This window comes from Vicugna pacos, chromosome 26 (genome assembly GCF_048564905.1).
Source record: "Vicugna pacos chromosome 26, VicPac4, whole genome shotgun sequence".
NCBI lineage: Eukaryota > Metazoa > Chordata > Mammalia > Artiodactyla > Camelidae > Vicugna > Vicugna pacos.
This window is the reverse complement of record NC_133012.1, coordinates 3,356,598-3,427,547: the sequence shown is the minus strand read 5'-3', so window position 1 is coordinate 3,427,547 and position 70,950 is coordinate 3,356,598. Positions and strand designations below refer to the sequence as shown.

At 45.6% G+C, this 70,950-nt stretch overlaps 2 protein-coding genes across 8 annotated transcripts; one reads left to right on the top strand and one right to left on the bottom strand.

The window, feature by feature from the left end:
• Positions 1-17,739: 17,739 nt before the first annotated feature.
• Positions 17,740-37,118, top strand: AP3M2 (adaptor related protein complex 3 subunit mu 2). 7 transcript variants are annotated; one of them, XM_072950197.1, is made up of 10 exons: positions 17,779-17,796; positions 18,158-18,525; positions 19,278-19,622; positions 24,094-24,265; positions 27,459-27,596; positions 31,254-31,339; positions 31,572-31,705; positions 33,143-33,350; positions 33,576-33,720; positions 34,979-37,118. In XM_072950197.1, the coding sequence occupies exons 3-10, from the start codon at positions 19,350-19,352 to the stop codon at positions 35,077-35,079; spliced, it is 1,257 nt and encodes a 418-aa protein (XP_072806298.1). In that variant the 5' UTR covers positions 17,779-17,796; positions 18,158-18,525; positions 19,278-19,349; the 3' UTR covers positions 35,080-37,118. The 7 variants fall into 7 exon arrangements, 6 of the variants coding, with proteins under 6 accessions (XP_031547420.1, XP_072806299.1, XP_072806298.1 ...); XM_072950196.1 differs by lacking the exon at positions 17,779-17,796 and adding an exon at positions 17,816-17,923; XR_012064359.1 differs by lacking the exon at positions 17,779-17,796 and having other exon boundaries at positions 17,932-18,525; positions 34,979-35,547; positions 35,971-37,118.
• Positions 37,119-39,658: 2,540 nt separating this feature from the next.
• On the bottom strand, positions 39,659-63,976 carry PLAT (plasminogen activator, tissue type). Its single transcript, XM_006215151.4, has 14 exons — positions 63,787-63,976; positions 53,167-53,264; positions 52,396-52,435; positions 50,880-51,017; positions 49,714-49,824; positions 49,176-49,350; positions 48,442-48,533; positions 47,070-47,244; positions 45,695-45,780; positions 44,209-44,404; positions 43,978-44,114; positions 43,509-43,649; positions 42,380-42,546; positions 39,659-40,506 (listed from the first exon to the last, which is right to left on the bottom strand). The coding sequence occupies exons 2-14, from the start codon at positions 53,239-53,241 to the stop codon at positions 40,348-40,350; spliced, it is 1,692 nt and encodes a 563-aa protein (XP_006215213.3). The 5' UTR covers positions 53,242-53,264; positions 63,787-63,976; the 3' UTR covers positions 39,659-40,347.
• Between the last annotated feature and the right edge of the window lie 6,974 nt (positions 63,977-70,950).

Here is a 70,950-nt window from a genome sequence, read left to right as displayed (position 1 = left end):
AACTGACCTTCTGCTGTTTCACCCCAAACCTGCTCCTCTAGGCCCCTTCTTCATCTGAGTAAAGAGTTACAATCTCATTCTTCCCAGGGTACTCAGGCCACTAACTTCAAAGTCATTCTTGACTCCTCTTTCTCTCACACATCACAAACAATTTGTTGGCAAATCCTTTGGGCTCCACCTTCAATTGTGTGGAGAATCCAACTACTTCCACTCTCTCCCAAGGCTACCCTGGTCATTTCTCACCTTAATTATAGCACTAGGTTTTTACCTGGTAATCCCTGCTTCAGCCCTGCCTCTTTGCTGCCTCCCTGACCTCCTGCCACTCCCAGGTAATAAAAGAGAGGAGGAAACACCACGCAACCTGTTCTCACACATGAAGGTAGGAAGGATAGATAGAAAGACACTCCCTCCATATTGGAGAAAACAGAATGTGTTCATAAAGCATCTTAAGAGTACAGAAGACAAAAAGAAATGCAAATAGCATTATGATGATGAAAAGATGGAGGAGTGGTGGAGAGACAATGGTTCCCCCCACTCTTGGCATTCTTTTTTTTTTTTATAGCTTTATTGAGATATAATTCACCTATCATAAAATTCACTCGTTTAAAATATACAGTCCAGTGGTTTTCAGGATATTCACAAAGTTGTGCAAGCATCACCATCGTCTAATATTAGATCTTTTCCACCCCCCCAAAACAAACTCAATATGCATTAGCTGTCACTCTTTATTTCTACTCTCCCTTACCCCAATTCCAGGCTAATCTACTTTGTGTCTCTGTGATTTACCTATTCTGGTGTTTCACATACATGGAACCATATAATACAGAATCTTTGGTCACTGGCTTCTCTCAATTAGCATAATGCTTTCAAGGTTGGTCCTCTTGTACATGTACTTGTCATTGGGTGGGTATACAAATTTTGTTTATCTCTTCATCAGTTGACAGATATTTAGGTTGTTCCCAGTTTTGGCTTTTATGAATTTTGCTACTATGAATATTTGTTTACAAGTTGTCATGGGAACATGTGTTTTCAGTTCTCTTGGGTATACACCTAGGAGTGGAATTGCTGGATTGTTTGTTAATTCCATGTTTGAGGAACCACCAAACTGTTTTCCAACAGCAGACGTACCATTTCATGGTCCCACCATCAACATACGAAGATTCTCATTTTTCCACATCCTCACCAACACTTGTTATTTTTTGTCTTTTTGATTATAGTCTCCCTAGTGGGTATGAAGTTGTATCTCATTGTGGTTTTGATTGGCATTTTCCTGTTGACTAAGGATCTTAAGAATCTTCTTGTGTATGTTTTCTTTGGAGAACTGTCTGTACAAATCCTTTGCACATTTTAAAATTGGTTGTTTGTATTTTTCCTGTTGAATTGTAAGTGTTCTTTATATTCTAGACACTAGACTCTTATCTGATATATTATTTGCAAATATTTTCTCCCCTTTGTCAGTTGTCTTTTTACTTTCCTGATAATATCTTTTTAATTTGGATAAAGTCCAATATATCTGTTTTTGCTTCCGTTGTTTATATTTTTGGTGTCATATTAAGAAACTATTGATAATTCCAGCTGATGCAGATTCACCCCTATGTTTCCTTCTAAGAGCGACAGTTTTAGCTCTTACATTAAGATCTTTGACCTATTTTGAAATAATTTAAATATTTTAATTGTAGTAAAACACATATAAAATTTACCCTCAACCATTTTTAAGTGTATAGCTCAGCAGTGTCACGTATATTCACATTGTTGGGCAATCAATTTCCAGAACTTTTTCCTTTTGTAAAACTGAAATTTTATGCCCATTAAGCAACTACTCCTCATATCCCCCTTCCCCAAGCCTCTGGCAACCGCCATTCTATTTTCTTTCTCTATGAACTTAACTCCCCTAGATATAACCTGTTATAGGTGGAATCATATAGTAATTTGTCTTTTCATGCCTGACTTATTTCATTTAGCATAATGTCCTGCAGCTTCACCTGTGTTGTTGCATGTGTCAGAATTTCCTTCCTTTTTAAGGCTGAATAATAGTCCATGTTATGCAGAGGCCATATTTGGTCATCCATTCATCTGTTCATAGACACTTAGGTTGCTTCTACCTTTGACTATTGTGTAATAATGGGTGTGAACATGGGTGTGCAGATACCTCTCCAAGTCCTTGATTTCAATTCTTTCAAATATATATCAAGAAGTGAAATTGCTGAATCATAAGGTATTTCTATAGTTAATTTTTTAAGAAACTGCCATACTGTTTTCCATAGTGGCCACACCATTTTATAGTCCCACCAGTTGTGCAAAAAAGGGTTCCAATTTCTCCACACCCTTACCAACACTCATCATTTTATTTTATTTTATTTATTTAATGGGTGTGAGATGATACCTCATTGTGGTTTTGATGTGCATTTACCTGATGAGTAGTGATGCTGAGCCTCTTTCATATGCTTGTTGGCCATTTGTATGTCATCTTCAGAGAACTGTCAAGTCTTTTGCTCATTTTTAAATCAGGTTGTGTTGTTGTTGTTGCTGTTGAGTTGTAGAAGTTCTTTATATGTTACGGATATTAACTCGTCACTGATAAGCTGAGTATGATGCTGTGATGGATGACCTTTTCTTTCTTGTATGACTTTGTTTTTCCTGGAGTTAACATGTGCTTTGTGTTTGTGTCTTGCTCAGGTTTCTGTGTACCTAGATGATGCTTCTTTCACTCTCCAACAGAACTATACAGCCCCTCTCCATTATTTCCCACCTGGTCAAATGCACCAGGTGACCTAGCAATCCTCCCTCATTTCTTCTTCCTCCTCCACCTTCCTCTTTTTCTCCTTCCCTTTTTTAAAAAGTCCATTACATTTTAGACATTTCTTTTTCTCATTGTGGGTTGGTTTTCATTCTTCGACCTGGCTACTCAGTGAGTCCTTTCTATTTATTTGTTTGTTTGTTTATAATTGAAGTACAGTCAGTTACAGTATGTCAGTTTCTGGTGTACAGCATAATGTCCCAGTCATGCACATACATACATATATTCGTTTTTGTATCCTTTCAATTTAGACCCTCAGGCCCCTCCATACTGGGAAATTAACTAGACTAAAAAGTTTCCTCCACTGTAGACTGACTATACTTCAATTAAAATATATATATATATACACACACATACCGAAAAAGCTTCCTCCTCTCCATTTTCTCTATTCTCTATAGCATTCCTGTTAGAAAGATATTAGACTTCCCACATGGGTCTACTATTTTTCTTATATTTTCTCTATACTTTTTTCTCCCTATACTTTCTAGGAAATTTCTACTCTTCCTCTCTGAGATGTTGTGTTGAACTTTTAAGTTAAGATGACCATATTGTAAATTTCTGAGCTCTTTCTTAGTCTTTGTTCTCTGTTGCTCCTTTTTCATATTGTTCTGTTCTCATTCCATGCATCCCTTTATCTCTCTGAAGGTACTAATAACAGTTTTTGTTTTCCTCTTCTTCTAATGGAAGATGCTTAATTATCTTCCCAATTTCTTCTATGATAAAGGGCCATTCGGATTTTCCACCTTTTCTTGGGTCATTTTTTGTCATTCCACCTGGAAATTTTACACTTCATCTAGACCTTCCAGTTTGCTGCCACATGATTCATAATTCCATGAAGAAATTCTTTTTAAATCTCTTTTATATCTGTGGTTATATATTTCTTATTTTTTTCTATTTTCACTTTTTTTTTTAACTGATCAGCTTTCAACCTCACTTATGTCAATTCTTACTGTATTTTCATTTTCTTCTCATAGTTTTTTCCTTTTTTAAAAATTTAGAATACTTAACTCCTTATATACTTAATCAAGAAACTTCTTATAAGTGGGGGATTGGAGATAGGGTCCTATATGAGTAAATTCACATGAAAAAATATTAGATAATGAGCTGAGAACATTCATTGTCTAACTGACTAAACACAGATGTTCATTAGTTACTTCATATTCTGTCTGATGTAACTGTGTGTATGCTGAAAGGGCTAAGAAATGGACTGAGTAGAAGTTAGTGGGTAGTTTGGCAGCTGTGGGGAGAAATGCCCATGGCTACTTAACCAAGAGAAGAGAGAAAAGGAAAGAGATGCCTTTGACATTGACATTGGGTTGAGGCCCTTTCAGAACTTCCAGTAGTTGAAAACCAACAAAGAGGGCAATCTGAAAGTCACAAACAAGTAATGGCAATTTAAAATTGAATATGGAGGGAAAAAAGAACTTTCCACTCACACACACAACCAGTGTTACTACCATTCTCTGATCATCTAAGTATACTGGGCATTATTTTATTAGAAAAGGTCCAAATATTTTCCCCAAAGTGTTTTCAAGCTTAGGAAAATATCCTTGCAGTTATTTTAGCCTCTTGACCCCATCCTGTGTTTTTATCATTCAAAATATCCTTATTATCTTAACCGAGGTGTTTTGTTTTCTTTTGTTTTTACAGAGGTGGGGATATATTTTTTAAATGAAAAGTTCTAACATTTTATCAAATATCAGTCTTGTTTCGGTCCTCAGAAACTTGGAGAAGAGGGAACTTTCAAATCAGAATCTAATTTTTCCTCAATGTCTGATCATGAAAAAATTCAAACATACAGAAAATTTGAAAGAATTGTTCGGTGAACATCCATATACCCACAATGTAGGTTCTACAGTCAGAATTTAATTTTTCTTGGCTTGAGTTCATATTTGCCTAAGCCTCTGAGTGCTGTTAAATAGAGTGATGGCTCTACCATAATTACACAGGAAGTAATCTGTTCCTACTGGTAAGTCCAGTGCTTCATAAGAGTTCTGTCCTGTGGCCAAGTTCATGAATGCTTTCAACAAGCCAACACAGGTCAGCTGTCAGCTGGGTGGAGGAGCTTCTGGAGAGTTCTTGCCAGCTTAAAGAAACAAAATTTCAAACTCAAAAAGTCATCTGGCTTGCCGCCTGAAGACACCTACAGATTTTGGCTGTTGAAGCAGGTGTAGTCTGTGAGCATCACCTAGGACTCGCTGGTTGTGCAACGAGGGAGCAACTGCCACCGCCCTGGGCAAGAAGGTGACAGGAAGAGTGATGGGGAGGAGGGGTAATGGGGTAATGATCCCCAACACTGATTTTCCTAAAAGTTTTCCTCTACGATTAGTGGCAGGTGTCCCTGTGGATGGAGCAGTGCTCTTCCCCCCACGTGCCCTTTTCTACAAATTCATACCATCTTCTCCAGGTCTCCCAGCGCCACTAAAGCTTTTAAAGAGAAAAGGGAACACAGTTCTTTGAAATCTAAAGAACACAGTGCCAAGTTGGTTCCAGTCTCTCTAAGCTGGTTCCAGCTACCGCATGCAGTATCACAAGCTATTTATTTCAACTCAATAATTTGCTTCATTTTGGCAAAGCATCACGTATTCTTGGCTTCTACCTTTTCCTGGAGGCTCTTCAGATACAAAGGGCCTCCCAAGCAAAAAGATAGTGAGCTGCTTCTTGAAGGAAAAAAAAATTAGCCTAGAAAAATCAGCCTTGTGGCTGAGGGGAACCTATGTCAGGGCATGTACCATCCTGATCCCATAAGAACTGAAATCTGTGTCTCAAGGCTAAAGGCTTTGGGGACAGCCCTGAATGCATAGTTTTGAACAGGAGTGGAATACTTGGATGAACACTGAAAGAAGACTTTGAGAGTGGGGCTAGACTCTGATAAAAATCCTTCCCTTTTTTTGCCTTTCTGAGTGCATGACCTTAACTCTAGATCGAGAATCAGCAAACATTTTCTGTCGGGGCTAAACAGCAAATATTTTAGTCTTTGGGGGCCATACTGTCTACCTTACCAGTATACAACTCCTCCACGGTACTGCAAAAGTAGCTGGACAATACATAAAGGAATAACTGTGTTTCCATTCCATTAAACTTTATTAGGGAGGAGAGTATAGGTCAGTGGTAGTGTGTGCTTAGCACGCACAAGGTCCTGGCTTCAATCCCCAGTACCTCCATTAAAAATAAATAAATAAACCAAATTACCTCCCCCCAAAATATACATAATTAAAAAAATTTTTAACTTTATTGATGGACACCGAAATAAAGGCTACACTGGTCATTCATAAAACAAAGACCTCATATTTACTCCGTACAAGCAGACTACGGCAACAGTTAAAATTTTACAGTCCACTACACTGTTTATAACTGATGTTTCCTCAAAGATAGTCTAATTCTTAATTTTTAGAAAACTTTTGGTGGGGAGGGTATAGCTCAGTGGTAGAGTGTGTGCTTAAACTTGCACGAGGCCCTGGGTTCAATCCCTAGTACTTCCATTAAAAAAAAGCTGACAATAAATAAATAAACCTAATTACTCCCCCCCCAAATATTTAGAAACCTTTTATTCAGTTTGAGAAACTACAGGATTAGAGTCATATTGAGCCTGTATTTTCACCATAATTTCAAAAGTGACATTCACAGTAGAACATAGGTTTTAGAGGCAGATATGAATTCAAATCCAGACTGCAGCTTTCTCAGCTGTGTGATATATGGTAAATTGAAGAATGTTTCTACATGTTACTTCATTAGTAAAATATGCAAATGGTTTGTTTGGAAAATTAAAAGAAAGAATGCATATCAAACTCTTGTGCTCAGTATGCCACACAGTAGGTGCTCAATAGATGTTAACTCATCATTATTCCTTAAATCGTTGCTAAGCAACCATTTTTATCTGCGTGGAAAGATGATCCACGTCATTGGGGTTCAATAGTCCATTTCAGTGATTACACACTATATTGTAATTAGGAAATTGCCCTAATGTAATATCATATTTGTTTAATTTGGAAGCCCTGTGGTTCATTTGATGTAACAGATGGATTATACAGTGGTCTCCTGGAGGTGTGTATTTTCATGTTTTGCCACGGCGACTACCTTCCCTATCTGTGAGTTAATGGTATTTATTTGTACATTACACTTAAAAAACTAGTATTTATTAAAACATTTTTTAAAAAGTCCTGACGCCCGATGGAGAGTTTCAAATCTCCAAAGTGTTCAAATGCAATTTTAAAGTTCTTTTTAATGGTTATTTATTTTTTCTAGATAATACATGGTACATAGAACAAAATCCAAAAGGCACAAAAGACTATGCAGTGAAAAGGAAGTTTTCTTCAGCTCCCCAATACCTCTAGAGCTACGTTGCTTCTCCTTCCAGAGATGCGCGCGCGTGTGCACACACGCACACACTCACAGTGGTGTATGTGTACAGACACGCACACATGCTACTCACGCTGTTCTGCATCTTGTTTATTACATAGAACATATGGGACATTTCCATAGTTCTGCATAGAGAGCTGCCTTGTGTGTGTGTGTGTGTGTGTTTTAACAGTAGCTCAATATTTCATCAGAGGGATGTACCCCACATTATCTAGCCCCCAGGGACGGACCTCTCAGTTGTTTGCAATTGTTTGGTGTTACAAGGAAACTTGCGATGCTGCCTTGTAATTTTTAATCTTCTTTCCATTGTGATTTTGTTTTCCTTTTTCTTCCAGCACAGCTGCTTAGTAATCTGTTGTGGGATGGGGGGAGGGCGGTGGCTTTCCTGAGGCTCCTGGCCCCAGACCTCAGCAAGCACAGGTGAAGTTCCCGGTCCTTCCCGCAGGATGGTGGTTACGAGTCTCGCCTTCACCTGCCGGCCCAGGCCCGGGTAGGAGCCGGCTGTGTTACTACCCCGTATCTGTGTCAGCCCGGTGTGTATGTGTGTGCGCGCGCGCGCGCGCGCCCCTCGCTGATCTCCAGCCCGGGTGGGAGCGGGCTGTTACTACCCGTGTGTGTGTGTGTTTATGTGTGTGTTTGTGTGTGTACGCGCCCGCGCGCGTACACGTGTCCCGGGCTCATCTCCGCCGCACGCCTGCGTGGGAGAGGGCGGTGCAGGCGCCGAGTGGCCGCTGGTTCCCCGCGCAGGGCGAGCCGGGCCCAGGCGGCGTCGCCATCTGCGGACGCGGGGTCCCGGCGTGAGACTCCGGAGGAAGCCCCGAGCCACCATCCGCAGTCCTCCTGAACCCGGGGAGGTGTTTAAAGGTGTCCCTCAGAAGCAGGCACAGCCCGGGCAGCCCGTCTCCGGAACAATGGGTCCTTTCAGCCACCCCCGTAGATGGATGGCCCGTCACCATGACAACCACCATTGTGGGAAGTCAGAGCCGGTCCCGGCCCCCGACGCTCCCCGGCGCCCCTCCCCCCGGCTCCGCCGTATGGTGTGTGTAGCACTGGCAGCTGTTGTCAAAAGAAGGCACCTCTTTGTCTCCAGGGGATGAAAGACATTTGGTTTTCATCGCCCCCCTTTCTCTCCACCCGACCCCTCGCCCCGCGCCCCGCGCCCTGTCCCCGCCTTTAGCTTTGGTGTAAATTTCCTCCCGGATTCGCTCTTCCCAGAGCTTTCATGCCTTTACCTCGAACTCTTTGAGGCCCTAGAAGTCCCACTCCCGAGGGGAGTGTCCCAGCTGGGGGAACTCACTTTACAGACATCCCGGTTTCTTTTTTCAACTCTGCTCCCGGAGTTCCGGCGCGAGCCCGTCTGCGCTCAGACCCGACAGCACCACCTTCCGTAGCCGAGAGCTCATTACCGGGGCGGCCCCGCTGCGCGAAAGCCCTCGGCCGCCCCTCGTTGAAGTTGGTTAACTGTCTTAGGGATCTGACCCCAAGCAGCTAGAAGCCTTCTGGTCAAAGAAAAGGCCACCCCTTAACGATATGACCTGCATTTTGATCAGACTTCCAACTTAAATGGATTCTTAAAAGATTTTTAAAAGTTTGTATTACTTTTCATAAATGTCTAAATATGATTTCCTTTAAATTGTCTGTGGAGGACCTTTTATCAAAATTAAATGTAAAAATGAGAGGAAAAAGAAGAAGAAAAGAATCTTTGGCTGCCCGTGTTGTCCGGGATTTGAAGTTGTAGGAGTATGGCCCCTGAACCTCTCCTCTGCACCAGATCAACACTGGAACAGATGGTGTTTTCCAGACCTATCTGCAAATAAAAAAGGTTACGGTGGTGAGAGAAAAAGCAGGCTGAAGGAGGCGGGATGTTGCCAAGAGGAAAATGCAGAAGCTGGCTGGTGATTATCAGCGTGGAGAGGAAGAGAGAGCAAAACGGGGTCTCTTGAGCTATTTATGGAGATAAAGACATGATTTAGGATTCCGTGAAGGTAGAAAAAAAATCAGTCTTCATAAAATTTTATCTAATACTCAAAGGGTAGACGCCAGAGAGGGAGAGACGTGGTTACTGTTTCAGATGTCATTGAGTCTACTGTTTTTTAAAATAAAGTTTTGAAAGAACATTTAAAGAAAAACTTTGGGAATGTTGAAAGTATGACAAGTGTAAGGGAATGGAAATTCAGCAGGTAACTGACAAGAGGTACGTTTTTCTGGTCTTGGCTTCCAATGACCAATAATTGCTTTTGGTAAACAGGAAGCAGCCAAGTCTGGCACACAGGGAACAAGTATCTGCAAAGCAAGGGTTTAGTTTTTATCTCGGAGAATAGTTTTTATCTAAATAACTACCTAGAAAATAAATGTTACTCTGAAAACTTTCCTTAACAATTCAAATTCCTCCCCCCCCCCCATATTACTGAATAAATTTGGGGGAAATTCTTGTCAATTTTTCTATGAGATTTGATGAACAATTTCCCCAAGGATTTCAAATGAGGGTCACAAGAGTGTGTCACAATTTGAAATTCTAGTTATTTAATTTAATGGGTTTTAGAAAGTGTTTAAGATTGTCATTAACAAGTAAAAGCAATTTTCCCCTTCTGGCAGGAATTCTGTCCTCTGATTTCTACCAATAAATACATCATTTTATTTTGTTCAAGTTACAGGTGGAACTTTGTAGAAATGTGCTCTGTGGTGCTCAGGGGCCGTCATGGAGATTAAAACTGAGGCCATCTAGAAAGAACTCCGGGTTCTGACCCCAGTGTCAGTCAGAGCAGCTCTGCTTTATCTATTTTCTGTGTAAGCTGTTGTTTGTCTAAAAGATTTTACTGCTAAAAATAATTTTTTATAGACCATTATTATAAAAGAAATGTAGAGTTGAAAAAAATTGGAGATTAAATGATCTCCAATAATTATTGGACTAAATAAATTATTGGACCAATTATTGGACCAATAAATTATTGGACTAAACTGTCCAGTCCTCTCATTGAGCTCCAAGGAGTTTATCTAGATAACCTGCCCGAGATCATGCCGTCAGTTTGTGGCTACTTCTGACACCATGACCACTCGCCATTTCCACAGCCCTTTCAGACCAGCTTTTTAGCTTAATTCTGAGCAACAGAGCACAAGTGGGACTTCAGGAAAAGCTCATTAACGGGAACTGACTCCAGGAGCTCATGGCCATTTGCTCTTTCTCTTTCCTCTGTCTTTCTGCCTGGAACATAGCTTGATGGCTAGAGCCACAGCAGCAATATTGTAAGCATGAGGGTAAAAGCTCCACCCTAGAAATGGTGGGATGACAAGCTAAGAGAAGCCTGAGTCCTTGATGTGAAGCTACCATCCCAGCCCTGGATTTCCTACCTCTTGACTTCTCATGATGTGAGAGAAAAATAAACCCCTATCTTGTTTAAGTTAGTGTTATTAGGTTTCTGTTACATGGAGCTGAACATTCTGTCCACTGGCTCCCATTAAGGATAAGAACAAAGTAGGAATTCAGTTTTGTTGAATGATCCTTTTTTTTTTCAATTGAAGTACAGTTGATTTACGATGTTTCAGGTGGACCGCAAAATGATTCAGGTATACGTGTATATATATATATATATATTCTTTTTCAGATTCTTTTCCATATAGGTTATTACAAGACATTGAATATCCTTAAGTGCTATACAGTTGGTGCTTGTTGTTTATCTGTTTTGTATATAATAGTGCACGTCTATGAATCCCAAACTTTTAATTTACCCTTCCCCCCTTTTCCCCTATGGTAACCATTAGTTTGTTTTCTACGTCTGTGAGTGTATTTCTGGTTTTTTTTTTAAATTGAAGTGTAGTTGATTTACAGTGTTGTGTTAGCGTCTGGTGTACAGCATAGTGATTCAGTTATACATATTTCTGTTTTGTAAATAAATTCATTTGTAGCATTTTTTTTAGATTCCATATATAAGTGATATCATATGATATTTGTCCTTCTCTGTCTGGTTTATGTCGCTTAGGCTAGGCTGTCTGGCCAGGTCCTTCCATGTTGCTGCAAATGGCATTTCATCCCTCTTTTGGGCTGAGTAATATTCCAACACACACACACACACACACACACACACACACACACACACACCATGTCTTCTTTATCCAGTCGTATGTTGATGGACATTCAGGTTGTTTCCATGTCTTGGTTATTGTAAATAGTGCTGCTGTGAACATTGGGGTGCAGGTGTCTTTTTGAATGAGTTGAATGATCCTTTTTTTTTTAAACATTTACTAGTTGCTCATGTAGTACTTACGGACAGCTTCACAGGGCTTACAGCATAACAATAAATCATTCACTTACTCATGTAAGTGGCCCTGCGTGGTGTGCTGTGTCCCCCTTCCCCAGACTGTGAGCCTTTGTAACTCGTAAACTGCTGTCAGAGTCACCTCTCTGTGTTGTGGGTCAGGTGTTTATCCATCTCATGCTGTTTCAGGGCAGGAATCCTTCTTTGTCCCACAGGGTGGATAGGAGGTGATCAGAGCAGTCCATTAATTCAACAGACATTTCTTGAGGCCTCTTGGGTCCCAGACGCTGTGTTAGAGCAGGGCTCCAAGGGCAAGGAGGGCAGATACAGATCCTGCCCTCAAGATACACATCCTCTAGTGAGGAAGCCTGACAATGAAAAAGGCAACGGAGGAATAAATGCAGTAATTACAGACTGGGGTGCGTGTTATAAAGAAGAGAGAGGGAGCAGTCTGGGTGGCAGAGGAGGGAGGTGGGGGGACCTTTGGATAAGGCAGTGATGGGGTGCTCTCTAAGAAAGTGACCTATGTCCCATGTTTGTATGTTTGTATGTAAAGGAAGAAGAAGAGGAGCCAGCAACATGAAGACCATGGGAAGAGCCTTTTCAGCAGAAGAAACCACACGTTCTAGGGCCTAGAAGCAGGGTGTGCAGGTGGGGGATGGGGGCTGGGAAGAGGTTCAGCTGGAGAGATGGGAGGGGATAACGTACCAGAGGTGTGCCTCTGTCTGCTTGGGCTGTTATCACAAAAACACCACAATCTGAGTGGCTTAAACCACCCTGAAGCTTATTTCTCACATTTCTGGAGGCCGGGAAGTCTCCAAGTCCAAGTCCAAGTCTGGGTCTAGAGTCCAAGATCCAGATCAGCTGGCAGCTGATTTGGTGTCTGGTGAGGGGCTGCTTCCTGGTTCAGAAGACGGCTGTCTCTCCTGTGTGTCCTCACCTGGTGAAATGGGCAGGGTGGCTATCTGGGGTCTCTTAGACCCATTCACGAAGGCTGCACACTCCTGACCTAATCACCCCAAGGGCCCCACCTCCGAATACCATCCCATCGGGCATTAGGGTTTAACACATGGGTCTGGAGGGACACAAACATTTAGCCTATAGCAAGGTGGAAAGGGCGTTTGGATTTGATGCCGGGGGAGGGCACTGAAGAGTTCTGAACTGCAGGTAACTGTCCACAGTTTTAAGAGCTCACCTTTGCTGCCATATAGAACAGGGATTGGAGGGGTGTGAGTGGAACTGGGAGACCGGGCTGGAGGTGGCTGATAGTCATTCAGGCCGTGATGGCCCGGCCGTGGGTGGGGCCAGTGGAGTTGAGAAAAGGCAGACCTCCTGATGTACTTCACAGAGACAATCAGCAGGGTTTGCTTCTGGATCCAGTGAGGGGATGAGGGTAACAGAGGATTTAAGGACAATTTGTGGGTATTTCTGAGTAGTTGAATGGCTAGTGAGGTCGTTAACTAAGGTGGGGAAAGCTGGGGGTAGAAAAGGGCTGGAGGAAGGAACAGATCTGGGAGGGAGAATCAGGAGCTCCTTTGTGTCCTATTCAGCGGTCTATGAGCTGTCAAGTGGGCAGTTGGATATGTGGGTCTGGAGGTCTGTGAAGAGGCTGAAGTTGGATGTATCAAATCAATCATTTCAACCATTCAAAGCTTACACTCCTGAGGTCATCTGGACACAATAGGCAGAGAATGGAGGAGTGTCATAAGAAGTCCGTAATTCGTGCCACAGAATGTCACGGTCGGATATTTCTGGGGTTAATTGTTCAAGGCAGGAGCCATTTGGTGGAATGATGACTTCCCCCAGGAGCTGGGAATCCGTAGGCCTGCTCGAGGCTGCCGGGAGACGGAGGCGGCTGTCTTCTTGTCTGGCAGGGTTTGGATTTCAGAAACTTGAGATGGCTTTGCGGGTGTGCATCCCGAGAGTCCCTGATGTCATAGCTTATTATTGGCTGCATGTAACACTTTCTGCTCATTTCCCTTTAACATCCCTAAGGCTTTAGACAAGCGTCGTATGTGTCCACCTGGCCTTGGCTCTGCTGTGGGAAATTAAAAACTAGTGTGTCTCCACCGGTGCTGAAGAGTTAGGGACACAGAATGTCCCAAGCCCAGCATGGTGGGGACAGCAGCCAGGAGTGGGAGGTCCCTAAGGGGGAGGTGGGTCTCATGTCCCAGGACAGGGGTGTCAAGTTCAAGCTCTTCTCTCCTCAGGGACAGGCGCCTTCCACAGCCAGGCTTAAATAAGCTTGTTTTGATTTTTTTAAACGGAGCTGGTCTTTTCTTTAGTTTTTTTCACACTTGATTGTAAGCTCCTGGAAGTCCTGCTTTAATTCTCTTTGTCCCCTCAGTGTCCAAGCAGTAGTAGGCTTCCTGTAAGTGTTACATTAATAGGTGAATGAATGTATATAAGGTGTTGAGATATATACCCTGTGGTTCTCAAAGCGTTTACAGTTCAGTCATGGGGATCAGATTCATACATGATGCATAGCAGAGTATCAAAAGCATTATAGGTGACATGAAAAAGCTGTGGGAAAAAAAGCTATTTGATCCCAGAAGAGGGAGAAATTACTTCCCATGTCGGGGCATCAAAAGCTTAGGGCAGACTTGCTGGAGGAGGAAACATATGGCTGGGCTTTAAGGGCTCGAGAGAATTTCTACAGAAAGGATTTGTAAGAGACAAAATTGGTGCCAAGTAAAGGGATCAGGGAGAACAAAGACACGGAGCGGAGGCATCTCATTTCTTAAGTGCATGACGGGTCGTGAGGTTTGGTGCAAGGGTGGTACGTGTGGACAGGAGGAGGAAGTGTCAAGCCAGAGAGGCGTGTTGGGGCTCCATTGCAGCCTCTTACAGATGTCTTTCTCAAGGAGCAAGGCCTCAAACCCCCAGATTAATCAATTTTATTTTTATTATTTATTTTATTTATTTATTTTGTTGAAGTAAAGTCAGTTTCCAATGTGTCAGTTTCTGGTGTACAGCGTAATGTTTCAGTCATACATATACATATATTCCTTTTCATATTCTTTTTCATTAGAGATTACTATAAAATATTGAATACAGTTCCCTGTGCTAGACAGTAGAAACTTTTTTATTTTATATATAGTAGTTAGTATTTGCAAATCTCTAATTCCCAATTTATCCCTTCCCACTCCTTTTCCCCGCTGGTAACCACAAGTTTGCTTAGTATGTCTGTGAGTTTGTTTCTGTTTTGTAGATAAGTTTATTTGTGTCTTCTTTTTTTTTTTTTTAAGATTCCACATATGAGCGATGTCATATGATATTTGTCTTTTTCTTTCTGGCTTACTTCACTTAGAATGATGATCTCCATCCATGATGCTGCAAATGGTATTACAAAATTAATTAATTAATCATTCTCAGGGAGCCCTGAGAGCTGGGATTGGTTTTTCACGGTAGAAAAAGTCTCAAGGGTGAAAGCGGTCCAACACTAGGATAGTTTATCAGTGGAGGCTTTAAAGAGTCCCTTCCTGGAGATTTTTATACCTGAAATAGACCTACCATTTGTTGATTTCCTGTGGTCTCTCCTAAAACCATGGGAGTGAACTAGACGAGCTCCCAGGCCCTGTGTTGCTTGATGTAACTCAACAAATATTTGAGTAGTGACTTGTCCGTGACCCCAGGCATGACTGTGACCGAGTTCATGCCATCCCTCCCTGCCTTCCAAGTGCCTCTCTTCCAGGACTCCTTTCTCAACAACTGAACTTCCGTCCACACAGTGGCCCAAATCTATAAATCATCTTGGATTCCTCTTCTCCCTCAGCACTCCCTTGCAAGTCACTGATCCTCGCCCTACTTCTCATTGGAATTTGTCCAGTTCTCTCCTGTCCCCCATCCCGACTGCAGTCACGAGGATCTTATGTGAATGACCACGGCAGTGTAAAGGATCTCCCTGCTTCCAAGCTCCGCCTTCCCTAAACCATCGCACACAAATGGTCTTTCTGAAATGTACATCTGAAGACGTTTCTCAGCGACCCCATCATCCTCACGGTTCCTGGGACTCCCAGCATGATCTGCTCTTAGGGTCTTTGCACTGCCTGTTCCCGGTTCTGGAATGCCCTTCCCCAGATATCCCGGCGAACTCCCTCTCCTCCTTCCAGTCTTTGTTTGAAGGTCTTTTCTCAATGACACTTTCTCTCACTACCCTCTTAAAAACTGTAACTTGCCCTCCTGAGCACCCTTCTGTTTTTTCCCCCATTGCACTTACCACCTTCTGACTTACTATAGACCTTACTTATTACGTTGATTGATTTTTATGTCTCCCCCCTCTAGAATGTAAGCTCCACTAGGGCAGGGATTTGTGTCTTAGGTCCACCGGTGTTGTGTACTCAAGAACGGGAACAGTGCCTTATTCATAGCAGGGCTCACTAAGTATTTATGGAATGAATGGACAGTGGTCAGTGGACAGTGGAGTATTTTATACCTATTAACAATGAGGTATAAAAGCTCACAAACACCTGGCTCCTACTTACCTCCCTAGTCTCATTTTAGGGGGAAAAAAGTCTGTATGCTTTCTCCCATTCTGTCTCAGCTGTAGTTAACCCTCTCGTCTCTAGAGCTTTCTACTCACACTCTTCGGTGTCTTTCCATCCCAGTGGAATCCGTGTTCATCTTTCAGGTTTTAGTTTAGAGGGACTTCCCTGAATCTCGCCCCCCTCCCCCATGTGCTCCTTGCTGATCATACTGTTTTGAGTTGCTTCTCATTTGTGTCCGCGGCTCTCGGACAGGAGACTCTGCCTGTGATGTTAGTCTTTGCAGCACCTGGCACAAGGTTTGATGCATGGGAGGCTCTCAGTAAACAATTCAGTGATGAAAGAAATGCCCTCAGCTGTGATAACATTTCTGCACCCTTGACACACACTGCTTAGTAACTCCGCGGGAGTTTCTGGTGCTGCTTCTTAGGTAGTAACAATTGCTAGTAAGAAAAGTTTCTTACTCAATACTCACAACAGCTTTCTGAAGTAGGTACTTCCTTATTTGAGAAATGAAGGAACTTGAAGTTTAGAGACACTAAGGGTACTTTCCTCAAAGACACATCTGTAATTGTTGGATCAAGATACAAACCTAGGCAGTCCGGCAGCAAAGCCTCTAACCTTACAGGATATCACCTCACTCAGCCATTTTTTTAGGCGGGTGGGGTAGGTAATCAGGTTTATTTAAATGGCGGTTCTAGGGGATTGAACCCGGGACCTCGTGCATGGTAGGCATGCACGCTACCTCTGAGCTATACCCTCCCCCTCATTCAGCCATTCTGATTTGGGGTTTTCTCTTTTACTGAGTTCGAAATTAGCGAACTACTTGCCCTTAGCGAGTATGGCAAAGAACAACCCAGCCACCTTCAGTAAACATTTATCATGGTCCTGTGTCAAAAGAGCTGTCACTCAGGCTCCGTTTCACCAAAGCAAAAACCGAAGCACAGGCCGGGTGACGCCCCCGATGTCTAGCTCATCGTTATCATCACCACAGTTTACCCTTTTCTTCAACATATCCGATGTCCAGGCACCGTGGCAAACCCTTTCCACACCTCATCTCACTGAAGAACTCAGTTTTCGTTTAATTGAAGTTGAACCTTGTCTTTTGACTTCTACTGCATGCTTTTCTGGGTCACAAGGGCTTAACTCACTTAAAATAGTCATCAGAGATCCAGTGCAGTCTGGAGGGAGACCTGTCCAATCCCCCTCATTTTCTGGGAACTGAGCCTCTGAAAGGTTAAGTGCCTTGCGCAAGGTCAAGCAGGTGGTGGGCCAGCTGGGGCTGGAAGAGGCCTCGTGAATCCAGGTCCAGAGCTCTTGATAGGACGCTCTACAGCCAATCGCCCTTACCTTACTCAATGTACATAAATGAAAAAGCATCACGTCTTTTTTAAAATGCACTTAGCTAATGGAGAGTAGGTATCACTGCTCATGACTTATCATCTATGACATACTATTCGATAAATCGTGCCCTGGAAATCACACTTTTTCGCATCCTCTTCGAGGCGCATTTCGCGGTACGCAGGTGGCAGCGCAGCTGCACGGGCCCTTTGTGACTGGGTGATTAGAAGCCAGGCGTCCGCTCGCTGTTCACGACAGCCAATCAGGGCTCAGAACCCCAGAGCTGCACCAATCGGAGATTATCGAAGCCTGAACAAGGGCCAATTGGAGGCTCGAGGCCGAGAGCAGGGTGAGCCGCGAACAGCGATCAATCAGAGGGGAGGAGCGGTTCACCGACGTCCAATCAGCGGCCTCCAGACCTCCCGTCGCGGGGGACGCTGGCGCGAGTCCCGCGGGCCGGCCAATCAGCGGGCGAGCGGCAGCTGGTGCTCCCGGGGAGGGGCGACCGGGGGCGGGGCCTGTCCTCGCGGCCGAACGGTGGGCGATGCGAAGAGCGAGCCGGGTGAGGAGAGCCGGGGCCGGGGTGGGCCTGGGCGCGCGGGGCCGGGGCTGGGGGCGCACGGGGCCGGGACAAGGTCACGGGATGCCGCCGGAGGGACCCTCTGAGCTGCAGGATGCTGCGGGGAGAGGTGAGGGGCTCAGTCCCGGGCTGGGGAGGTGGCCCGCTCCGGCCCGAGGGCTGGGGGAGGAGAGGACACTGTTGCCATGGCGACGCAGGTGCGCAGGCTGGTGACCCTTTTCCGCCCTGGATTGTGCGCACACCTCAGTCCGCCCCCGGCCACCTCCGCCCCGAGCGGCCTCCATCCTCACTGGCTTGCAGGCGGTTGGGCTGCGACCTGCACAAAAATAACCCTCTTTGGCAGCCGCCTCTGCGCCGGGACAGCGTGGCTTCTCGCCGCCCCCTCCCTCCCTCGCGGGCAGAGGGATTAAGCTCGTCCTGCGCCACCTGGTACAGCAGGCCTCTGCGGTGTGACCACCTGGGCCAGTTCACGGGACGGCCACAGCTGGGTTTCAGCGCAGCCGCCTGATTCTGAGGACTGAGAACTAGGGGCACCGTAGGATCCCCCCGATGGATTTATTAAAAAAAGGCATCCAGCCTTGTGCATAACAAGTACGTAGAGAACAGGATCTGAATGAATAAAGACCACGACATCTCCGTTCCATGAAGGACTGCGGGTCTCGAGAAGAAGGAAAGAATGAGGACCCAGCTATGCAGTGACCCACCTACTATGTAATTTTACATCTTCTAGTAACCGTATTAAAAAAAAAAAGGTTAAATTAATTTTCGTATATGTTATTTACCTGATATAAAAATATCAATATGAAATATAATCCTTATTAAGTTAATATTATTGATTAATTAAATTAATACTAAGTTATTGGTAAGCTATCTTAAATTCTTTTTTTCATACAAAGTCCTCAAAATCTGATGTATGTCATATTCACAGGGCATCTCAGTTTGGATCAGCCACATGTTAAGTGCTCAGTGGCCCCATTTGGCTGATGGCTACCCTATGACACTGCACAGTTTTAAACATTTCTTCGTGTGTGTGTGTGTGTGTGTGTGTGTGTGTGTGTGAGAGTTAGTGCCAGATACATGAAACTCATCAGTGTTCTCTGAAGTCCTCTTGTATACAAGGTGGCACTGTGCCCTGAGGCAACAAAAAACAGAAGGCATGGTCTTTTTTTTTTTCTCAAGGAGCTTCCAGTCCAGTTTAAGAAATAGGCACTCAAAAATTAAGCTGAATTTAAACTGGATATGATTCAGGCAGTGATAAGGATAACGGGGCAGTCTCTGACTGATTGACAAAGGAGATGGCTGGTAAGAGTCCTTATGAATTCTAGAGCGGGGTATTTCAGGCTCCTGTAGGAGCGGAAGACTTGAGTCTATCCTTGAAAGGTGGGTAAGAAGACTGGGCTGCTGGACATGTGGGGAGGGTGTTTGGGGTGAGTGGAACTGACCACAGCATCTCTTGTTTCTAGAGTTGAAAATTTGCAGAGTCCTGAGGCTTTCGGACCGAAAAAGACTCTCCTCTCTCACTAACGGTCTCCATCATGATTCATAGCCTGTTCTTGATCAACTCCTCCGGAGATATTTTCCTAGAGAAACACTGGAAAAGTGTGGTCAGCCGTTCTGTTTGTGATTACTTTTTCGAGGCACAGGAGCGAGCGACGGAGGCTGAAAACGTCCCACCTGTCATCCCCACCCCTCACCACTATCTCTTAAGTGTGTACCGGCACAAGATCTTCTTTGTGGCTGTGGTCCAGACAGAGGTCCCGCCCCTCTTCGTGATTGAGTTTCTCCACCGAGTGGTGGACACCTTTCAGGTGCGTGGATGTGAGGGGGCGCATGCCTGTAGGTGACAGAGTGGCTTTATGGTTCTGTTTCCCTTGTATTCAGCCTCAATTAAGGAACTTTGCCAAAAATCAAAACTCTGACATGACTTACTTCCTCTCCCATCTGATAAGAGTCTTGTTTCTGTTTATTCAATAAACAGAATTGGCTGCATTTCTAAAATGACAAATTGTAGACTTTTGAACCTGTTGCCCGAGAAGCCACCCTACTTGGTATGATTGTATACAGTCATTTCAGTTCTAGATATTGGAATTGTCTTTTTATTCACAAGTCTGAGGAGTTTAGATTTATTTATGGTGGACTTGATGTTAACCGTTGTTAACATTGTTTTGAGTCGCATCAAAAAGTGGTGAGTGTGTAAAGACATGTATTTTTAGGTAGAAAAAGCTAAATAATGCTTGTTTCACTCCTCCTGGCAGGGGTCATTGGTGAATCTATACTTCATCCTGGATTTGGGGTGCCTATCCACAGCATTTGAATACCTGTGATGGGCTCTTGTTGCAAATTTAAGATTAGAAAATCTGCTCCCGTGAGAATTTAAGTGACACATTTTACAAGATACAGTTTTCAAGTTCTTTCAGGAATAGACTGGAAGCTCTTGGGGAGGGGGGAGTCTGTTGTAATAGGATGTCAGCACCCTTTATAACACAGGATTCTAGGCTTGCCCAGACCCTGGATCCAGACAGTGAATCCTCTCCCTGAAAGAGTCGCTCAACTTCTAACTTTTGTGGTTATTTGCATAAGTCGGTAATAAAGTAGAATCAGGGGCCCTTTGGTTTAACTTCTGCATCATGTGAGGTAGGGAATCAGTCACATGAATATAGAAATTGTGGGACTGGAGAAGGAGAGAATGAGGACTCAGACATTACGGTAAATTAAAAAGCAAGTCAAAGAGTCCCTTCATTTGCCCTCGTGTGTAGATCACATGTTTAGAACAGCTTTCATCCCCAAAGAATTTAAATATATTTTTAAAAATTTTCCCCCCCAGTTCTTTCTGGTAGTATTGTTCTGGGATTCCAGTGGCATGCTGGTTCCTCCACACGGTGAAAACCTGAGAACTCTAAACCCCAGTCCGTGGAGGAACTGGAAGGAGAAAGACCCAGCAGTTTAGATCTTTGACGGCTCTTCTTCTGAGTCCCACATACGATGCTCAACCCGGCTCTGACTTAACGGTCTCCTTGGCGAAACTCCACTTCTGCTTGAGAACTCCATAGTGATATTATGTAACTTCTTACAAGAAGGAAGTGAGAAAAGGTGTTTCATTTAGTTGAAACCACAGAGGAACTGGGGAAAACAGTGAAGCAGCTAGTTTGGAAGTCTAGGACTTTAGAGCTTGATGTTTTTAAAAATATATTTTTATTGAAGTCTAGTCAGTTTACAATGTTGTGTCAGTTTCTGGTGTACAGCACAATACTTCAGTCATATAGGAACACACATATATTCGTTTTCATATTCTTCTTCACTATAAGTTACAAGATATTGAATATAGTTCCCTGTGCTATACAGTATAAACTTATTGTTTATGTAGTTTATATGTTAGTATCTTCAAATCTCAAACTCCCAATTTATCTCTTTCCACCCGCTTCCTGCCCTGTTAACTGTAAGTTTGTTTTCTATGTCTATGAATCTGTTTCTGTTTTGTAAATAAATTCATTTGTCTTTTTTTTCTATTCCACTTATGAGTGATATCATACGGTATTTGTCTTTCTCTTTCTGGCTTACTTCACTTAGAATGACGATCTCCAGGTCCATCCACGTTGCTGCAAATGGCATTATTTTATTCTTTTTTATGACTGAGTAGTATTCCATTGTATAAATATACCACAGCTTCTTCATCCAGTCATCTGCTGATGGATATTTAGGTTGTTTCCATGTCTCGGCTATTGTAAATAGTGCTGCTCTGAACATTGGGGTGCATGTGTCTTTTTGAATTAAGGTTCCCTCTGGATATATGCCCAGGAGTGGGATTGCTAGATTATATAGAGCTTGACATTTTTGAAGCCCTTGTTAGAAGTAAACGGTCGCATCCTGATGGTAATGTGTTATCTGTTGGGTGTCCTCGGCCTGCATTAGTCCTCCAGTGCTGGACTGTGACAGAAGGGTTCCAGACGTAGAATGAATTGCACACACTTTGCCGTCAACCTTTGCCATACTCACGAGTCTCCTTTCAACCACTGATTTATAAAATCGGGTGAAGTGTTTTATTTTTCAAAATAAAATCACTCTTGAGAAGGAAATGTGTAACTTTTCCCCCCTTCAATCCTCTTTTTTTTTTTTTTTTGAGAGGGGGTAACTAGGTTTTTTTTTAATTTAATTATTATTTTTTTTTAATGGAACTACTGGGGATTGAACCCAGGACCTCATGCATGCTAAGCATGTGCTCTACCACTGAGCTACACCCTCCCCCCTCCTCCTTTTTTTTAAGAAGAAATTTTTTTGTTTGTTTTAGAAACACAGTCCTGGTTCCTAAGTGCTCCTAGATATTGGAATGTCTCTGATCATTGACATCATCTGATGTAATTTGATCATATCCGGAATCTGTGTTCAGTTTTGGGTATCATAATTTGAGGAGACTCTTGCAAAATTAGAGCATATTCAAAGAAATGGCAAGACAAGGAAACAGTCTAGAACCCTACCAAAACATGAGCAGTAGGAGGAACAAACAGGGAGTTCGGGCCCTGAGAAGGAAAATTGAAGTCAAAGCTTGTCCTTGTCTTCAGAGAACTGAGAGGCTGTTACATAAACTTGTTCTGTAAGGCAGATCTAGGATGCCAATGTCAGTTTAGCAAGAGAAAGAACTTTCTAATAAGTGGCGCTGTCCATGAATAGAATGAGCTTTCTCAAAAGGGGGCAAATTTCCTTCAGTGGATGAGTCATCTGAGAGGCCCAGCAGAAGGCGTGCTGACGTTGCTGGGAAGGGCGCACGAAGCGGCAACAAGCATTTCCCCACATCATTTCATCATCATGCATCTTGGTTTATGTTGTGCTATATAGTTGACAAAGCACTTGCACACATACTCTTTTTTTAATTTTAATTTAAAAAAATATTTTGATAGACGTATGCACTAATGAAACCACCGTCACAACCCACAAACATGATAGCTAACATTTCCATCACTCCCCAAGAGGTGAACAATTTCAAATTCTCAATTCATCCCTTCCCACCCACTTTACCCCCCCACCCCCGGTAACTGTAAGTTTGTTCTCTACACATTATTCTCATTTAACCCATCATGTTTAGTTTTTACAACCCCCTGCACCCAGTGGTATTATCCTGATTCTACTATTGGAGAAATCAAGACCCAAATTAGTTAGCATGCCTTAATCTAGTAAGTGACAATTAAGATTATTACCCAGGCCTTGCAGCAACATGGATGGACCTAGAGACAATCATACCAAGTGAAGTAAGTCAGACAGAGAAAGACAAATACCACATGGTTATCATTTATATGTAGAATCTAAAAAACATGAGACAAATGAATTGATTTACAAGACAGAGACAGACTCACAGACATAGAAAACAAACTTACAGTTACCAAAGGGAAAAGGTCAGTGAGGGATAAATTAGGAGTCTGGGATTAGCAGATACAAACTACTATATATAAGACAGACAAACAACAAGGACCTACTGTACAGCACAGGGAACTATATTCAATATCTTATAACCTATAATGAGAAAGAATATGAAAAAGAATATATATATGGATCATATATATTAATATATAAAAACATAAATATGACTGAATCACTATGCTGTACACCAGAAACTAACATAACATTGTAAATCAACAATACTTCAATTAAAAACAAAAGATTATTACCTAGGCCTTCTGACTTGGATTCCAGTGCTTTTTCCACAATCCAGATAATTTAGTATCTAAGTTTAACCTTTGTTAGTAAAAGAACAAAGTCTTATGAGAAGCCTGGCATCTCGTAGGAATGATCCAGAGAGGTTTCCTGGTGTGCCAGCTCACCCCCCTCATTTCATTTTATTTCCCTCCCAAATCTTATTTGCTGTGTAAATATTAAGAAATAGTATAAAAATAAGGGCTAAAAAGATTTTTCAGGCCAATCTGTATCATATCAGGTATCATTTTGCATAATTCTTTCAAATTCATATTCATGGCACATACGATAGTCTAGATTCAGTTTTATATTCTTTCTATTTTATTAGTTGAAGAAACGCCCGAAGAGATTAAATGGCTTCCTCTAGCGTATGAAAGGAGTCGTTAATGGCACTAGTACTGTAACCCAGGCCAGTGTTCGTTCTACTGAACTGGGCTGCCTGCGGGACTGTGCTGACACCTCCTTCACTGACTAGAGAAGAATATCCCAGAAACAGAGGAGACACGTGCACAGGGCCAGATCCCTGCTCTCGGGGAACATTCCTTCACTCACTGCAATCTCAGTGATAAATACGTATACATACTGTGTTTTCATCAGGATTATTTTGGAGTCTGTTCGGAGCCAGTGATAAAGGACAATGTGGTGGTGGTTTATGAGGTACTGGAAGAAATGCTTGACAACGGATTTCCATTGGCTACGGAGTCGAACATCCTCAAGGAACTGATAAAGCCTCCCACCATCCTTCGCACCGTTGTCAACACCATCACAGGTACGGAGGGGGCGCCCACCAAAGGCCGATGGCGTCTTGGGTGGGGCTTAGTCCAGTGTCGTGTGCTGTTCTGAGTGCTTGTCTTTGGGAATCTCAAATGTCCAAGTGCTTTCATCTTGCTCTTCATAGTCTTGTGAGGATAACCTGAAATATTTTTCTGTTATATAGAAAATACCCTGATTTCAATGACAGAATGAACTGTTCTCCTTTTAAAATCGTTTTCTTTCTAATTACAGCCCATGGTTATCGTAGGAATGTCAGAAATACAGAAAAGCACAAAGAACATGAGAATAACTCATAATCCCGCCACATTTTTAACATACTGGTGTATATATTTTTTTGTCTTCTCTATTTAGACAGATTATGGATGGATGGATAGTTTTTTAAACAACTCTTGGGTGTGTATATGTATGTGTGTATGTGTGTGTGAATTCTGATAGCTACATACACCCATGAAATCACCACCACAATCAAGACAGCTAACCTTTCCATCACTCCCCAAGAGGTTCAGTTTTCGAATTCCTCTTGGATATTTTTAAACTTAACTTTTATGAATGTTTTGTGAACGTTATCCCATTATGATAAATATTCACCTGCCTCGTTTTCAATGACGTTACAATTTTCTGCCATAGTTATCTACTCTGTCCCTGTTTATAATGTTTCTGATTTTTCGTTCTTTTAAATAACAATGAATTAGCATTATTCTACCGAGATCTTTGTGCACACCTAGAATGATTTCTCTTCAGTACTGGCAATGGAAGTACTGGATCAAAGGGTGTCTGCATTTTAAGGACTTCAGTGCGTTGTGCCCAACTGCCCCTCAGAAAAGTTGCACCAATTTACACTTTCAGGAGCAATGCCTATGCAACCTAGTCAACCCTATTCTTATTATTTTAAAAAACTTTGGCAGTTTGATACTTATTATTTACACACTTGTTTTTATTACTAAGGAAGTTAAAACCCATTCAAGTGTTTGTTGACTGTTTTCCCTCTATTGTGATTCACCTTTTTGGGTCCTTTGCCCATTTTTTGGTTGTTGAAATATTTTTTCTTTTTTCATTTTTTAATACAATTTACAATAATAATTTAAATTTAAGAGAATTCTTTTCACTTTAGGATATTAAACTGACACATGTACTGGAAATGCACACGATGGTTTGTAGTTCTTTTTATGTTTTGAATATTCTGTGTGGATTTTTTTCTCCCAGCCTGCTCCTTGTCACTGAACATTGTTCCAGGTGGTGTTTAGCCACGTTTAACATTTTTTGATTTTGGCAAATTAATCATACTGCTTCATTAAGGTTTTATATTTGGGATCTTGCTTAATATACAGTGTTTACAGGGGTTTTCATGGAATTTGACAAACTTATTGAAAAATACACTTTAAAAAGTATAAATATATAAGTATGGCCAGGATAATTCTGACAAATAATTACAAAGGGGTTGGAAGAATTTGCCCTGTCAAATATCAAGGCATATTAAGTTCATATAATGCATAAGACAAAACTTCATAGAATAGATAGAAGAGCTGGGACAGTTTTGGAGAAAAAAATTTTTTTTTAAAACGAGAAAAAAATTTGTCCTATCAGATTCAAGATATATTATGAAGTTTCAGTAATTTTTAAATATTATTAAAATATAGTATTAATAAATAGATAAACAATGATTGGGATAAAATAGAAAGTCCAGAAAGAGACACTTGCTTTTATAGGAATTTGGTATAGATAAATGTGCTCAGATGTCGAATCAGTGGACCCCAGGCCAGTTGTTAAATATGTTGTACTGGGACAGTCAGCTTTGATACAGAAGAGAAATGAAGTTCCCCTACTCATTCTATACACAAAATAAATTCCAGTTGGATCAAGAGTCAAACACACACAAACAAACTTCAAAATTGTTAGAAGAAAATATTGGAGAATGTCTTTTTGATCTCGAAGGGAAGGTCTTCTTTTTTTAAAAGTATAGTTTCTTCTAGTTCTTTCATGGTTTTATTTTTAGACTTAATTCTTTAATCCATTTGGAATTATATTGGTATACAATATAAGATAAGGCTGTATGTTTTTTTCTCCAAAATTGTCAGTCAGTTTCCCTAGCACCATTTATTGAATACTTTATCCTTTTCCCCTGTTTTAAAATATTTTTATCTTGTACTAAGTCATTGGATTTTTGGTTTGTTTTTAGGCTCTTCTGCCTTGTTACCATACTGCTTTAATTATTATAGCTTGATGATACATTTTAATACCTACTGCCTCTTTTTTTATAGTTTCTTATTTTAAAATTTTTAATAGTTTCTTTTTTTTAAACTAAAAAAAACTTTTGCATTCTTTTCATACTGCCTCTTTTTAAGAAAACAAATTTTCAATATTCTGGGTTCATTTAAACCTTAAAAACTTTGTTAGTGCCAGAATCATTTATGGTATGAAGTCAGTGTCCTGAATCTCACTGAAATCTAGAAAAGATATCTGAGAACCACTTTCGAATAGGTGAAATGTTCTGTAAACACGCTATGTGCGTGTGTTTAACATTTCTTTCTTTAGATTAAAAAGATCCAGGTTACAGACAAAGAAAATAGATTTTAAATTAGTTTTTCTATTTCAGAACTTCAGTGTAGAACTTTTGAATTAAAAAAAAAAAGTATTTTTGATGCCTGTGGGGGAAAAACAAGTCAAGGAATCAATTTTCAGTGCTTATAGACAGGAAATGATCTGATTTATACTCTTTTCCTAAGTTTCAGTATTAGTATGAGAGAGACTATGTTGATGTATACACTTTAAGAACTGGCATACATCTGCCTAAGAGCCACCTCAAACTAGAATACTGTTTCTACCCGTGAAAATTTTACATCAATATGTAGATTACCATCCCTACTGAAAGCCAATGCATTATTTAAGCTGCAAGCTATTGTGGAATTTGAGAGACCAAGTTCAGGTTACTTTCAAAACCAAAATATGACATCTGTTTCCCAGGTAACCTTTTTAAAGCTTTATTCTGCTTGAGGAGGCAGACCAGATGGTGACAAGCTTTAAAACGGACTTTGTGACCAAGATAAAAGTTGGGAAAACTCTAGTCTTTTTTTAAAAAAATTCTTGAACTAAGTGCACGAATAGTGGATGTGCATGGAGACTTGTAGGGAAGTGTTCTGTGGTCATGAGATCACTGGTTCTCTCTAATTGTCAAATATTCTCTGTCTCAGGAAGCACCAACGTGGGGGACCAGCTTCCCACTGGGCAGCTGTCGGTGGTGCCTTGGCGACGGACCGGGGTGAAATACACCAACAACGAGGCCTATTTTGATGTGATTGAAGAGATTGATGCCATCATTGATAAGTCAGGTGGGTGCCTCTGAGCCATTGACAGAGCTGTGAAAACAGAGAGAGGCCCCTTTCAGATGGTGTCTGCTAGTATCAGAATTGTCCCCCATTCATGGTCATTCATTTTGACTTGGTGCCAAGCACTGTGTCCTGGGAATGAACTGAAATATTATGAGACAGATGACATAGCCATACATGTAGAAACTCCTAAAGACACCCACAAAAAACTGTTATAGCTAATAAACAATTCAGTCAAGTTGTAGGATACAAAATCTGCATGCAGAAATCAGTGGCATGTCTACACAAACAACGAACTATGCAAAAAGGAAACTAAGGAAACAGTCTCATTTACAATAGCAATAAAAAGAATAAAATACTTAGGAATAAACTTAACCAAAGAGATTTATATACGGAAAATTACAAAACACTGATCAAGAAAATTAAAGGAGAACAGATGAATGGAAATGCCTGCTGTCTTCAGGGATTGGAAGAATTAATACTGTTAAATGGTCATAATACCCAAAGCAATCTATCCCCATCAAAACCCCAGATGCGCTCCACATCAAAATCTCAATGGTATTCTTTATAGAAAGAGGCAAAAAAAAAACCCTAAAATTCGTATGGAACCGCAAAAGACCCCAAATAGCCAAAGCAAGAACAAAGCGAGAGACTTCGCAATTCTCTATTTCAAAACAGATTACAAAATTACAGTAATCAAAACTATAAGACAGACATAAAAACAGACATACACTGGGGGAGGGCATAGCTCAGTGGCAGAGTGCACGCTTAGTGTGCACGAGGTCCTGGGTTCAATCCCCAGTCCCTCCATTAAAAAATAATAATAGTAAAACAGACATACACCAGTGAAACAGAATAGAAAGCTTAGAAATAAATGCATATATTTATAGTCAACTGATCTTCAACAAGAGTGCCAAGAACATAGCGGGGAAAGGCTAGTCTCTTCAGTAAATGGTGTTGGGAAAACTGGACAGTCACACGTGGAGGAATAAGACTGGCCCTTTATCTCGCATCACATATGAAAATCAACCCAAAATGGAGTAAAGACTTAAATGTAAAACCTGGAACCATAAAACTACTAATGGGAAACACAGGGAAGAAGATTCTAGACATGGGTTCTGGGAAATGACTTTTTCAGATATGACACCAAAAACAAAGGCAACAAAAGGAAAACCAGACCAATGAGACTGTGTCAAACTGAAGAGCTTCTGTACAGCAAAGGAATCAATCAGCAGAGTGAAAACCTACGAATGAGAGAACATATTTGCAAACCATGTATCTGGTAAAGGGTTAATATCCAAAATACATAAGGAACTCACACAACTCAATAACAAAAACCCAAATAACCTGACTAAAAAGTGGGCAAAAGACCCAAATAGACATATTAAAAAAAAAAAAAAGACACACAAATGGCCAACAGATATATGAGAAGGTACTCAGCGTCACCAGTCATCAGGGCAAAGCAAATCAAAAACCACAGTGAGACATCACCTCACCCCTCACATCAAAAAGACGAAAGATAATAAATGTTGGCAACGATGCGGAGGAAAGGGAACCCTGGTGCACTGTCGGTGGGGGTGTAAGTTGGCCCAGCCACCGTGGAGAACAGTATGGAGGTGCCTCAGAAAATTGCAACTACCTTCTGGTCCAGCATTCCCACTTCTGGGTATTTATCCAAAGTAAATGAAATTAGTATCTTGAAGAGATATATGCGCTCCCATGTTCATTGCAGCATTATTTGCAATAGGCAAGACATGGAAACAGGGACAATTTCACTTATATGTGGAATCTAAAAGAGTCAGACTCATAGAAGCAGAGGGTAGAATGGCAGTGAGCTAGAAGGAGGGGAGAGAGACGTGTGGAGATGTTGTTCAAAGGGTACAAAGTTTCAGTTATGCAAGATGAGTAAGTTCTGGAGGTTTAATATACAGCACGGAGACTATAGTTGTATATTTCTCCCCCCAACATTACTGAGGTGAATTGACAAAATTGTAAGATATTGAAAGTGGACATGATGGTGGCTTGCTGTACATGTGCACTGTGAAGGGATTGCCCTCACCTGCTTAAATTCACGGATCTGTCACCTCATGTGTATTGTACACTTGGAATTGCTAAGAAGATAGAACTTAAGTTCTCTCACCACAAAACAAACAAACAAAAACTAATTATGTGGGTGATGGAGTTTTTTTGTTTTTTTAATGGAGGGACTGGGGATTGAACCCAGGACCTCGTGCATGCTAAGCATGTGCTCTACCACTGAGATCTATCCTCCCGCCACAAACAGGTGCGACTTTATCTAAGGTAATAGAAGTTGAATTTTAGGGGCGCAGATGAACTTGGATGGGCAGGAGGGGCCGTGCTGGGAAGCTGAAAGGGGTCCACGTCTTGATGTGGGTGGTGTGTGCCCAGGTGTGTACACATGTAAAACTCCACTGAGCTGCGCGCACTGACGGTTCATGCATTTCACTCTGAGTTCTACCTCAATGAAAAAGTGAAAAAGCAAAACCCCCAAAGCCCTAGCTGGCCAGATCATGAAGGGTCTCGTGTGCCACTTTCAGGAGCACCATTAGGAGCAACTGAAGAATTTTTAGATAAGGAGTGACTTGAGGAGATTTGTCGTCTAGGAGTGGCCGTCTGGCCTCCATGGGCAGCACAGCTTGGGTGGGGCAGCCTGGGGGCCGGGGAGGCAGGAGGCTGTTGAGTCCAGGACAGGATACAGACATCCACAGTGGTGGTGAGGATGGAGAGGGACAGAGAGATGGAAGGACCCAAGTCACAGGAAAGATGGGAATGGGTCCTTGTTGGGATGTGGGCGCCGAGGAGGTGGTCATTGTCAAGGATACATCTGTGCTTCTGGCCGAGGCAATGGAGTGGATGGTCTCATGAAGGAAAGGCACGTAGGAGTTGCAGGTCCAGGAACAAAGAGAACAGACTCACTTTTTGGCACGTAGAGTTTGAAGTGCCTAGGTGACGTCCCAGTGGAGCTGTTCTACTGGCAAGAGTGAGGCTGACCTGGGGAAAAGCTGAGGAAGTAACTGACCAGCAGTGAACATTGCAGCCTTAGGAAGTAGGTCCAGTGACCCAAGGAGACCATGGCAGGTTCGTGGGAAAAGTTCAGAACCATGAAAAGGTGTGGACCTGTACAGACTGTGCAGAGGGAAACCCGCAGGAGGCACGAGGGAGAAGGCGAGAAAAGCAGGTTTAAGGGGGTAGCAGGTCTTGCGGCAGGGAGACCCTGCTAGTAAAGACCAAAAGATCCCACCCATTGGGCGGCTAGGCCCCTGGGGGTCCTGAGGGAGAGCGGTTTCTGATCCAAATTCAGTCTTTTGAGACAGTGATGTTCTGTTCGATTCTGGTACTAGATGGAAAACTGCTTTAGGCTGGTACCCACCTCACGGCTCTCTTACCCCCACTACTGCATCAGCGTGTCTCCTACTGGATGTGCAGCTGAGAAACGTTTCAAAGGATGGACAGCTGGATTGGGCCGATGATTTGGATGGAGGGACAGAAGGGAAGAAGAAAGACAACAGGGGAGTGAAGGAAGAAGGAAGGAAATAAGTCGGGGAGGAAAAGAGAAAGTCCAAGGAGGAGGGAGGGAGGAAATATGGTAGTTGGGCAGGACGGGGAGGGGTTTACCTTATTCCGTCTTCCTCGGCCCAGGTTCCACCATCACCGCGGAGATCCAGGGGGTGATTGATGCCTGCGTCAAGCTGACCGGGATGCCCGACCTGACGCTCTCCTTCATGGTAAGACCCCGGGCCAGAGGGTCAGTTCTGGGGATGGGAAATCAAATGCTTCCCGAAAGGCAGAGGGGCGAGAAGAGGATGAACCCGGGGGAAGTCAGCAAGGACGGCCACCCAGCTGGCGTCAGGCTGGACTTTTCTAGAAGTAGCCGCAGAATCTGTGTTAAGGGAAGCAGCAGCTCGCTTACTTGCCAGAGAGGAACACGGGTGTTTTAACTGCTGCCTGTCACCCCAGAACCCCAGGCTGCTGGACGACGTCAGCTTCCATCCCTGTGTCCGCTTCAAGCGCTGGGAGTCCGAGCGCATCCTCTCCTTCATCCCGCCGGACGGGAACTTCCGCCTGCTCTCCTACCACGTCAGCGCCCAGAAGTAAGTGGTCCTCGGGACCCAGCGCGCGTGCGCATGCGTGTGCGCAGAAACAGTATCCGTAGTGACGGGGGACTCAGGCTCTGGGGTGACGTGGGCTCTAATTCCAGCCTCTGTCCTGACTAATCGGGTGACCTCGGGCGGGTTGCTTCTTTCCGCGTCTGTCTGCGTGTCTGTAAGTCGAAAATGATGAAAGTACCTGGTTATGAGGATTAAATAAGAATCTGAATAATGCTTAACCCCAAGTGCGTTCTCATTCACTTTGCTTTTGTTATTTTTGTTATTATCATATGCCTAAATAAGAACATTTATTTTCTCAAATTGGAATCTGAGAACACCTACCTGTCTGTACTCAATCCCTCCAACCCCTCAAAAAGCAACAAATTATGCTATAAAAATCATAAAATTTAGTGATCTTTGGTTTCAGACATCCTGTTTAATGTGGAGACTAAGGGCTTTCAGTGGAAGATGTAGCGTGAACGGTGTGCAGATGAAACAGCGCCAGGAGAGCTCACAGCCACCGAAGCCTCAAAATAAATGGTTTAAGGAAATACCTGGGCGCTTAAGAGCACAGGCTCTGGCATCAGACTGCTCATGCTTAAGCTGCACCTGCAGTACTTGGGCTACATGACCTTGGGCCCTCAGTCAACCTCAGTTAAGTGTCAGGGCATCAGTATTCATATCATCAGGACAGGAGCAGTGCCCACTGCATTCTTCCTGGAGGGTTAAAATGAAATAATGGAAAACATGTAGGGTAGTACCAGCAGGCACACAGGAAGTACTCACCAGATGCTGAGAACCGTTATGACGTTAGGATTATTCTGTGATTTCGCGATTTCCTCTTCTGTCAAACCGTGAGGACCTATCCTACCTCTTAGGGTTTTTGTAAGGATCAGACTCTCCGGGTAAAAGCACACTTAACAAATTGTGAAAGGTCCAGGAGGTGTGCGTGACTCCCCCAAGTACAAAAAGTCATTGGTCGCATGTCACAAAGGAAAACAAAGGTGACCCCTCATTTTTGTGTGGCATGCCTTCCTCAGAGGACACTGAGTATATGCGCTGGTTTGGGGTTTTGTTTGTTTGGGGAGGGGGACTAGGTCTATTTATTTATTAAAAAAAATTTTTTTTTCAGTGGAGGTATTGGGGATTGTACCCAGGACCTCATGCATGCTAGTTATGCATGCCACCACTGAGCTCTGCCCTCCCCCTGGTTTTGTTGATATTATTGAAATCATTGGAAGAGTTAGTTTACTTACTAGACAGCATCTTAGCTTTACAAAAAGAAAAAAAGATGTCTGTGGTTTTTTTCTTGTGCTTACTTTGTAAGACAGGTAGTAGGGAAGGGAGGAAAAGTTCCCAGCATGGGGAAAAAAAAAGGGAAATGTTGCCACTTTTCCGGTACGTTAATGACACGGGGCCTTTTGTATCTCTCTTTTCCAGTCTGGTGGCAATTCCAGTGTATGTCAAACACAGCATCAGTTTCCGGGACAGTAGTTCCCTGGGACGCTTTGAAATAACGGTGGGCCCTAAGCAGACCATGGGGAAGACCATAGAGGGCGTGACTGTCACCAGCCAGATGCCCAAAGGGGTCCTGAACATGAGCCTCACTCCGTCTCAGGGGACACACACGTTTGACCCTGTCACCAAGGTAGGAGACTGAGCAGGAGGCTGGAGTTGCTGATGTGGTAAATAGAAGGAAAGGGGAGACTGATCAAGGGGCATTGTTTTCTCCTCAAGATAATATATGGTAACAGTAGTGTCCTCTGCTGGAAAATGCCGCAAAGGCAGCTTGTGCTACTGTGAACAGAGGCCTGAGCTCAGGCACCCCGGATAAAGATTCCACTGTAACTTGTCCTTTCCCGTTTCTTTGGAGATGCTGTCTTGGGATGTAGGAAAAATCAATCCCCAAAAGCTACCAAGTTTGAAGGGGACCATGAGTCTTCAGGCCGGAGCTTCCAAACCAGACGAGAACCCCACAATTAACCTGCAGTTTAAGATCCAGCAGTTGGCCATTTCCGGTAAGTGGCCTCCAGTCTTGGGGGCCTTGAAGGCACTGATGTCAGAAGGCCTCCCGGGGGGCGTCCCCTGTCTCCAAAGTTTGCTTTCATTCCCTGATACGTAATCTTTAGTAAAGTCTTTCCTGGCACATTTCTGGGCAAGTTTATAATCCTTACTTTGAGGCTGGCCTGAGTGATGTGAATAAAAGTGTCCAAGACACAAACCAGAAGGAAATCATATTGATAGACAGAAGTGTTCGCAGGCTGCTGTGGAGTACCCCTGGGGTGGTGAATGTGGGGCTCCCAGAGCTTTCAATATGAGGCTGAATCCGCATTCTCAGCTGGTCACTGAAAAGAAGGCTTCCCTACCTTTCCCCCAGTTTCAGAAGATTTCACATTTCTGTTACCATTTGGAACCCTCGGGCTGATCTGAGTTGGTCTCCTGAGGTCTGTACCTGCTGCAGTAAGAAGAACAGTAGTTACCACTCGCTGGGCGTGCGCTGTGTGCCCGGCACTGTTTTAGGCTCTTGTCATCTATTTTCTTACCTAATCCTTAGAACGACCCTTCAAGATGGATGGGAGGTGACTTCAGCTGTACACAAAGGTTCTGGTTTTCTTTACCAACAGACGTGGCCTAATTTAAGTGATCAGAATTCATTTAAACGGTGAACTCTTTCACCTTAAGACACTTAATAAACTTTAAAAGCTCTGTACAGTATAAAATGTTCTTTTCTTAGTACGTTGAGAAAACTGAGGAGGCATTCGTCTATTAATCCATCATTTTCCATCATTAATTTATTCATTCAGTTCTACTTTATTTGATTCTGAGTTCATTAACTTTGTTATTGATTCAATCATTCAGCCCCTTCAGCTTGAGAAAGATGTGGAGGGAGGGGTTTTATTTTTTCTCTTACCCTCATTTCAGCCTGCAGAGAACTTTCTGCCCTTCCTACCAGGAGCCAGTCTCCCAAAAGGATAGCTTTTTTGTTGGAACAGGTTTCCACCAAGAGTGAAGACTGTCGGCTTCTTGTAAGTGACAGAAATCAGGGCACGTATTTTCTGGCTCACTGTCTCAGCCTGCTCTGGGCCACCAATCTCTTTGATTTGAAAGGAACCTACATGGTTCTGCCCACCTGCTTCTTCCTGTCTATTTTTTTGAGTGAGTATAGTCAGTTAACGTGTGTCAGTTTCTGGCATACAACATCACGTCTCAGTCATGCATATGTTTACGCCTGCTTCTTTTGAATAATGCCTGTGTCTTATTCCTCCTTCCTTCCAGGACTCAAAGTGAATCGTCTGGATATGTATGGAGAAAAGTACAAACCCTTTAAGGGCATAAAGTACATGACCAAAGCGGGGAAGTTCCAAGTCCGAACCTGAAGGCAGAGTTTGGCCGAGCAAACAGTGATGAACACTTTTTCATTTCTTCCTTGTTTAAAAGCAAAAGCAATCAGCCCATCTCCTAGGTCAGTGCCCCATTCTGGCCCCACCCGCTCCTGTTTTTCCTCAGCCTTCAGTGCCATGGAACGGATGCAGGGAGAAAGGGGTTGCCGGAGAGGCCGGGACAGAACTGGACACGCCGGCAGCAGGGCAGAGGTGGGCGATGGAGGGACGGTCCTGCCTCCATACCAAACCGTCCTAAGCGGGGTCCCCCAGAGGAAGACTAGCACTCGTTGCTCGCTTGGCTTTAATTCTCCAAAGCCAAGGAAAGACTACTTTGTTCTTGTTTTTAAGGTGGAAAGAAAGATTAGACAGAGAGCAAGCTTGGAAGGAAAATGAATGTTCCCCGAGGAAGGGACAGGGAAGGCTCTGCTCTGAGGGGAGCCCCAGGTGTGCGGACACCCTCAGGTGGGGGCAGAGAGGAGCCCGCCAGCCCCACAGGCGGGAGGGGGGCAGAGAACAGAGGCGAGGTAGCTTCTTTTTAACCCCTCTGCTTTCACTCACACATAAACATCTGTACTTCTAGAAATGAGCTGGGAACTCCCCACATTCAAGTCCACTACTGACATGGAAACCCCGGGAGAATCTGATTTTCCCTTAAAGATGACAGTGATGTCCGACCAGGTTTCAGATGCTGACCGCCACTTGCCATTAGCACTTGGTCTGTCACCTCCCATGAGAAGGTGACCCGCCCCCTGCCCAGCACTGGTTGCCCAAAATGTCTCTTTCCCTGACCCCAGACAATCCCAGTGACTCCACTTCCCCAACCCTTTCCCTGCTCCCTGAGGAGAGTTTTCAGAGATGCCGATCGCATCCCCCTGGGGCGGCCAGGTTTTGTGCAGCACAGTATTGGAGAGTGGATGGCCCCCTCATTCCTCGTGGAGGGGTCCCAGCCCTGGGACCCAGGATTGTCAGTGCGGGACTGGTCCTGCAGCCGGAGCCTCCCGTCGGAAACGTGTCTCCATCAGTAACCCCAGGTGAACAGGAAGCTTACCACTGAGGCCAGGTCAGCCCTGGGAGCCTCCCAGGAGTTTCCTGAGTCTCTTCTGTTCTCTACCAGGTAGTATATTTATTCCCAATACAAATCTACCAGCCCATTTTTGTTTTAAGACAAAATCCCCTAAATCTTTGAACACACCGGATGCTGTCGGAAGGTGGGCCACGTTGCTCGTGTATCGCGCAGTTTAAAAAACACGGCAGCTGAAGGAGCCGCTCAGGCCTTCCCAACGAGTAACTGAAATTCCAGTTCAGAATGCTCGTTACCCCTTTAATTATTGATACAAAAGACAGGTTTTTAAAATGATAGTTGAAGGAGTAATATTTGCTCTGTTTCATGCATTGAGAAAAACACCTTGTGCTCTGCAAACCCTATAGTCTTTCTCTAAAGCCCTGGTTCCAGATACTTCAGCAATTTTCCCCCCTAGCTTTATCTTCCTACTTGCTGGACTTGTTTTTGCTGCAGAATAATGTTGCTTTGTGGTTCTTCCTGGGATAAACTGTGCCGTGTACACCCCGATGTGTCTCATCCTCCATCACTCCAGACTTGGTCCTGGATTTCTGGGTGCCACACACCCACCTGCCATGGTAGGGAGACAGCTCTGCTGGTGGATCCCGGAACACCGGAACAACTTCTCTCCCGGGTCCTGGAGGATTTCAGGGTTTCCTTCGTCACAGGAAACCACCAGTCTTGGTCCCTGAATATTCTTTGGTTTATAAGTCCAGCTGTGTTATTTCCTCCAGGACAGCTCATCCTAATTTGAAGGGAAGGACTTAGGAGAAATAAAGGGGGTGTGTGATCTGCAGGCCTTAGCATGGGAGGCCCCACCGGACCCAGACCCCTAGGCGACCCCTCCACCCAGCGGTGTGTCAGCCTGAGTGATGCCAGGCAACACCACTGAGCTGCTCTGGTCCGTACGTGTTTAATGTGCAGTAGCATTTAAACCTGTTTAAACCTTAATAAAGTTGAGTTTTACCAGTCCTTCACATCATAAGTGTTCATGTCCTAGGACCACCGGGTGCACACCCCGGTGGAGGCAAGAGGAAATAAATCAGTTCGGGGGATCTCACTGCTTCCACGCTTTGCAGCCAACAGGCCTGAAGGAAGCCACTTGTAGTTTGGGGGCGTTGGCGTTAACAGCATGTTGAAGGGCATGAGAACAAGGGACCAAATCAATCCAACGCCGTTTCCCCAGCGGGTGAAAGACAAGTTCAAGCTGCCGCTGCCTGTCGCGGCTCCCTGTGCTCTCCATCTTTGTAGCTTGATTAATGTGGGCATGAAGCGGGGATTCGAGGCCCTAGTCATCCTACTTTTAGTGGAGATCTGAGGGTAAGCCACACGGCAGCTCCTGGGAAGTGTAGACACTGGTCATTCTCCAGTGTCTGTCCTAATTTCCCTCCGTGGGTCCCTTTCTGTACGCTAACCACCCTAAGTCGTTAATACCTCTTTTCCCTTGGTCTGGCTGTTCCTGTAGCATGGTGGGTGTGACCAGGTACGGTTTATAATACTTGTAATTTCCTCTCTGGCCAGTAGGTGGTGACTCGGTGCCAGCCATGAAATTAATTTTTTTAATTGAAAGAGTTTTGCAAAGCGAATTGAGTTTGGGACTCTTCAGCTTCCCCTCCAAGATCCCAAAACTGGGGATTTTGTGAGTCTTTGACTTTCAAAGTTAAACATAGAGCCAAAGTTTAAGACGCTCTTTTTGACAACCTGACTTAAGATTGGGGATAGGTGTTTTGATTAAATCTGAGTTCCTCCAGGTCTTCAGCCACTGAAACCGTTTGCACAGTTTTCTGAGAATCTTCCTTGTTCTTTGGGTCTATTAGCAGCTATTTGTTTTGTTAACCAGCTGGAGATAATATAATAAAGTACTATTTAATTTCCCTTTATCCCCTTTTCCTTCCCCTGACAAGTCCCAGACATTTTATCCTGAATTCCCTCACCCACCCCAGGTAATGATGCATTGTGCTTTGAATGCGTTTTAGCAAAATCCAAATGCATCCTTCTGGCAGGGCTGGGACTCTGCCCTGTGGCTCAGTCAGCAGCCTCTCCTGAGCAATTGTCTTCATCCAGCCTGTGGTTTCCAGGACTTCACTCAGAGGAATGTCGGAGCCTTTTAACTTTGCGTCTCCATCAAAGGAGGCCTTACTGCTCCGGTTCATTTCATTGACCCAACTATCTGAAGAAAAGCTTGTCATGCAAAGGAGGAGGGGATGAAATCAGCCGAATTCCTGCCAGAGATGCAGCAGCCGGGGGTCTTACTGCCGTCCTCCAGCAACGTTTTCCCCAAACGGCTGAGATGTACATCTACCTAAAACAAAATCTGCCACTTTCACAGGGGAACTTGGAGCAGGCTAAAGTCAAATCTGTGACTTCAGTTTCCATGACTTGCATTTATTGAACTGGTCTAGGGACTGAGCATTTCAGGGAAGTTGGTGTTTACCCCCCTGAATCAAGCTTGCTTTCTTTTGTGGGTTGGAACTACTTTTCCTCTAAGGACCGCTAAGCTGAGCAGTTCTGACAGCCGAGAGAGAGAGAGAGAGAGAGAGAGAGAGAGAGAGAGAGAGAGAGAGACAGAGACAGAGACAGAGACAGAGACAGAGACAGAGAGAGACCGCTACGACCACATTTTTTCCTCCAAAGAGCTTTCAACACGCACCCAACAGCAAGCATGACACGATTCTGGGGTGTCAGTGATAATAAACACTGTCAGGCACCAGCCAGTTGTGTGGGATGGATTTCAAGAGTGACTAAGAAAGTAGTTGAAGAGAAGCAGACAGCAGCATTCCTTAAGAAACATACTTGTGTGGACTGGTCTGGGAGTTAATTCTTTCTGATGAGCAGAAAAGCAAAACAGAATGGAAGGGGGAAAAAATGGCCCAAATACTTGCTTCCAGTCTGAACCACCAACTGGGGTGTGGCTGTGTTAGTAAGGTCATGGTCAGTGTCTTCTCAGCTCCCTGTTGCCAACAGAAGTAAGTCCAAAACTCAGATGGCATTCAAAGCGCCATAATTCCACCCAAGCGCTTCTGCATGAACTTAACTTCCGACAAACTGGCCCACCCCGTTCTTCCCCACGCTCCCCTGACTTTTCTGCTCTGGGGACTCGTATTTTCATGCAGTGACATTCCTTGCCTCCAGACTGCCTGTCCCACACCTCTCCATCAGCCCAGCTCTTGCCCCATGTTTGAAAAGCCGACCAAATTCTACTTTTCCCTTAAGATCCTTGAATGCTTCCTGCAGCTCAATTTCCTGAAAACCTTCTCTCTGCCATTTTGCGGTCCATCTCCATTCTGCCTTGTTATTTCTCTAAATACCGAATTTTCCTATCAAACCAAGAGTCCCTTGCTTCCCCCTTTTCACTGTCCACAGCACCAAGCGCAGTGCCTCGTATGCTGCGGGGATTCTGAATGACTGAAAGGAAATATTCCCAGTGATTCAGAGAACGTGGACACGAGTCTCAAGAATAAAAGAGTGTGGATGCCACGGACATAACAACGATTCCACTCGGATTTGGGAAAATATGTGAAAAATATATCCGAATTTATTATCCCAGTACAGTATCACACAGGTTGTGGCAACAGGAAGAACAAAGATGGATTGATATAAAGCCTACTTTATCAGTTATTAAAATGATACACGTCTCCTGTTCTATTAAGAGGCTTATGAAGAGAAACAAAAGAACTACACTGTACACAACCGGACTTCCTTCCAAGAGCTGGAGCTGGAGCGAGGGAAAGCCTGACATTTGATTTAGAGACTAGATGTAAGAAGCATGATCTGGCCAGCCAGCCCAGCCCTTATTAGGAGGCCCCTGCTGGGCTCCCTGGTGACCATAAATAGACCTTCTATTCCTAATGCAGCCCTTTTTTCCCTGAAAAGATCTAGTTATCTTTGCGGAGACGTGGTTCCATCTGTGCGGTCCCCTTCCTAAAGCAGCTCACGTTGACGGAGGAGGAGGTGGGCCTGGCCCTGGATGGTGGTGCCCCGGAGCGGTTGGCACCGCCTTCCCATCTGACCGAGTGCATTTCAGACCTGAGCGCTGAAAACTTCCAAGTGGGAAGAACCTGTGAAAATCCCCCCTCCCCCTCCTCCACGAGGGCGGTGTGCCGGCTGCTGGAGAAATCCGTGTGACCAAGCGGCAGCCTTGGTGCGACTTCGTTGCTGGGGGAAGCAGGGTCTCATGCTTCAGGGAGCCCGGGGGCTCCTGGTCATGGACGCGTGTTGTCTCGGATCCAGTCCAGGTAATTGGTAACCTTGGTGTACACGCCTGGAACATCCTTCTGCCCACAGCCGAGGCCCCAGCTGATGATGCCCACCAAGGTCATGTGGTTGTCCTTCATACACACCAGGGGACCGCCGGAGTCGCCCTGCAGAAGGGAGGACCGGTTAGCTGTTTGCAAAAATGCAGACCCTGGGGGTGGGGTGGGGCGCGGGGCAGGGAAGTGAGGGTGAATGTAGTGTTAATATCCTATTTCTCAAAGTGCTTAGCTCAGGGAGGGACATTTTATCTCCTTGATCTTAGTTTGCTAGAGAATTAGGTTGTGTGTCTGCTGTAAAGCAGAGATGAGATAATTGCTCAGACATCTCAGGTCTCCACCCTGGTTGTAACTCCACCACTTACTAGCTTGCAGCCCCAGGCTTCCTTGCTTCAGCCACTAAGACCTGCAAAACTGAGATCACCCTACCTCCCTCATCAGGCTGTTCTGGGACTCCACTGGGAGAAAGCCTGAAAAGCACCAAGAACAATGCATGACTTTTACTGAAACTACTGGTAACTGTTAGCTGTTAATATTGAATCAAAATGATTCGGTTTTGTTTTTAACTTGACACTAGCTGATCAATCATGGTTTCACTTTGTCTTCCACCTTTTATGACTGTCATGCCAGGGGGTATAGTTGAGGAGTCTGAAGAAATTATTCAAAAAAGAGACCAAAGGCTGTCAAGGGACCAAGGGGAGGACAGGCTGGTATAATCAGTGAGTGAGATCAGTAGGACTTTCTTGTTTATCTATTTTGTATATAGTAGGTTGCATCTGCTAATCTCAAACTCCTAATTTATCCTTCCACCCCTCCCCCCCTTCCCCCCATCCTGTAACCATAAATTTGATTTCTGTGTCTGTGAGTTTGTTTTGTAAATAAGTTCGTGTTATTTTTAAAATTCCACATATGAGTGATATCATATGGTATTTGTCTTTCTGTCTGATTTCCTTCATTTAGTATGATAATCTCTAGGTCCATCCATGTTGCTGCAAATGGCATTATTTTATTCCTTTTTATGGCTGAGTAATATTCTATTGTAGTATACACACACACACACACACACACACACACATACACACACCCCACATCTTCTTTATCCAGTCATCTGTCAATGGACATTCAGGTTGCTTCCATGTCTTGGCTGTTGTAAACAGTGCTGCTGTGAACATCGGGGTGCATGTGTCTTTTCAAATTAGAGTCTTCTCTGGATATACGCCCAGGAGTGGGATGGCTGGATCATATGGTAACTCCATTTTTAGCTTTTTATGGAACCTCCATATTGTCCTCCATAGTGGCTGCACCAGTTTACATTCCCACCAACAGTGTAGAGGGCCCCCTTTTCTCCACACCCTCTCTGGCATTTACTATTTGTGGACTTTAATGGTGGCCATTCTGACCGGTGTGAGGTGGTACCTCACGGTGTCTTGTTATCATGAAATACAATTACATACTAGCTCTGATGGGGATGCCAACACAGAGAGCCTGAAATAGTGTGCTTTCCCAGGGTAAAACAAACAAACAAACAAAACCCTCTTATTAGGGCCAAACATGAGTTCCTAAAGCTCCTTCTCACCTATCATCTCCAACCTACATCCCAGTAAGTTGCTTTTCCTCCCTCCCCTTCTACGCAGCAGACTCCAATTCTCCGGCCCTTGCAGAAGTCAAGAATTTTTTAATCCACCACTTTGATAGTCAATTAATCACCTGGGCTTACAGAAAATCCTGTACCCGGTAGAGGTTCCAATGCAGACACTGGGGAAATTTCCTGCAGTTTCAATTTCTTAAGTTTGGGTGGCTTTGATCTTTCTCCAGTTGCTTTATTCTCTGAGGCCCGCATCTGGAATCACCAGCACCTCACTGAGATGAATCACTCCTTTGTGGTTACTACTTTTTTTCCCTTGGTTAAGAACCTGCTGGCCAAGGAACACTTTTGCCCTTGGAGTGGGGGGTGGCTTGGGGTAGGAGAGGCGCTGGTGTTTACCTGGCAGGCGTCATGCAGGTTGTCTTGGTTCCCGCCACTTCGAGTGTCTCCAGCACATAGCATGTTGTTGGTGACGGTTCTGTTAAACAAATACTGTGATGTGCAGCGCCTGGATGGGTACAGCCTGACATGAGCCTCCTTCAGCCGCTCAGAATAGAAAGGAGAAGCTGAAAGAGAGGAGGGAATACGTCCTGTGGTTTTAGATTAAGTTATTTATAAACCTCTTGGAAGGAGAAAGCTGAACTTTCCAATAAGAGCTACCATCTATCAGTCTTTTACACATACTAAGTTGAATTCTATGAAAGTGCCAATATTTTATTCTTTTGACCTACAGAAACAGCAGTTTTGTATTGTCTAACCTAGGGTTTCTCAACAGCAGCACTGTTGACATGTGGGGGCCAGATAATATTTTTGTGGGGGGCTGTCCTGTGCACTGTAGGTGTTTGGCAGCAGCCGTGACTTCTGCTCACTAAATGCCCATGTAAACCTCCATCCTGAGTTGTAACAGTAAAAAAAAAAAAAAAAAAAAAAAAAGCCTGGGGTGATGGTGTTGGGGAGTATAGCTCAATGGTAGAGCGTGTGCTTAGCACACAGGAGGTCCTGGGTTCAATCTCTAATACCTCCATCAAAAATAAATGCCTCCGGACATTGCCAAATGTCTGCTGGGGGAGGTCAGATGCCCCCAGATAAGCCTCACAATTTAAGGAGGTAGCTAGTCCTCTCCATTCTTACCAATGAGGAAACTGAGGCTTGGAGCAAAATTAAAATCCAGGTGGGGATCACACTGCTAGCTAGGATGTGCAGTCAGGGCTACCCAACTGCAGAGTACAAGAATCTCACCCTTAATTAACCGCACCCCACTTCTAATCAGAACCTCCTTGAACTCTTCAGCTCTTAAAGCACTTGTGCTACTCAGACTTCTCTGGACCTGCATGGCCCCCCTGTGAGGGAGGGGGAGCGGACAGTGGGGCCTCACGAGGCAGGGACTTGGCCCCAAGGTCACGGTGCCAGCGCCTGACCCGGGGCTGGACACCCTTGGGACTACTTTTTCCTCTTTCTGCTCAGCCCCCGCGCGCCCCAGGCCGCCCCGCAGACAGACAGGATGCGGCCGCGACTTCCTCCCACTCACAGGCCTCGTGCTTGCCGTAGCCCGACAGCTCGCACTCGGTCCAGTCGGGCAGCTGCAGGTCGGCGTCCGGGAGGCAGACGGTGCGGACGGAGTCGCTCTCCTGGGCGCAAGACAGCGAGTCCGATTTCAGCTGCAGCAGCGCTGGAAGGGAGTGGGAGGAAAAGAGCGAGCTTTAAATCTCGCGGATCTGGACGAAGAGGGTGGAGCTTGTGAGGAGAGGGCGGGACTCAGAAAGTGGGGCGGGGCTTAGTGGCGGGGCAGGGCTTGGTTGAGGGGCGGGGCTTTGAAGGAGGGACGGCTTTGAAGGAGGGACGGGCTAGGAAGGAGGGGCGGGGCTCGGGAGGGGCGGGGCTCAGATGGGGGGCGGGTCTCGAGGGGCGGGACTTGAAAAGGGGAGGTGGGGCTGCGCACGTGCGGGTCATGTGCCATCTGGAGTTCCAACTGCAGCCCGGAGAGTCTGACATCTTACCAATGTCATTGTCGTAAATGTCGTCATCAAATTCCTTGTGGACAATGTATTTTTCTACTTCAAACACCTGCTCCTCCTCTCCAGGGACAAGCCGGTACGTTCTGCCCAAGACCACCTTGAGATGGTGGGGAGGGAACCTGACGGAGAAAAGGCCTTAGGATGCTCTTTCCCACCGAGCCTGCTTCCAAGACCTCAGAGAGGAGGACCGCCTGCTGGGTTCTCATTCCCTACCTCTCCTGGAAGCAGTGGGCGGCGGACAGCACCCAGCATGAGCTGATCAGGATGCCCCCACACAGAAACCTCTCTCCTGGAGACCTCCTGTGCTTGGCGAAGATGGCGGCCTGCCACGGGTGGGAGGTGATGTCGGCAAAGAGGCCTCCTTTGATGCGGAACTGGGGCTGCTTGTACTGTCTCAGGCCACAGGTGTCTGGGCAAGAAAGGGGCAGAACACAGGATTAGACCTGTGCGCCTGGGCTGGGGTCCTGAAACCCATCCTGGCTTCTTGTCTCGAAACCCAGGATGTCTACCGGCCGCTGCACTTTTGCAGGTGGTACAGAGTGCTGGTGCCGCCTCCTGAGCAATAAAACCACAGCCTGCGGGCGGCGGTTTTACACCTGCCACGCACTGTATAGACACTATCTTTAACCCACACGTCACTTGACTTCACAGAGGCTGTGACATTTTTTGCCAAGATCACAGTGGCACCCAGATTAGAACCCAGATCTGCCTGACTCCAAATCCGGGGATCTTTCTGCTTCATTACTAGTCTGTTCCTGCAGCCATTTCCTGGCTTAAGAAATAACGAGGCATCACAGCTTCCTCCTAGGGAATGATTACCCCATTGCTTTCCCATCTACTCAACCTTACCCATCCTTTGAGGCCCAAGTGAAATCCTGCCTCCTCACTGAGCTTTTGGAACACTCTTAGCCCTGCGGCTCCCAGCCAGCCTTCTGATCCTGTTCACTGAGGCCTCACCTTCCCTGATCTTGGTTGTAAGCTACCTGGTAGTTGGTGTCTTACCTGCCCCAGTTAAACACTGTGCCCCCTGAGGAACATTCTGGCTGATCTGTGTGTTCACAGGAACCAAGTAATAGCAATCCCTTCCCAATTTCTAAAGTTTCATTTTCTAGCAAAGTGTGCCAACATGAGGTTCACCCCCTATCGTAACCCCGTCCCACTGTGTTAACTGGCTTCTGGGAGAAGGCGGAAGAGCTCACAGCAGGACAAGTTTTGAAGCCCAGGGACGTGGGATCAGAGTCCAGCTCCACCCCTCGAAGCCCAGCGACCTGGGGCAGGTGACGTGACTCAGAGACAGGAAGATGACCTCCTACCACATTGTTGTGAGAATGTGGAAGCACTTTGCTATCTAGGGAGCCACGTGTGTGTGCTCTCCTCCCCCGTGTAGTCACCACCACCACCATCATCATTCACAAAGGCATCTGGAGAGAAAAGCTGGGAGCCTGATTGATGCCTTCTAGGAGAAACTGGTGTGTTCCGTTCCTTCCTTTCGCCCCTTCCTATCACATGCCCAAGAGTGTGGCCATCCTACTGTTGCTTCCATCGTGGAAACCCTCCTTCCCACCAAGGAAGGCCCGACTCTCCTAAAAATCTGGCAGCTGCGCAGTCTGAACCCCACGGCCCTGAAGACGCAGGAGTGGGCTGAGGAAACAGTCAGGAGTGAGGCTGGGTTGCGGGGGTTGGCCAGGCCGGCCCTTACCACACTGGGGCAGGTCGCAGTACTCCCATGTCAGCTGGTGGTCCTTCAGCACATGGCACCAGGGCTTGGTGTCCCCGTCTGGATTCCTGGTCATCAGGAGTGAAGGTTTCCAATCACATCACAATCCAGGGAAGAGGGGTAGGAGGCTCAGCTGGCAGGGAGGACCCTGAGCTCTGGACTGGCCCCTGACTCCGGAAACAGCTGTCACTTTTTTTTTTTCCTACCATTAACATTACGTTCTCATCTCCCAAGAGTGTCAGATGCCACTGTGAGCTGTGGTGGGAGGAAACTCAGGGTTTGTTGGAATAAAGGTGCCACATGAGGACGAAACAGATGAGGATGGAGGAAGTGGTCACAGGACACCACCTTTAACTTGGGATTTGGGTCGAGAAACTGGAGGACCTTTGTTTTTTTTTTATTATTTAAAAAAATTAATTAATTTATTTTTATTTAAGTGTAATTGGCTTACAATGTGTTAACTTCTGGTGTACAATGTAGTGATTTAGTTATATATTACATATATATTCCTTTTCATATTCATTTTCATTATAGGCTGTTTTAAAATTTTTTATATTATTCTTTTTTAAGCATTTTTTATAATTTCACATTTAAAATTTTATTTTTAAAATTTTTGGGGGGTTAATTAGATTTTTATTTATTTATCTTTATGGAAGGACTGGGGATTGAACCCAGGACCTTATGCATGCTAGGTACACACTCTACTACTAAGCTATACCCTCTCTCACATTATAGGCTATTGCAAGGTATTGAACATAGTTCCGTGTGCTATGTAGTAGGACTCTATTTATTTTATATATAATAGTTAGTATCTGCAAATCTCAAACTCCCAATTTATCCCTCCCCACCCTCTTTCCCCCTTGGTAACGATAAGTTTGTTTTCTATGTCTGTGAGTCTGTTTCTGTTTTGTAAATAAGTTTGTGTCTTTTTTTAAGATTCCACATATAAGTGACACCATATGGTATTTGTCTTTCTTTTTCTGGCTTACTTCACTTAGTATGACAATCTCCAGGTCCATGCATGTTGCTGCAAGTGGCATTATTTCATTCTGTTTTATGGCTGAGTAGTATTCCGTTGTATATATACACTATAACTTCTTTATCTAGTCATCTGTCGATGGACATTTAGGCTGTTTCCACGTCTGGGCTATTGTAAATAGTGCTGCTATGAACATTGGGGTGCATGGAAAGCTTTGCTTTTCACAGTTAGTGCTATTGTAGCAAATGAATAGTTTGGACTAGGTAATATCCATGGTTCCCTCCCACCCACTGGGACTTTGCTGTAACTTTCGATGCGAGACCCTCTCCCACCCCCACGGGCCCTCCGCCCAGCCCCGCCCCGCCCCGTGCTGCATACCGGCAGTGATTGTGTTTGCCCAGGTCCAGAGCCTGCGCGTTGGTCTTCCACGCCGTGTAAACCTTCCCTATCAGGATCATGGAATTCCACGGCAGGCAGGAGGCCCCGGACGTGGTGAGGCTGCGGGTACCGCGGTACGCCAACCCTTTTCCAAAGTAGCAGTCCCCATCGTCCTCTGGAACACAAGAAATCTCGAACTGAAACAAAGCCACTTAAATGCCAAAGCAGGCCAGTGCAGGCTTGCAGCGGGGAAACGGAGCTGCCGGCCTGGGACGTCCAAGACAGCCAGCCTGGCAGCGAAGCGGGGAGGGGGGTGACAGCCGTCCTCCCCTTTTCTCTCCTTCAAGCCCTTTCACGTGGGGTGGCTGGTGGCTTCCATCTAGTGTTTCCCTTCCATCACCGGCTGTGGCTTCCTAGACAGCTGTGTTGAGAGAGACTCTCAAGTGTTCAGGTTAGGGGGGAGCGATGCCACGTTCGGCTAGCGGGGATTGTTTCTGGTGCTGCTTGGAAATTAACTAGGGGTTTCCTTGTTTCTGTGAACCTCGGTGCTTCAAGTGGGGGACACGAGAGGAGGCCCAGTTTTCTCAGATTTGTCTGCCAGGGCGCTGAGGGGTTTGTTGGGCTTGGGGAGGAAGAGAGAGTAGAAACCTTCAAATGCTGCGTATTTTCACCCATTTGCCCCATTTTACCCTCTTTTCTCCCCCTCTGAAACTGACAAAGTATACTACTCTGCACAGATAGCATAATTAGAATGGGCCTTTAAAATCATCTGGACCAGGGAATCCCAGTTTATACCAGATCTGGGAGGGTGGGGAGGATGCTTTGAGTTACTTTAAAGAGTTGTCAAATTCACAGGTCTGTCAGCATCACCTGTAGACTGAAGGCACATTTTTTGTACGTGTATATTTAGAACTTTAAAACATATTTTTAATACTGTTGTGATAACAATTATTTGTGAAACCACCACTGAATTCTCAGTAACTTTTTGTCACTTAGTATTTTTTAAATCTGGGTTTTTTTTTTCTCACATTAAAAGTCTTGAGAGAGAAAAATTTTGAGAAATAGTTCTATTAATCAAAAATGGAGAACTTCCAATCATTCTCAAAAGAGCTGGAAACCACCAGTACAGCCCCCTCTCTGTAGATGAGGAAATTGAGGGTCAGAGGTGCCCTGCGATCAGCATCGGGTCAAACAAACAGCTAGCAGAGGCCAAGCCTGGGTGGGGACCAAAGCCTCTTGACTTTCTCTGACACCAAAGTGGTTAACTACCAGCCCACTCCCACTCTCCTCGTTTGCAGAAGGACCATCAGCCCTGTCCTTCTAGATCCTTCTCCCTGTGAGGCTCCAGGGCCAGGGGGGAGGCTGCACTTACTCTTGGAGCAGGCGGGCGTGCTGCAGAACTCGGAGATGTATTTCCCTGCCTTGAAGACATAGCACCAGGGCTTTGAGTCTTGGTCCGGGTTTCTGAAAATTCAACCAAAGAAGGCCAGGGGAGGTGAAGCATGAATTCTGCCTCTCATATAATATTGGGTGGAGGTGTGACCCTGTACTTGTCTTTATTTGGAGATTAAGCATGGTTTAAGGAGAGGCACATGGGTGCCATGTTGACAAAGGGGTGGTCAGTGATGGGGGGTTTTCAGTGTTAACTTGGCTGGGCTCTTGTGCCCAGTTATTCAATCAAATTCCCAACCAAGGTGGTACTGTGAAGGGATTCTGTAGACGTGGTTCACATCTACAATCAGCTGACTTGAAGTCAAGGAGAAGATCCTTGAGAATGTGGGTGGGCCTCATCTAATCAGGTGAAGGCATGAAGAGCCAAAGCGGGGAAGAAATTCTGTCTCAGGACTGCAGTATCGACTCCAGGCTGAGTTCCCAGTCTTGGGGGTCTGGCTACATTTTCCAGACCTGCCAGCTACCTAAGCATGCATCAAGTCCTTAAAATCTATCTATCTATCTATCTATCTATCTATCTATCTATCTATCTATCTATCTAATGTCCTATTGGTTCCCTGGAGGACCTGAGGGATCTGACACAGGGCCTTCCCCAAGGGTGGCAGCTTCTTCCCAGAGGAAAAACCTCCTCACTGGGGAGGGTGGCCCTCTCACCTGCAGTAGTTGTGATTTCCCAGGCCCAGCTTGATGGCGTCTGGCCTCCGTCCGCTGTAGGGCTTCGAGGCCAGCCCGCTGCTGTTCCAGTTGGCACACTCGGCCCCACTTTCCACTGTGCTCCACGTGCCCCTGTAGGTGACACCCTTGTCCTTGTAGCATGTGGCACTGGCATCTGATTGAAAGCAGGACACATGACACCTCACATGTGAATTCCCCTTTTGCTGAGTTTCCAAAGGGGGCTCCCCTCTGCTCTGTCATCACCCCAGACTGGGGAGGTGGGCTGGCAGCTGCAGCTTCTAGGGGTGCTGGGGGGTCACCCCACTGACAAGGGCAGAGCCAGACTCCAGGTTCCCGCCCAAGGCTCTGCCCGTTGGGCCCAGTGCTTTGGTTTCCTAACCGCCCTTGGGTGATCCTTCCTGCACCACCTAGACCCCACGATCCTTGCCCCCGGCTTCTTTTCCTTTCTGGGTGGGTCTGGGGGGTAGGATTTCACACTGGCGGGTCCCTGTCTCACACCCACCCACCTGCCACTCACCGATTTCACAGCGCTTCCCAATAAACCCTTCAGGGCACTGGCAGACGAACTCTGAGGAATAGAGGGCCTGACGACACGTTCCCCCATTGAAGCACCTTGGTTCGCTGCAGCCTGTCAAGTATAAGTCAGGAAACCCCTGCTTACTGTCCAAGCAGTGCCGACAGTGGACGAGTCAAAATCAAAGGCTGGTCTCTACCTGCAGGTCCGATGCTAAGGACTTTACAAAAACTAACTCACGGACTCCTTGCCGCAAAGTCCGCACTACTATCCTCCCATTTTACAGGTGGGCCAGGTGAGGCACGCCGCCTTTCCTGCTTTCTGCTCAGCACCGTCCCCCTGGCCTGGGGCCGAGCATGCCTGAGTCCCCGGGTGAAGGCTGGACGTGCTGGGGACCATGACAGACAAGGCTTGGACCCTCTGGCTGAGACGGACACATACTTTTTTTTTTCCATTTTCATCTTCTTTTTCACTGTAGCTTACTACAAGGTATAGAATATAGTTAGTTCCCCGTGCTATACAGTAGGTTCTTGTTGTTTATCTATTTTATATATAGTAGTGTGTATCTGCAAATCTCGAATTTCCAATTTATCCCTTCCCACCATACCAGTAACCAGAAGTTTGTTTTCTATGTCTGTGAGTCTGTTTCTGTTTCATAAATAAGTTCATTTGTGTCATTTTTTTTTAAGATTCCACATATGAGTGAAATCATACAGTATTTTTCTTTCTCTTTCTGGTTTACTTCACTTAGCATGATGATCTCCAGGTCCATCCATGTTGCTGCAAATGGCATTATTTCATTCTTTTTTATAGCTGAGTAGTATTCCATTGTGTGTATGTGTGTGTGTATGTGTATGTAGATATATACCACAATTTCTCTACCCAATTCATCTGTTGATGGACATTTAGGTAGTTTCAGTGTCTTGGCTATTGTAAATAGTGCTGCTCTGAACATTGGGGTGCATGTGTCTTTTCTAATTAGAGTTCCCTCTGGTTATATGCCCAGGAGTGGGATGGCTGGCCCACAGAGTAAGTATATTTTTCATTTTTTAAGGATCCTCCATACTGTTCTCCACAATGTCTGCACCAAACTACATTCCCACCCACCGTGTAGGAGGGTGCCCTGTTCTCCACACCCTCCCCAGCATCTATCGCTCGTGGACACGTACTTCTGACGGGCACCGAGTGGCACTGGGGCTGGCCCCCGTTACACCAGCAGTGCTCCACCCGGTTGCCCCTGAGCAGGGGCCGCAGCCACGACTCGTGTTGCTGGTATACCATCTGTGTTTTCTCATCTCTGCAGGTCACTGTAACGAAAAACAGACGGGCCTCTTTAGGGCCGGACTCACCCTAAATTGACGCCAGCCCCTGTCACACCACCCCCCGCCACGGGTCCTGCTCACTTTCAGAATAATCCATTCTTTCTTCCATCTTTGCTTTCAGCCAGAAGACAACAAATATTTTGTCACTGAAGCCTCCTTCTATTGCTTTTCCTCTGATAGGCCCTTGTTTTGAAAGAATTTATCTATCAAAACACATTTAAGTAACACTCTAATTTTTAACTTTCATTCATCAAGCATCTACACATGTATGGGGTTGCCTATCGGAGTTTTTGAGCCACATGAGTCTTCCCCACACTGAGAGAATGCTTTGCTGGCCCAAAACAAAACGAAACGAAACGAAACAAAACAAAAGGACATTTTAGACTGTGCAGAAAATGTGCTGCTTCCATTAGTATTTTTGCTACAACAACAACCATTGAAGTACGCCCATTAACACTCTTTCCCTCTTTCTCTTGGTTTGCAGACCAGAATGCCACCTTTAAAGATCTTGAAATTTAATGAACTGCAGTGACAGATGCTCCCTGCAAACAATAGTGTTGTTTCTTTAGAGGGTCCGGGGGTGGGGGCCAGGGTACGCCTGCAGGAAACGCTGTGCAGGAAACAGCGAGGGCAGAAAGAGGGAAGCCGTGACTCACTCTGAGGAAACTTCCACTTTAAAAGGGGTGTTGCCGAGTCTTCCAGACCCAAAGGAAGTAGGTCATAAGGGAGGAGAGGTGATTTGGGACCTGCAGCTGGGCTTACTGGTTCTTTAAATCAGAGTCTAGACAACCGGGCCATTAGCATTTTTTATCCTTGCGATGGATCGTATAGTGGGAATGTTCCTGGGGTTTCTAGCATCAAATCTAGACGCGGCCTTACAGAGAAAGTCTTCCCACAGCACCTCCATGAGGTAACCCAGGCCAGTTGTCCCTGTGTTACGAACCACAGAAACAGAGACACAGAAATGTTCGCTAACAAGGATGCTGAGTGGCGTCCGGGAGTGCGGGGATCCCAGCCCAGGGAAGGGCCCGGGAGCACCAGGACAGCGCAGGCTGGCGGCTATGTGACCCTGGGCAAGTCACGCAGTCCCTCCGGGCTCTGTTCTCCTCTGAGTAACAGCACTTTGGGCCGCGGAACTCGCAGGCTCCCAGCAGCACGCGACTCCCGGTAGCCTGATCCCTTGAGAGCGAACCTGTTCCCTGTCCTCTCTGAGCCTATGTGAGTGGGGACACGGCGTCTCTGCAGAGTCTCACCTTCAGGGAGGCTGAGTAAGCTGGGAGAAGAAAATCCCTGACAGAGCCTGAAGCACCCTGAACCCCGAGACCGCCCCCTTGGACCCCTCTCCAGCTCAGTGACATCTCACCTCTGGATCTGCTTCCTCTCCTGGGCCGCCTGTGGGATTCCTGCAAAGACACCAGGGGTGGAGGAAGATCAGCGCATGCAGGGTGTCTTAAGAATAAAGGTGTAAAGGTGATCAAACCAGATGACCACCATCAACCCACCAATCAGATGCCATCCGCCCAGAGCCCCCCCCCAATTCAGGTAACTGGCCCAGGCAGAGTGTCCACCACCTTCCTGTCTAATTCTGCCTCCCCTTCTAGACGAGTGGGTCCAGAAGAACGTTCTGCATGATGGACATGTTTAATATCTGTGCCATCCAAGATGGTGGCCACTGGTCACTGGGGCCACTGAGCACTTCACATGGGCTCAGAAGCCAGCCAGCACATGTGATGGAAGTGAATTTTAAGTTTTTAATTTAACTTACTTTAATGTATTTGTTTTTTAATGGAGGGACTGGGGATTGAACCCAGGACCTCATGCATGCTAAGCATGTGCTCTACCACTGAGCTATACCCTCCACTCCACCACTCGTGATTTTTTTAAGTCTTTTTATTAATATAAAAGCTGATAAATATATAAGCTTGCCTGCTTCCATGACTCACAGCACATGCACGTACTGTCTTTTATAAATCCTCTATGGATTCATTCAAACATGTCCTTTAAAAACAGCTCCAAAGAAGGCATTGAGCAGCAGTGTTTCCTCTAGTCCCCATGAGTGCCTAGGGTTCACGCCTGGCTCCCAGCATCCTCCACCAAGGGGAGCATATCCAAGTGCATCACCCCACACCCCTACCTGGCTGGGCAAGGCAAAGACGGCTTCCCAGAGCAGCAGCACACACAAGAGCCCCCTCCTCATGGCGTTCATCATGTCCTCAGTGTGTCTGTGAAATTCTGGAAGAGGAGAGGGAAAAAGCTTAATCGTGTGACGTGAGAGGTCATAGAGGACGTCAAGGTTCAGGAACCTGCTGGTCCCTCCAGCATCAGCTCCCACAGCAGGAGAGGCCACGAAAAGTGTCTGGAAGATGGCGGTTTTAAAATTGTATATATTTTTTATTGTGGTAAAATATATGTAACATAAAATTTACCAGCTTAACCATTTTTAAGTGCCCAGTTCAGTGACATTAAGTTCACACTGTTGTGCAAACATCACCACCATCCATCTCCACACTTTCATCTTCCCAAACTGAAGTTCTGCACCCACTAAACAGTAACTCCCCGTTCCCCTGGCAACCACCATCCTACTTGCTATGAGTTCGACTATCCAGGTACCCATATAGATGGATTTATACAATATCTGTCCCTTTGAGTCTGCCTTATTTTGCTTGGTATGATGCTCTCAAGCTTCATCTATGTTGTAGCGTGTGTCCGAATTTCCTTCCTTTAGGGCTGGGTAACACTGCGTTGTATGGATGTGGGTTGCTGGAAGACGGTTTTGCCCAGACATTTCTGTGGGCTGAAGGCTGAGACCATCTCTGGCACTTCTTGGCAGCCCTGGGACTCAGGGCACTGGCTTAATTTCCCTGGATGTGAACTCCTACCCTGGGGCTGACTAACTGGATGGAGCTGCAGTAATGTCCCGTCTCTGACTTTTTCAGAGGAAACCGTAGGAATTCGGCACATCACAGAGCCAGCCTACCTCAGATTGCCTGAGTCCTCCACTTAACTCCCGTGCCTCCTCTTCCAACAAAGGAAAGTCTCCCTGCTGCTCCATCAGGAAGCCGGCTCTTTTTTAGAGACCAGCCCCTGTGAAGTGCAGATTTGCAGAAAGGAAGGGAGGCATCTGGTTTGGATCACTAGACTCAGATCTTCCTGGACCCACATTCTTTGTTTTGTGTACCTTTGCCCAGAGATCTGGCCCCCAGCAGCTCAAAGTGGGTTAGTTGGTCGGGTGTTATTTTGTGGTTTGGCAGCCCCCTTGCTCCCTCGTCCGCAAGAATTAAATCAGGGCTTTTCTTCCCTTGACTCACTTCCCTTCAGTCACAACAACAACACAAGGTCCCTCCCCCTCATCCCAAGGATGCCAAGGGTCCTGTCGGTTCAGAAACTTCCAGGACTTGCATCCTGGCCTGGCTCCTTTCCTGTTGGGTGTACTGGCCCCTCAAATGGCCACAAGCTCCCTTCAGAGCAAGGACAGAAAATAAAGGGAGGCTGGGCTGGTGGGAATGACCTGTGGAGGGGACAAGAGAGTCTGGTCCCTGAGATGCCCTGGGCTCAGAAGCCAGCCAGCACGCCCCTCTCCCACTGTCCCTGCCCCATCACAAAGGAAACAGAAAGAAGCCAGGATCTGAGCCTTTGCTCCAATCTGGCCGGCCCAAGGCCCCTTCTGGGGCAGGCTGGGGTTGCCACCTCGGGGCCCTTTTCTCACTCAAAGCAGGAAGCTTGCTACTATTCACAGGTGTCAGGCTGTTCCAGAGAAGTAGGGGGTTGAGGCCATCCAAACAGGAGCGCCCAGGGACTCTTCTGATCACAGGGAACCCCTCCAGCTGTCCTCAAATGTCCCCTTTCTCCAAATTTCCCCCAATACCCCTCATTTACCCCTCTGAATTTCATCCCATTACTTAGAACCTTTTAAAATACACCTTCGTCAACACCTTCCTTCCTTCTTCCTGCTGTTAATCATTTTTCACCTGTTTAGAGGGGGACCCATCCTTTATTATGTCAGCCAAGCCTTGGGGACAGGGAGAGCTCTACCCTCTGAGGACTCGAGGGGGAAATGCTGAATGAGACCCTGAACCAGCCCTGAGCACTGAGCACAGGAAACTCGACGCCGCCTCCTCCTCCAGCCTGCTTGCCAGTCCCTCCACTGGGCTCACTCCCCCTCTCACGGGGTGCAGGGGTGGTGGAGTTGGTGGGGGGGACTGGATGCTTGTCCAGTTACTATGTAATTTCAAGAACTCAAGATCTTCTTCAGTGGAATACCCTCCTAGATGTTGGGAAATTGCAAAGTGAGACATAAAGGATTAAGATACTTGCATTCCTTGGACAAATGGGGGGGGGGTGCTCGTGGGCGTGAAGGCACCAACAGCTGCAACTTAATTTTTCTTCTGGTTGGGGGAAGAGGTCATTAGGTTTATGTATTTATTTTTAAGGGAGGGACTGGGGATTGAACCCGGGATGAGGGATGCTGAGCATGCGCTCTACCACTGAGCTGTCCCCTCCCCTCTCCAGCAGCTGCATCTTGTCCAGCCCTTTGGCAACTACAGAATCAGTGCAAAGGGGAGAGGAGCGCGTCTGTCTTCTGCTCCGGGACAGTCGGAGCCTGTCTCTCTTTCTATCAGTCCTTATCTTCCTCTGCCCCCTTTGGCCTTGCTGGGCCGGGAGCTGACCCAGTAACAATGAGTCTCACACAAACCACGTGACGGCTCCATCCTCGCTGCGCAGAGGCAATGGCGGCAGCTGGTCGGGCCTGGTGGGGTGAGGGGATAACAAAGGAATGAGTCAGCCCGCCTGCAGACAGGCAGTGCTGTCCCAAGACCAGGGAGCCAGAGAAAGGGAGGAAAAGTGTGTACTGGTCTTGCCTTTGTGAGAGGGGAGCGTGCAGATCTGGGGGCAGTGCCTGGACAAGAAACGAGTGAACACCATGAACTCGGACTGGACTCGGAGCAGGGGGTCCCCTGCCAGGGTGAACTTCAACCCTGGATCACGGGCTCCCACCAAAGGGAGGGGCCCGAGTGCCCATGTGAGGTCAGTGGGAGGTGAGATTTGAGGAATAAGCTTAAGAAGTCCTTTGAAGGAGGCTCATTTTATAAATGCAAAGACTCGTAATTTTTTTTTCTGTGTTCTCTTCCTTTTGCTCTACTTAATAGTTTCCCAGAATCAAAGAACTGAAAATGCAAGGAAGCAAGAGGAAGGAAAGAATGGAAGGAAAGAAAGAAAAGGAAAAAGAAAACCACCAGGATCGCTGACTTTTATGGGGTTGGAATCCCTGAATCACTGGACGCATCCCTGTATGAAGGGGGCAGCAGGATGGTTATATGGCCTGTGGTCCCCAATATCCCAAGGCCCCACCCCTGGCAGGCCCACCCTGGCCCATAATGTCAATTTTTGCAGACTTGCAAAAGGTACCCTCTCTGTGGATGGAGTTGAGTAGACACAGAGTTTGGCAAGTTGACAAAACAAAACAAAAAATCTACAAATTAGAAACATCAGGACACGTGGCCGAGAAAGCACGGCCTGGATTTCCAGGCTGCCTGGGCGGGCATCCTCGTGCGGGACCAGCCCGCGCGTCTGTTTCCAGGGCGGCACTGATCTGCCTGCCCGGATGCCATGCGGGGTCCTGCTTGGCTGTGGAGACAAAGGACTCTGTTCTCTGGCCTCTAAACAACCGTGAATGATGACTGCTCCGGCGGAGAAAGGAACAATGGTCTGGTAACCAAGGAAGGGGGGTCCATCTCCCAGAGCCATTGTGGGAAACCAGCCACGCTGGCCAGAAGCACAGGGTTTGCGTCTGCAGTGGTGCCATGGGGGTGTTGATGGATGAGCACCAGTTTAACGGCCAGAGTCTGGATGGGGCGAGGCCGTGGGAGAGGACAGCCGGAGGGAGGGCCTGGGGAAACGCAGTGGAAGGTGGCCCCAGGGACTTTTACTGCCCTTTGCCTGACCCGTCCTGTCACTGTCCTCCAAGCTTCTCCACCTGCCCCCAGAAACATCTGCTCCCAGGGAAGGAACCGATACACTAGCTCACCTAAGGTTAATGTGACCGAATACCAGTAAGTGTGCTGTCTTTCCAAAAAGTACCTACATTTTGAGACATAAAATCGGCTCCCAGGGATGCAAAAACCGAGTGGGCTGGGCTCAAGCTTTCCTTCAGGGCTCACCCTCTGTGGTTTCTGTCGTGCTGAGAACAGATGCTGTGACAAGGGTTCCATGCTGTGGGAACGGTGAAACACTTAGAGACGGGGACTGGTATGCAAACAGTAAACTGAGCTGCAATAATGGCCCTGGACGCACGCAGTCAGTCTGACGTCTGTGATTCTAGGGACAAACTGTGCAGTGGCCCCAGATATGAAAGGACTCGAGGACTCTCTTAGTTTTCACGCTTGGCAGCAAGAACAAGGCAGAAATGTAAACAGACCGGAGGAGGATGAAGATTGCAAGGGAAAGAGAAAGGTAAGTTGCTACTAGTATCAAATTTTACACCGTGGGCAAGGGTTGCTAACTTAAGCTGTGGTGAAGGCGATTCTTGGGTTGTTATTGCTTTGCAAAGCTGCTCTCTGGAGATCTGAGTAAGAGAAAGTCAGTCTCCAGCAGCACAAATACCCCAAGATGACTCATGACTTTAAACCAAACAACACTCTTCCTCCATCCCCCACCACCATGCCAGGAAGGATGCCAACAAATTAGAAAAGAAACGGTCAGAATTCCTTGGGACAGCAAAGGCGTGTCACTAAGTCAGGATGAGAGGGGAGGTGAGATGGGGGCGGTGGGGAGAAGCGGGCCTTGGGAAGGGGGTGTAAGCTCCCCCCAGAAAGCGCACCTGTTGTCTGGACCAGCGTCGGAGCCCAGCTCAGAGACACTAATTATCCTGGTAGCTCTGGTCCCACCCCTACAGGTCCCACTTTTTATAGAGGTCATGCACTCAGAATAAAAACCATCTTCACCATAGCCAAAGTTATATGAACTAACTGTATTGCTTTATGCTGTGACCACAAAATATTATACAATGCACCCTTTGTTTTTCATTTCATTAAAGGAAGTTTAATTAAAAAAAATTTTAAGAAATTGGCATCGTGGAAGCAAGTCTTAGCTTTCTGAAAAAGATAGTTTTCTTTGGGCGCACACTTATTTTCTCTTTTCCTGAACGGAAGGGACGCTTTCTAACTAGGGAACAAGACAGGAACATGCTTTTATCTGATGGGATGGAGTCCAATGAGGTGAATAGAGTGGCCTCCTCTCCTGTACCCTGCACACCATCCCCTCCCCGCATCCTCACTCAGTCACTCAGGGCGGAATTCTCGCCAAAGCATCTTCAAAACATAGGCACCTGACCTGTGTCTGAATTTTACACGACGTTAACCTGGCCACTCAGAACAACCTGTGCTGAGCACTGTCTTTGCCTCAACTCTCAGCCCTCTGCCAGGGAGTCCTGATTATCTGCGGGAACTCAAGGAGTGCAGTGGTGGTGGGTCTAGCAAACTAGAAGTCCACCCTGCCTCCTCCTATGGTAAAAACAAAAGACACCCTTTCCTGATGAACTTAGATCCTTGTCAGCTGGCAAAGCTAACACCATCGGTCAGTGCAGCAAGGTGTTATCCCCGGAACCTGAGTCTTAACAAATCTGCAACCTCGTGTTCATCTGATAAAGAGTCCTGCTCAGCCATCAGGTAGTCCCTTCTACTCCCTTAAGCAAACGTCACTACATGTAATTAAATACACCATCATTGGGTCATTCTTCAGTCCCCTTGCAGATTTCAACACACTTGGATTGGGGAAAAATGTTCTGAAGCTTTGAATGCCTCCCTACCTGCGAAATTTGTCCACACGTCAAGAGGCTCACGTGAAAGCTGACGTGATAGCCTATTTTTGAGAAATGTGTGTGAATTAATGTCGCTTACTCATCCGATACGGGAGGGCTTACCACTTGCCAGGCATCCATTGAATCATTTAAGTCAATGTGATTAGCTCATTTTTATGGATCAGAGAATTGAACTTTAAGAAAGTGTAAGGAACTTGCTCCGGGGTGACGTGTCTTGTAAGGGGTGCCATCGGGACTTAAGCCCAGAATACCCAGTTCTGTCAAAAAACCGACAGCCGGTCAGTGACTCTCTCCACAACCCTTACTGATGCTGGACTGTCACGTTTTTCATGTGCTCAGCCTTTGCTGTTGGAGGGGAGTGGCTGGTGGGAATTCAAGGAGGGGGCCCAGCTTCAAACTCCATCCCCTACTTACAGGCTGGGTGTGGTTCCCCATTTTTTCTATTGGGATAATCCTTTCCACCCTGCTGAGTTGTCATGGCAACCAGGGCAGAAGCATGTAACTTGTACTGTCAGGAGTGCCCTTCAGACCAGGGAGTGTCAAAGTTTACAGCTTCTCCCTGGAATGAGGACTAGGACTAGGAGGGAAGCCAATTTCCATGGGGTCATCCTCAAGTTCAAGTGTTAATATCAACTCTGGTATCCAAGATCATCTGGACATCTTGCGATAACCTGTAACTGGATTCCTTACAGTGGGTATCAAGTTTCACATCCTTCATCTCTGTGCACAAATCAGTATTACCAGGGGCCACGATTTCCTGGATTACCAGGTGGCATCTTTTATCTGATTTTTCTTTTTCAGTTTTTTTTTTTTTAATTTGTCTTTCCCAGGCTACTTACAGCAAACAGTCTGGGGCAACTCTGGACTCTCAGAGGAGACCAGAGTTAGTGGCCAAGGTGGCTGGAAGATAAGGCCTGAGATGCTGAGTAAGGGCTCTCTGACGCAGACCACATGGGTGTTTGAAAACTGGCGACATTAGGCAAGAAAAATAAGGAAACTGAAGCTTCTTAGATAAAAATCAAAACAAAAAACCCCACAAATCTTCCCTTTCTCTCTGCAACCCAGGTGGCAGACACTGTTTCTTGCTGCAACGGGGCAAAAAACAAAAACCAAAAAACAAAAAAACCAAGTTCCTGTTTTCTGTGAACGTGATCACAGGTGAAGCCAGCAGAGAGCAAGTGAATGGTGAGCTTTCTGTTTTAGATGAGCCGTAGGAGGTTACTGGTGGCTGCCCACTGAGCCCCCTTCCGCTACCTTCAAAGAAATGCCCCAGCAAAGGTCTCTAACTAAGGGACTTGGGAACTTTCTTGGGCGCCTCCTTCCTGCCTCTATCAGACCCCTCATCCTGTTCATCTCCACCTCATACCCCTAATCATTCTGGTTTCCTCCTTTTAAATTCTCAGGTGATGACTACGTATCACCATCAAACACAAGCACCAACCATGCACCATGCACGGGCTCCCTGGTGGAAAGACACATACTCTGTCCTCAAAACCTCCTCGTTTAGGAAGGAAAGAGACAAGTCACCGTCACAGCCCAGTGCGATCAGTGTAGGGGGCGGTGGCGGTGCTGGGAGGTGGGAACGCAGAGGAAGGGGTCCCCTACTGAAATGCGAGGGACGGGATGCAGCTCATTCTTGCTGGTGAAGGAAGCTGGTCAAGTTCAGCTTTCTGCAATGGATGCTGTATGGACTGTTTATGGAACAAAAGTAGGAGTGAGCCAGGCAGTGGAGGGGAGATACTGACAAAGCACAGCCCCAAGATGGGCCCCCTGTTTGGGGTCCAGGCTCACAGCATCAAGCAGCCAGAACCCCTCAATCTTCAGTGTGAACACTTCTCTTTGTGCAGAGGTATATGAGTCATGCACCCCAGGCTCTCCCTTCAAAAGCGTCCCTAAGAGGAAGTGTGGCTTTGAAAGACCAAGAGTTCTAAGGATGTAGGGACCTTCAGGGGAGGAGTTCACTTTGGATTCCCTAATGTCTGGTTGTAAGCCGAAGGAACATTTGTGACTATGTAATAAACAGAAAAGGCTCTTTATTCAAAGGGCTCCCAGGATCTCGGTTCAGCCTGACCTCCAGGTGGAATCAGGCTTTGTAGGTCAATTCACAAACGAACCTCTCCAACCCACTGTGTATCTGTCAGGAGCATCACACAGTCATCCCGTGCAGCTCCGCTGGCTCTGCTGGCCCCGCTGGCCAAGAGTCACACTCTGGGTCATGGTCATGGGCATAGATGGTGTGGGCAGCTGCTAAAGACACCCAGTTGGATCAGTTCTACAAGAAGAAGCGCTGTTGGCATTTCCTGGGGAATTGTAATCGGCACCAGAATGGGCCTAAGCCATGCCTTCCAAAACTGTCTATGAAATGCCTGCCATGTGCCCAGCACCTAGTTCATTTCCCCTTCCTATTAGGTCTTAACTTTCAGGCGATCAAGAGGTCTATCTGGCCCTCTATGCCCTTCTACAGAAATCCTTTTTCCAGGCAGGATAGTGGAATACAAAATGTACAAAATATCACTAGGACAATCTCCTGTCATTATAGGTAAGTAGACACTTAAGCCAAGATCAGGAGATAATGTGGCTGAACTCGGGGTTGGACCAACGCGGACGATCTTTAAGATTCTTTCTCCCTCAAACTTTCTATGAATCTAAATCATCCTCACTTTTTAAATCTGGTTTACTTTAGGTTTTTTTTAATTTGTTTGTTTTTTGCAAGGGGAGGTAATTTATTTAATTGTTTGTTTTTTTTAATGGAGGTACTGGGGAGGTACTGGGGATTGAACCCAGGACCTTGTGCCTGTTAAGCACGTGCTCTACAACTTGAGCTATACCCTCCCCCTTCAATCTGGTTTAATTTGAGACCCACCACATGGTTTTGTGAGCTGGTTGACTTTAGGATGAGGTTAACCACCTGAAATTATAGACAGAAGTTTCCCTCTGCAAAGCAAATGACCCAGAGAAGGAATGAACAGAATATTCTGGTCACTCATTGTCCATCTTGGCCATCTTATCAGAACAGATCTGAAAATCACTCACAGAAAAGAAAAGTTTTATTCTGAGACTGCCAATGCCAAATAGTCATTGAAACTGAACATTTCAACTCAAAACCCAAATGTTGCCTCCCTTCCAGACACTGGATATTCAGAGAAGCACATGGATTTTGGGTTTTGACTAGAACTAAGTGCACTTTTAATGCTACAAACCACATTGCCACCTTGGCCTCTGATCAGAAAAATCACCTGCCGACACTCCGGAATATTTGGAAGATCTCCAGCCAGCACAGCTCCTTCCAAATAACGATCTAGCCAAAGGGCCACTTATGCCACTGTAAAACCCTAGAACAGGAAGTACTCCTGGAGGCAGATTAGTGACAGGACCCACTTGGATGCTCTGGGTCCCAGCCACCCATTTACAAAAAGCCTTACGTGGTGCTGGTGGTTTCAAGTCACAGCACCAGAGTTGTGGCTGGATGCTGGTAACAGTCGTTTGAAATGTACTGGTCCCCAGCTCTGCTCGCCAACATGCTGATCACAATATAATAACCAGATCACTGCTGTTCCCTCCGAAGCAGGGACCATCTCAGGCCGGTGAGGAAGCGACAGAGAGCAGCATTGTCACTGGGAGAATCTAACACCGGGGCTCACAAAATACACCGAGCGGGTCTTGGAGAGTCTGCACAGAGACCAAGCCTTTTGGGCAGAGAGTAGCTTTCATCGGCTCTTGACGGGAGACAGAGAACATTTTAGGGAGAATAAATTGATGGGTAGGCTGGAGCTATTTCTGCTCCAATATTCACGGCATCTTGGCTGGGGCCTGTCTGCTCTGACCGGCATCTATTGATTTGGGCCAGTCAGTGTCTGGTGTCTCCAGCCCACGGGCCAGAATTACTAGGGAATCCTTTTGAGGCAACTCCACTTACCAGTTGTATCTGAGAATTTCTTCATGGGATCTCTCACACACACACAGAGTTTTTTTTCTGTTTCATCAGACGGCTGCAGGAGACCCCCACGACCATCCACAGAAATCATCATTCCCACATTCTTTTGAGCTTGAGTTTGTCATCAGTTAACCTGAGCACTCCTTCCCTCCCTGCACCTCCCTCCCTCCCTTTGAGGCTAAGAAAATAAAGATAATAGCAGTGAAAACCTAGAGAGCCTTTGGGAAGAGAAGACTTTGCTGTTATTTCCCCCTGTAATTGAAAAGTTCTCAAAGAAGCCATCCCTTTGCACCCGGGCAAAAAGCCAGAGGCCGGGGGGGCAGGGGGGAGGGTATAGCTCAGTGGTAGAGCATCCTGGGTTCAAGCCCCAGTAGCTCCATTAAAAATAAATAAATGAATAGATGAAACCCAATTACCTCCCCCTTAAAAAAAAAAGCCAGAGGACAAAACCAGCTGTGGAGGTGGGGGCTGTGGGGGGGGACCCCAGACACATGTCTCTGACTGTCCCCTCTCCTCTCTCCCAGCACTTCCCACCTGATGACTCTGAGGACAAGTCCCTCTGCCCAGTCCCAGCCTCAGTTTCCCCGTGGGCTCACCAAGGGGGCTGCCCAGCCGAACACCCATGCCAGACGCCCCCAGGCAGCCCTTTGGCATGTGTTGCCCGTTAGTCATGAGGTGCTCCATTGCCTATTCAGGGTGGTTCTGTGTCATTTTGTTCACTTTCCCCTCTGCAAGCGGAGATCCCTTCTCCAGGAAATACACCCGATCTCCCCTCTCTCTTCCCCTGGCCCGCTGGCCCTCCAAACACTTCAAACACTTCAGCCATCCCAATTAGATGCACATTCCGAAAGAAAGCTCCCCCGCTTGCGCATTCTAGCTAACCCTCACTTTTTGCCTGAATTACCAAGTTGGTCCCAAGTTTAGACGTCCCTTCATTGGCTCAGAAAAACTTTTAAGACAAAGAAGAAGAGACAGCAGACAGAGAAGCACAGAATTCAACCCACCTCTGCTGCTGCTGTCGTCTTCTTTCTTTCCCTCCTTCCTCCGAAAGGCTTTCTCTCCAGCTCTGGGCTCTGCAGGACCTCGGCTCCAGTCTCCCCGCTCCGATCTGGCCTCCTTTAAATCTCAAGGCAGGGGGTGGGGTCGGTGGCCCTGGGTGGGCGGGCTTCTCTGCAGCCGGAGGATGCCCAGTGGACCGCCACTAGAGAGCTAAGCCAGGGCGGACCTGTTTTTATAGAGGGGAGGAAGTTCCCCATGGAAGCAGCACAGCCTATCCTGGCTTTGGGCCAGGCTGATTATTCACAGTCCTGATGTCACAGGAATTCGGGAGTTGGACAGGACCTGAAGAATCATCTTTCTTTAGAATCCTGGTCTTAACCACCCAAAGGGACCCCGAGGCTCAGCGGGCTCTAAGCCCCTACCGGAAAAGAGGCATTTACAATTCTAAACAAATACACACAGAGGAGACTAGGGGTGGGGGGTGTTCTTCTGGAGTCTCCAGCAGTAACTCTGCCCCTCTGGACGCAAGAGATTGGAAGGGCTGGATGGGTGGGCCAGCTGCCCTCCGGGCAGAGGAAGCTTCAGGGTTGGAGTACCTGGGAAGAGGGCGGGGGCGGGGCTCACCTGCTCACCCGCAGTGGAAAGTGCCCCAGCCCGGAACCAGCCACACCCCAGCTCTGTCATCTCGGGTGAAATCATTTCTCTTCTCTGTTAAGTGAATCCACAGCGGGTGAGGTCTCCCGAGTTCCCTGATGTGTCGTGGAATACAGGTGGGGGCGCTGAGCCCACGCTCTGCCCTAAACGGGGCCGCTCACGCTGGCAGTTCCATCCCTCACGTCCACCCCTTACCCTAGGGATGTTTTTCAGTGTTCTGGAGTTTGTTTTTGAATGTAAGTATCACTCCACCATCAGACCCGATGGCGGAGAAATGAGAGCCGCTCGGTGTAGGGGAAAGATTGACGCTTGAATCGGCGGTAACAGGAATGAGGGCTGTGACCTCGGTCGAGATTTTCAATTACGCTGAGCTTTCGCAACCGAGGTCATATGAGACAATGCACATAAGTTCCCTGATCCATCACGGGGAGCAGTCAGGGGCATCCATTATTACTGATCGATGCCTAGCCGAGACAAGGCATCGGTGAGGATGAGAGAGAAGTAAGAGAAAGGATGCGGGGAGGGCACACGAGGCTGGCCGAGGAAAGTGTAGGATGACCAGTTAGGTGTCACGCATTCTGATCCTAAACATGCTCACATTTGTCAAGGGATGAGCGCTGATTCAGAGGTTGGAAAATAAGGCAGTGGTGGCCAAGGTCGAACTGTTTCTCTCTGTTTTTATCAAGCCATAGCCCTGCCAGTGGCCACTGCAGAAAAGGGGCAATGGGAGATGGAGTTAGCTACACTGGCGCCTTGGAGCTAGGTAAGCTGCAAATAAGCGTTAGTTGCAGGCAAGCATCAGGTAAATTGCGGCAGGGGTGGCCCCGTCCCAGGAGACAATCTACTTTCCTTACAGGCTTTTTTGGGGGCATTTTGGTTCAGCAGGGGTGGAGCGGTGGTGGTAATCGGACTTTAATTTGAACTCCTGTAGAGGACAAACGATCATATTTAAATGGTTAGAGCACACAGAGACTGCAGTCTGATGGAAAACAAATTTGTGGTTGGTGGAGGGGGCGGTGGAGGGATAAATTGGGAGCTGGGGATTTGCAGATACACTACTGTATATAAAATATACAAACAGCAAGGTCCTACTGCAGAGCACAGGGAACTATATTCAACACCCTGTAATGGCCTATAATGAAAAAGAATATGAAAAGGAATTTTAACTGAATCACTATGCTGTGCTCCAGAAAGTAACACAACATGGTAAATCAACTATATTTTAATTTAAAAAGAGAGAGAGAGAGAAAAAAAGACAAATGAACTTATATATAAAACAGAAACAGACTCACAGACATAGAATACAGACTTGTGGTTGCCAGGGGGAGCAGGGTGGGAGGGGATAAACTGGGAGTTTGAGATTTGCAGATACTGACTGGGGTGTGTGTGTGTGTATATATATATGTGTGTGTATATATATATATATATATATATATATATATATATAAATTTATAGTGTATAGCACAGGAGAATATATTCAATATCTTGTAGTAGCTTATGGTGAAAAAGAATATGAAAATGAATATATATTCTTGTATGATTGAAGCATTGTGCTGTACACCAGAAATTGACACAAAATTGTAAACTGACTATATCGCAATAAAAAAAAAAAACCTGGGGAGAGACTCTATGGGGCGCGGGTAGGGGGCAGAATGTAATTGAAGATGGGGTGAGGGAGGGTCTCCCCAACCCAGGATACCTGCAATTCCACCTTTAGAAAAAAGGTCTCTTCTGTTTTTAGGCCCCCAATTAAGATGCATATTTGATCAATTAACCTTCAAAGTGATCTCCGGTGGGGATGGGCTGTCTACAGGACGTGGGGCAGCCTGGGGTCTTGAGGTGGACAGGGAACAGGGGATTGAAAGCAGAGGGTTATCGGGAGGCCAGCAGGTGCCCCTGAGCTTTGCTGAAATACGACCAAATGACTCAGACCCATTAACATTCTGGTCCTAGGACCGGGCCTTCATGTTCCTACTTAGTGCAAGAGAGCCTTCTCTTTTATGGACTCTGGGGAAGCCTGAGAATGGAAGGTGGGTGTAGAGAGGCTGTCCTGTACCCATGACAATGGGAGCCTTGATTTCAGTCACAAGATTGCTGCGGGGGGCGGGGCGGAAAAGAAGAAATAAAAATAAATCTTGGTGAAATCACATCCTGGGAACATTGTATCAAAAGCCTTGGCTTTCAAAGCAGAGAAATAAAATGCCAGGCCCAGATAACACAGAGACCAAGTGGCCACGGAGAAACTGGAAGGAAATAATCCCTACAGAATTCATACAGGGCTTTCCCCGAAGACGCTGCTCCGGGGTCCTCACCCACAGCGTTGTGAGTCACCAGCCCCTTATCACCAGAGGGGACACAGAGGGGGCCACGAGAACAGGGACTTCACTGAGACCCCTATCAGCTGAGTAAGACATGATGCGATGTCTGGAAACTCAAAGAAAAGAATGATGGATGAGGGACTTGCAACAAGATGGATTGGCACCAGAAGGCAGAAAAGCTGCGTACGATCTAGGAGGGTTTCATTTCAGTAGCCACCTGGGGTAAATATCACAGTGGATCTGAAACAGTGTCATTGGGTGGCCACTCACTTTGGCTAGGTGTCCCAGTGACTTGTCAAACAGGACAAACCCTTAAAAGGGAAGCCCCCCCTCCTTAAGAACCATTCTCCAGGGTGTATTTTTGTATTCCTTGTGCCACTTTTCTGCAAGTTTGAAATTACTTCAAAAGAAATAGGGAAAAGCTGAGTTAGTCTCTTGGAGAAGTAATTCAACTTCTGAATTGTCAGCCCAATGAAATAAAAATTTAAATTCCCATACAAGAAAATGTTAGGTGCAAAACATTATCATGACTATCGAAAAACAGAAAATGATGTATGTCCAAAAATAGGGAAAGAGTCCTGTATTATATGTCAGGATAAGGCAACATTGTGTAGCCATTATGATGATTATATAGAATTATACAGACCATCAAAATCAAGCTTAAATTAACTTACCCAAAAGAAGTAGAAAAATTTGTATATGAACTGTGATATGAACTATATAAACATCACGTATAAACATGCGTGTGGACAAAGACTGGAGAGAAAATCAAGTGTGGAGCACTGTTGTTTTTGGTGTTTTTTTCTTCCCCCAATACTTTGAAATTACTTTAGCAAAAAGAGGCTTCCTTGACATCACACCAGATCCAGGCCGTCAGAAGTTTCTCTTTCTTCTTTTTTTATTTATTTTTATTATTTTTTTAATCTTTATGTGTTTTTTGTTTTCTTTTTTCTTTTTTTGTTTTTTTTTCTTGTTTTTGTTTTTATTTTTTTTCTTTCTTCTTTTTTTAAATTGAAGTATAGTCAGTTTACAATATTGTGTTAAATCTTTTTTTTTTTTTTAAGTGGAGGTACTAGGGGATTGAACCCATGACGTCATGCATGCTAAGCACGCACTCTACCACAGAGCTGTGCCCTCCCCGCCAGCAGTTTCTCTTGTCCAAGACAGTGTGTCAGGAGATTGGGAATTTTCCTGAACCTGTTATGGAAAGTTATGGGGTCATCCACGAGGGTGTTCAAACGCTTCTTGAATATGTCTCATGTTCGGTCAGTTCCTTCCTGGAGGGAAGGAGTCTCTCGGGTTGGCTTCCTGATTTTCTAAAAGAGAACTTTCTGTTCCTGGTCCTAAAACTGTCCCTTTGAGCTCTGAGACATCACCCCTGGTGTCAGCTTTTCAGAAGTCGGCAAATACACACAGCTCCACTGTGCTCCCGCGGGTGATCTGTACCCCCTGTGAGCTGTGCCGTCTAGGGTGAGAGCCTGCAGCTGCAAATTAGGAAATTCACCTTTTTCCTCTGGAATCCTTTACCTAACTGCGGCCACTTTGCCAGTATTCCAGAGAAGAATGATAAACTCGATGATTATTACGTGGCTCAGAGAGGCTAACGTGGGAAGGAGCCCGCTCTTACGCTGACAAACTCTGGATGATTTCATAAGCCGTTTCGTTAAGTTTTTATAGCTTCGTTTGTGCCTTGTGGCTCCCCTCAAACGGAAAGCCCTTTGCAGGGAAAAACCTCTCCCTTTTCTTTCTACTTCAAATTTTCTCAAACTGTCTTCATGGTAATATTAGTGTCACACTTGGGGAAAAAAAATCAGTACCAATGATATTTTTTCTTTTAAAAACATTATCACCACACTAAATGTCAGGAAATAAAGGAGGGAGAGAAGGGTATGTGGGAAAATGCTACGTTCTTCTTATTTATTTTTTCTTTAATTGAAGTATAGTTGATTTACAGTGTTGAGTTAGTTTCTGGTGTACAGCATAGTGATTCAGATATATATATATAATTTTTAAAAAATTTTTGTTGAAGTATAATTGATTTGGGAAACTATTTTCTGCTCAGTTTTTCTGTAACCTAAAACTTCTCTAAAAACTGTCTATTAATTTTAAAAATATTGACTTATAATGCAAAATATGGCCATTTCTGATCTAAAACAGAGAATATTATATTTATGCATCCATATTCTACCTAAGAACTCAGTTCCTATGGAGTTTTGGCAGAGATGAGTTGTTTTCTGAAACCATCCAGTACTGTCTACTTATTTCCAGGCAGATCCTCCTACCTAATCAATACCTATAAGGATTCTGTCAGCATTTTAAGGACATCTGTGGTCCACTAAATTCAGGTAAATTGCACTATTCTGGGCCCTTAACTTTATTATTTTTTTAAATTTTTAATTGAAGTGTAGTTCATTTACAATGTTAATTTCAGGTGTACAGCAAAGTGATTCAGTTATACATACACATACATATGTATACACTTTCTTTTCAGATTCTTTTCCATTATATATTATTACAAGAAATGGAATAGAGTTCCCTGTGCTCTACAGTAGGTCTTTGTTGTTTGTCTATTTTATATATAGTCACGTGTGTCTGTTCATCCCCAACCCCTGATTTATCTCTCCCTGCCTTTTCCCCTTTGGTAACCATAGTTTGTTTTCTATGTCTGTGAGTCTGTTTCTGTTTTGTAAGTAAGTTCATTTGTGTCATATTTTAGATTCCACATATAAGTGATATCATTTGATATTTGTCTCTCTCTGTCTGACATACTTCACTCAATATGATCATCTCTAGTTCTGTCCATATTGCTAACATTAGTTTATTCTTTTTTATGGCTGAGTAATATTCCATCACACACACACACACACACACACACACACACACACACACACACCCCCCACATCTTTATCCAGTCATCTCCTGATGGACATTTAGGTTGCTTCCATGTCTTGGCTATTGTATATAGTGCTGCTATGAACATTGGGGTGCGTATGTCTTTTTGAATTAGACGTTTCTCCAGATCTATGCCCAGGAGTGGGATTGCTGGATTATATGGTAACTCTGTTTTTAGTTTTTTAAGGAACATCCATACTGGTCTCCATAGTGGCTGCACCAAGTTACATTCCCACCAACAGTGTAGGAGGGTTCCCCTTTCCCCACACCCTCTCCAGCATTTATTATTTGTAGACTTTTTAATGATGGCCGTTCTGACTGGTGTGAGGTTATACCTCATTGTCATTCTGATTTGCATTTCTCTAATGATTAGCAATATGGAGCACCTTTTCAAGTGCCTGTTGGTCCAGACCCTTTACTTTAAACCTAAGGACACTCAGAAGTGGCTGGTGGGAGTCACCACGTAGGTGCCACTGGGTGGTACCTTGTCCTCCTCTATCCAGTGCCACCAAACCTGGCGGCCCTCACTGGAAGTTGGTACTTGATTTGTTTGCTTTCAGCCTTTCTGGTCATTTCCTTTTTGTTTTAAAAATAACAGCAGCAGCTATAACCCAAACTAAGTGGACACTTCTCTGTTCCCGAGCTGACCCCAATGTGTCAGGTCCTTGCTGTTCCTGGGACCTACTTCCTGGAGAGAGTCCAACCCCTCCCACCTCCCATGGGATCACCCCGGCACAGTTACACTGGCGAGACTCTCCCGCCTCCGTTCTGGTCACTGATGGGGAAACTGTGTGTGTCTAGGGGAACAGGAACACACCATTTCCACAGGACTTACTCCCACTGCAGCATCACAAGACCCCCTGTCTGGTGGCCCCCTCTTCCGGAGCCAGACATTTTTGCCCAGTGAATAGGGCTGTGGTGTGGCTTTCCGCAGCTCCCCTCTCCTCCACCCCAGGGAAGTGATGCATCTTTTATGAGATGCTCTTTTCACTCATCCTGACTGAATTGTACATTTTTTTCCTCTGTGAGGGGTTTGTACCAATCCGAATAAGAGGTCAGATTTTTTTTTTCCCTAGCTGCCCTTTATCTGTGGGGCACAGGGTTTCCTGTTTGATTTTTAGATTGATGGCTTTAATCACATTCCAAAAGTCACTTGTCTTATCTGTGTGGTTCAGGAATGGCTCAGTCCAGTTTTTATCAGAAATTGAGGGAAACTTCCAGAACGCAGATCCCTGAACACACACTTGTTGATCTGAATAATGTGACCTTCCTCCGGTTTGAAAGGAAGACCTCTGTAAGCACCG

Excerpts from the sequence above, each read along its gene's own strand:
- PLAT (XM_006215151.4), bottom strand. The coding sequence starts at position 53,241 with ATGATGAACGCCATGAGGAGGGGGCTCTTGTGTGTGCTGCTGCTCTGG. Across the intron at positions 49,351-49,713 it reads TGGGAAGCGCTGTGAAATCG|ATGCCAGTGCCACATGCTAC; the intron begins GTGAGTGGCAGG and ends GCTTTCAATCAG. Across the intron at positions 48,534-49,175 it reads GGAAATCACAACTACTGCAG|AAACCCGGACCAAGACTCAA; the intron begins GTGAGAGGGCCA and ends TTGAATTTTCAG.
- AP3M2 (XM_031691560.2), top strand. The coding sequence starts at position 19,350 with ATGATTCATAGCCTGTTCTTGATCAACTCCTCCGGAGATATTTTCCTA. Across the intron at positions 19,623-24,093 it reads GAGTGGTGGACACCTTTCAG|GATTATTTTGGAGTCTGTTC; the intron begins GTGCGTGGATGT and ends TGTTTTCATCAG. Across the intron at positions 27,597-31,253 it reads TGCCATCATTGATAAGTCAG|GTTCCACCATCACCGCGGAG; the intron begins GTGGGTGCCTCT and ends TCCTCGGCCCAG.